Below are 72,089 nucleotides of genomic sequence, written 5' to 3' on the forward strand. Positions count from 1 at the left end.
GCACTGTCATTTCCTGTCAGTATCAAATACTTCTCAACTACACTGAGCGCCGTATCACAAAGAGTTCATCTCCACACCTCCGTCTTCCTGGCTCACCCAGCAGTCTTCTCCTAGGATTATTAACACTATCAGTGGTTAAGGGGATACAGCTGGTTCTATGGTTAGGGTCAGAGAGACAGGTGTTGAACAGGGGTTGGAGATACAGTTGGTGCTAGGGTTAGACATGGGATAGGAGTAGGAGACAAGGCTGGGCCTGGGTGTGTGTGTGGTTCTGTTGAACGGGAAGAGACTGAGGTCAGTGTCACTCTAAGGCTAGGTGTGTTTAGTCTGCTTTTTCTCTGGTCATCTCATCACTCCTCATGCTGGCAGGGAAGGGCAGGAGAGGGCAGGGAAGGGGTCAGAAGGGTAGAAGAGTCCTTAGCTCTTGTCTGTGACAAAGAGATGATCTCAGGCTGAGGGGGACGTGGGGGGGGGGTGAGGGAGGAGAATCTCAGTTGCATACTCCTCGTGTCCTCTCTTCTCGCCTCCTTTTCAAAACCCATTGGAGGAAAAGGTCAGAAGGGAGGGACCTCTGGCTTTCTCATCCAATGGGTTTTGAGGAGATGGGGAAAGAGGACGCGAGACGTATGCATTTGAGATTCTCCCACACACTGTGAGACATAGAGAAAGTACATTAACACTAAATACACCATAGTTCCTTCCTACGAGAAATATAGAAGCCCACTACTCAACATGTGTGCTCTATTAGCTCCTTTCCACCAGATCAGCCAGTCAACCAACCCCAATGACCACAATCTGACATCCTCTGTTCAGATCACTGCTTTTCTCTGCTGACACACACATCAAGCCCACATCCACCCTCTGCCTCCAAACTCCACTATAAAAACTAATTTGGCCTCTTGGGAAATCATCCAGATTTTATTCATAATTGGCACTGAGTCCAAATATTTAATTGTACTTTTTGTATATTTAGTTCCACTCGCTCTCACTCTCTCGCTCTTTCTCTGTCTGGCTGATCCTCAGTGCTTTGCAGATAAAACCATATTGTCTTTAAAGTCCGAATGAAAAACAGATAAAGTCAAAAGAAGTCAACATGTTAAGGCTGTTTGCATTTGGAAGTCATGTGTGGGTTGATATTTGGTCTAATTCTCACAAAACTATCCCTCAGTTTTTTTCTACTCCGTTTTGTAATGAGAATCAATAATGTATACTAGGACATTAGTAATAATGTCATATTCAATCCGCTGTCGTGGCTTTGTCTCTTCTTCTTCAGTTCAGTCATCCTCTAAGTGGCATTCATTTAAAAAAAGAAAATCTATTTTATTCTCTGTAAGACAATGTAATGAATTTGCTGTACATTGGGTTCACTCTGAATAAAGACAGGGGAAATCGATGCATATTCCATTACCTTAACTGACTTACGTCCATTATTGTCCTTGTGAAGCATCTTATCAGTGGTGTGGTACAGTCTCTGGGCAAGTGCTTACATTGTGTAATGGACCGTTTATTTGAATGAGAAATACCCCATTCTCCCTCTTGGTTATCACCATTGGTCATTGGTGTGTGAATGTCTCTGTATGTTGTGTAGTTTGAGGATTGGGAGCAGTCGTGTAGTGTTTCTGTGGATAGGACGTTAGGGTTCAGTGTTTGTTTATTTGTGTCGGTGTGAAAAGCGATGGGAGAGGGGATTGAGTATGTGTGTATGTGAATGACTGAACAGGGAGTAGAAAAGCGCTCTGTGTTTATTTGTCTAAGTCTGTGTGAATAATGAGTAAAGATATGTGTGTCTGGGTGAATCATTTGGATCTTTTGTGTTGTTTTTAAAGTTCATGTTGAGGAGATGTTCATCATTAGGTGTGCTTGCTGAAGGCAAAGCACAGCTCTTGATTTCTTACATACTCCTATTATTATAATTTGATGATTTTAGCCCGCTCTAAAGCCTAAGCGATTTTCACTATGAACACGAAACAAATTTCCAAAACGTACAGACGGCCCCAACTTAGATTGTCTGAGAAAACATTTTTGATAGCATTTCTACTTTTGAAAATGAGCTCCCAATACATTTCAATGGGGGAAAAAAAGGGTCCATAGACTTCAATGGTAAAAATAAATGAATAATTCTCTATGTTCAGGCTATTCTAACATCAAATTCTTTAAGATCTTTATCAACTATAAATATATAAAATGTACTTAAAATGACTCACCAACGCTCTTTGATTGTTTTATATCACCTAGAACCAGTGTTCTTCTGCCACCTGCTGCTGAATGTCAGATTTGAGGGAAGAGGGGGATAGAAATATGAGGATTAGGGAGACATAAGAACAAAGAGGAAGAAAATAGTCAATGGAAGTGAAGAGTGCACTCTTGACGTTAGTACAACCACCACCACTACCAGTGAGTGATCCCTGTCATACCCACTCCAGGGGTCTTTCCACCGGCCACCGCTTCCACATCCTCCCCCTCCTACCTCTTGTCTGTCAGAGCCTAACATTATCCTCACATCCAGCTCCAAACGTCAGTGTTTGTTTAACTCTTTTCCTGGCAGCTGTGGCGATCTGAAGGGGTTTGGGGTCAGGCAGGCCAGCATGAGGGACAGGAGGCCTGATCAACCTCTTCAGTCACAGCATCAGGAAGTGTTGACCTCTCTAAGGCCGTGTCAGCACCCTTCAAAGCACAGGAACAACTCTGTGATGATGCAATGACACCTCCGTCATTGTCATTTCCTCCACTCACAAAATGCATATGAATTGATTGGAATCAAAGTAAAGAAATCAGAATGTTAGGTTTATTTACTTTTCTAAGTTATCACTTTAGGAAAGGCAGATAAGGTAAAAAATCAAATGGCAAAAAACACTGTTGGATAAAGTAAAAGCTTTATCCAACAAAACTTTAAAATAACAGGTACCTCAAACATATTGACAGGCATAAAGACAAATGAATTTTCGCAGGAACAATCATTGTATAGTTGTAACTGCTTCTTGAACATAATATACTAGTCTGCTGTTAGCATCATGTAATGTTGTACCGATCCCTAAGTAGAAGACACATTTGTCAGACAGTGCATTGTCAAAAAAAAAAAAACATCTAGATTATTGCTCACTTGTAGCTGTAGTTACTTTACCCATGGCAACTAACTGCTACGGTATGGTTATGTGGTGTTCACAGATTTGAATTAGAAATCCATTTCTGAGTTTCTCATAGTGTCTATGTACCATAGTACCAAGACACCACGGCAACACACAGACACACACACATTTTGCTCAAAATTTCATCAACATCTTTCCCATGGAATGTGAACAGTCCATTTAACACACATCTCCTTCTTCTGTTAAACTTCTTTCAGGATGCAGGGATTCCTTCAACCTCTGACTCGACTCTAGAAGATCCCAGGCAGCAGGCGATAGGGAACTGCATCCGTGTAGCGCTTCCAGTCTTTGCCGTACTTGCTGCTGCAGCGATGCTCGTCTCTCACACAGCGGTGCACCAGCAGGATGGTCATGTAGACGATGTAGAAGTAGGGGTGAATGTGGCCGAAGCCGCAGGCTGCACAGTAGGCCAGCGAGCCCATCAGGTCGCCCGTGTAGTTGAGGTGGCGTGCCACGCCCCAGAAGCCAGAGGTCATGAGCTTGCTGTGGTGCAGGCCGCCGTCACCCGAGCGGTAGGCACACTCAATGAAGGTGGGCTTCTTGCCCCAGACGGAGCACTTCCCCTCGGTACGGCGGAACAGGTCCTTCTGGTGGTTGGTGGAGCGGAAGACGTAGTAACCCACCAGACCCAAGAGGAGGACAGCAGCAGCATGGGTTGTGGGGAGCTGGACTGGGTTGTACACCAGGTACAGGCCCTGTAGAAAGAGACATACAGTATGATGTCTTGGCCGTTGAACGGAAAACAAGAAAGACTCCATAACAGCTACATTTAACTCAGGGTGTATAATCGAAGCGCATCAACTCAACTACAATTTCCATGACTTATTCATATTTTTGCAGTGGCTTCTGTGTTGACTTACCTGCAGCGTGTAGAGGAAGGGCAGCCACACACAGTCTCCCCAGCCCAGGTACCAGCCAAAGTGGTCATGGCAGATGTCAATCGTCTTCAGGTACCATGCCTCATTCCAGAAGAAGTCGAGAACATAGATTGCCTGGAGGAGTAGCTATTACATTAGTAGCCATTCATTGGAGGTAAAGCTTGCCTAAACTGGTTCAGTCAAAGCTACCACTCTAAGGTCTAGTTTAGCTAGGTCACTCGCTAACATACACTGCCATCTAGTGGTAAAGGGAGAGAAGTGTCTCACCTGCAGCACATTAACCAGGATCATAGAGTTAGTCACATAGCCATAGAGCTCCTGCTGTTTGGCTGCATAGGAGAGGTTGATTAGAGTCCAGGCAACAATACCAGGTCTCCCGTTGAAGAAGAGCTTGAAGTCGAACCATTTCCCGATGCGGGGATTGAACTCAATGCCCATCATGTAGTTATAGAAGACGTTGCCTGTGAATTTGCTGGAAAATGATAAAGGCAATTCAGATTAAATAGGCCCAAAGTGACAAGTTTGAATGAAATATAACATATTATTGGACGCATCTAGTCCTCACCAATCCTCGGCATTGGTGGGGAAGAGGTAGGCCTTGACAAAGGCAAAGGTGGACACAACATAGCCCAGTATGTTGGTGCACCAAAGCAGTGGGATCCAGTTGTCGAAGATTATGGTGGGGGAAAACCAGTGGAAGTATTGAGCGTTGGCATACCATAGGGCATGGGTGATTATCCACGACTGTAAACCGTTGATCTCATACTTGTTTATGAGGCCTAGGAGAGAACAAACAATGTGGGGTGAAACCAATGACTGCATATAAGAATGGACAAAGCCATCGATCGATTCATTCCTATGTGAAGACTCAATAGCGCATTGAAGCTGTTGTTTCAGATGGCGTCTCATGGAGACAACGTGCGCAGTTTGAGCTACTCCTGGAAGTGGCATTGCAGGCTAGCTAGGTGCTGCCCTCTCTCATTGAGTAAATCAGGTTGAAGGCTACCATTTTATTTTTATTTTTTTTACCCCTTTTTCTCCCCAATTTCGTGGTATCCAATTGTTTTAGTAGCTACTATCTTGTCTCATCGCTACAACTCCCGTACGGGCTCGGGGGATACGAAGGTTGAAAGTCATGCGTCCTCCGATACACAACCCAACCAAGCCGCACTGCTTCTTAACACAACCTTGGTTAGCGCGCACTGCGCCCGGCCCGCCACAGGAGTCACTGGTGCGTGATGAGACAAGGACATCCCTACCGGCCAAGCCCTCCCTAACCCGGACGACGTTAGGCCAATTGTGGGTCGCCCAACAGACCTCCCGGTCGCGGCCGGTTACGACAGAGCCTGGGCGCGAACCCAGTCTCTGATGGCACAGCTGGCGCTGCAGTACAGCAGTAGCCAGTGCGCCACCCGGGAGGCTACTGTAGGCTACCATTAGCAGCTAAATGATCCTTATAACTTTGTCTGTGTGTGATTTTTTTTAAATGATCTATTCAAGGACATAAATCTTGTGTATTAGAAGCAATTATTGGTACCATTAACGGTCTAGATTTTGGGGGGGAATTTACACTACGATTGCCCTTTTTTCATTCACTACAATGGGGGATCATGTTTTCTGAAAACAATGCCTGCAGTACCGTGATCAGGCTTGAACTTCTGTGGCTTCAATGAGAGGGGGCAGTAGTTCTCCCGGGTAGAAAAGAGCCAAGTGTTTGCAGACGTCAACACTCAACACTATTGTGCACATAAAATATCTGTAAATATCAATAGAAACCAATCCTTCATGCAAGAAATCTCCAAAAACTAAAATGTTCTCTTCAGTGCAGCTATTTCCTCCGCAAGGCTATCAAACAAGCTAAGCGTCAGTATAGAGACAAAGTAGAATCTCAATTCAACGGCTCAGACACAAGAGGTATGTGGCAGGGTCTACAGTCAATCACGGACTACAAGAAGAAAACCAGCCCAGTCACGGACCAGGATGTCTTGCTCCCAGGCAGACTAAATAACTTTTTTTGCCTGCTTTGAGGACAATACAGTGCCACTGACACGGCCTGCAACGAAAACATGCGAACTCTCCTTCACTGCAGCCGAGGTGAGTAAAACATTTAAACGTGTTAACCCTCGCAAGGCTGCAGGCCCAGACAGCATCCCCAGCCGCGCCCTCAGAGCATGCGCAGACCAGCTGGCCGGTGTGTTCACGGACATATTCAATCAATCCCTATACCAGTCTGCTGTTCCCACATGCCCCAAGAGGGCCACCATTGTTCCTGTTCCCAAGAAAGCTAAGGTAACTGAGCTAAACGACTACCGCCCTGTAGCACTCACTTCCGTCATCATGAAGTGCTTTGAGAGACTAGTCAAGGACCATATCACCTCCACCCTACCTGACACCCTAGACCCACTCCAATTTGCTTACCACCCAAATAGGTCCACAGACGATGCAATCTCAACCACACTGCACACTGCCCTAACCCATCTGGACAAGAGGAATACCTATGTGAGAATGCTGTTCATCGACTACAGCTCGGCATTCAACACCATAGTACCCTCCAAGCTCGTCATCAAGCTCGAGACCCTGGGTCTCGACCCCGCCCTGTGCAACTGGGTACTGGACTTCCTGACGGGCCGCCCCCAGGTGGTGAGGGTAGGCAACAACATCTCCACCCCGCTGATCCTCAACACTGGGGCCCCACAAGGGTGCGTTCTGAGCCCTCTCCTGTACTCCCTGTTCACCCACGACTGCGTGGCCACGCACGCCTCCAACTCAATCATCAAGTTTGCGGACGACACAACAGTGGTAGGCTTGATTACCAACAACGACGAGACGGCCTACAGGGAGGAGGTGAGGGCCCTCGGAGTGTGGTGTCAGGAAAAGGCTCTCCAGAGGGTAGTGAGGTCTGCACAACGCATCACCGGGGGCAAACTACCTGCCCTCCAGGACACCTACACCACCCGATGTTACAGGAAGGCCATAAAGATCATCAAGGACAACAACCACCCGAGCCACTGCCTGTTCACCCCGCTATCATCCAGAAGGCGAGGTCAGTACAGGTGAATCAAAGCTGGGACCGAGAGACTGAAAAACAGCTTCTATCTCAAGGCCAGCAGACTGTTAAACAGCCACCACTAACATTGAGTGGCTGCTGCCAACACACTGACTCAACTCCAGCCACTTTAATAATGGGAATTGATGGGAAATTATGTAAAATATATCACTAGCCACTTTAAACAATGCTACCTAATATAATGTTTACATACCCTACATTATTCATCTCATATGTATACGTATATAATGTACTCTATATCATCTACTGCATCCTTATGTAATGCATGTATCACTAGCCACTTTAACTATGCCACTTTGTTTACATACTCATCTCATATGTATATACTGTACTCGATACCATCTACTGTATCTTGCCTAAGCTGCTCTGTACCATCACTCATTCATATATCTTTATGTACATATTCTTTATCCCCTTACACTGTGTATAAGACAGTAGTTTTATTTTTTGAATTGTTAGTTAGATTACTTGTTGGATTATTACTGCATTGTCGGAACTAGAAGCACAAGCATTTCGCTACACTCGCATTAACATCTGCTAACCATGTGTATGTGACAAATAAAATTTGATTTGATTTGATTTGATTTCTCAGGTGCCTTACCTGCTGGGGTGCGAGCTCCATCCTGAACCCCACCAGCATAACCAGGCAGGAACTTATGAGTGATATCAGGAACACACATGTAGAGCACCACCTGATGGAGAAACAGTGTCATTCCACAGAACTCCCATCGTTGAAATATTCTGATGCAATAAACCATAATAAAATGTCATTTACACACACGGCCCTACCTATGGCCTTACCTGGAAGGAGACCCAGACGGTGTAGATCTGAGCAGCAGTCCAGGTGAAGGAGGGGGCCTTTTCCCAGATGGAGAGCAGGGTGGCCTCTCCACTGTAGAGCTCTACCAGGGGCTGGCTGACCGAGCACTGGTATTGGTCACACACCATGACGAAGAAGAACACCAGGAAGGGGGCTGTGCACAGCAGCAGGATCACAGCGCTCAGAGAGAACCAGTCCACCTCCCTAACAGAATGGTAGGTGTGGAAGAGATGGGGGAAATAACATACAGAGTTGTAATGGTGAAAATGCATAATCATTGGAGCATTTATAATAATTCACAATTCCTGAAAATGTTTCCGTAAAAATGTTTTAATAAAAAAATAAAAAATAAAAAAACACTTGATAGCCTACTGTAATTTATTTGAGAGTTGTTATTATTAGGCTGTAGATCTAATCTAACATAAACGCTATGGGCCGAGGACTTTGCCTTGTGGTGTACTGCCAACTTTGCTAGAGTTCACTTTTAAAGATAAGCATGACCAGCTTATCTTACAGGCTCATTTGAAAACCACTGATTATATGACAAGAATGATATAGGCCAACATTTCAGTGACTGTCTGTCCATGAAGTGACTGTCCATCAGTGGAGGCTGCAGAGGGGAGGATGGCTCGTAATAATGGTTGGAACGGAGTGAATAGAATGGCATCAAAATACCATGCCACTTATTCTGCTCCAGCCATTACCACGAACCCATCCTCCCCAATGAAGGTGCCACAAGCCTACTGTGCTGTCTATGTACAGCACAAAACAACATAAATCCTGAGAGCCTAATTTTTCCTTTTTTAAATAATTCCGTAGTGAATCCATTCGCTAACCTTGAGCTTTGTATAAGGGCTACAATAGCAAAAACATGTACAGTGGCAAGAAAAAGCATGTGAACCATTTGGAATGACCTGGACTTCTGCATAAATGGGTCATAAAATGTGACAACATTTCTCAACAATAGACAAACAAACAGTCTGCTTAAACTAATAACACAAACAATTATATGTTTTCATGTCTTTCTTGAACACACCGTGTAAACATTCACAGTGCAGGGTAGAAAAAGTATGTGAACCCTTGGATTTAATAACTGGTTAAACTTTCTTTGGCAGCAATAACCTCAACCAAACATTTTCTGTAGTTGCGGATCAGACCTGCACAACGGTCAGGAGGAATTTTGGACCATTCCTCTTTACAAAACTTCCAGTTCAGAAATATTCTTGGGATTTCTGGTGTGAGCCGCTCTCTTGGGGTCGTGCCACAGCGTCTCAATCGGGTTGAGGTCAGGACTCTGACTGGGCCATTCCAGAAGGTGTATTTTCTTCTGTTGAAGCCATTCTGTTGTTGATTTACTTCTGTGTTTTGGGTCGTTGTCCTGTTGCATCACCCAACTTCTGTTGAGCTTCAATTGGCGGACAAATAGCTTAACATTCTCCTGCAAAATGTCTTGATAAACTTGGGAAATCACTTTTCTGTCGATGATAGCAAGCTGTCCAGGCCCTGAGGCAGAAAAGCATCTCCAAACCATGATGCTCCCTCCACCATACTTTACAGTTGGGATAAGGTTTTGATGTTGGTGTGCTGTGCCTTTTTTTCTCCACTCAATGTTGTGTGTTCCTTCCAAACAACTCAACTTTAGTTTAATCTGTCCATAGAATATTTTGCCAGTTGCGTTATGGAACATCCAGATGCTCTTTTGCGAACTTCAGACGTGCAGCAATGTTTTTTTTGGACAGCAGTGGCTTCTTCTGTGGTGTCCTTCCGTGAACATCATTCTTGTTTCATGTTTTACGTATCGTAGACTCATCAGAGATGTTAGCATGTTCCAGAGATTTCTGTAAGTCTTTAGCTGACACTCTAGGATTCTTCTTAACCTCATTGAGCATTCTGCGCTGTGCTCTTGCAGTCATCTTTGCAGGACGGCCACTCCTAGGGAGAGTAGCAACAGTGCTGAACTTTCTCCATTTTTAGACATTTTGTCAAACCGTGGACTGATGAACATCAAGGCTTTTAGAGATACTTGTGTAACCCTTTCCAGCTTCATGCAAGTCAACACTTCTTAATATTGGGTCTTCTGAGATCTCGTTTGTTCGAGGCATGGGTCACACCAGGCAATGCTTCTTGTGAATAGCAAACTCAAATTTTGTGAGTGTTTTTTATAGGGCAGGGCAACCAACATCTCCAATCTCGTCTCAATGATTGTACTCCAGGTTAGCTGACTCCTGACTCCAATTAGCTTTTGGAGAAGTCATTAGTCTAGGGGTTCACATACTTTTTCCAACATACACTGTGAATGTTTAAATTATGTATTCAATAGAGACAAGACAAATACAAGAATTTGTGTGTTATTAGTTTAAGCAGGCTGTGTTAGTTGAAGATCAGATCTAATTGTATGACCAATTTATGCAGAAATCCAGATAATTCCAAAGGGTTCACATACTTTTCCTTGCCACTGTGCGTCACTTTTTAACTTATTTTAGTGGCAGCGACCCATAACCCAATGAAATCTGGAATAGACATATCATGGAAATATAATGTGTGGGTGATGGAAGCTTGTGAACTGATTCAAACTGGTTGTTTATTTTCCCCAGTCAAATACTTTACTTCCTTTTCATACTACCTTTGTCTACTGAAGATTAAGCAGGTCCCCACACACAATCTTGCCCAATACTTTTAGCAGCTGCCCTCCCCAAAGAAATATAAGGTCCCACTGTTCAGCAAGAATAGGAGCAGGGCAAGTTTCATTCTGACAGCCTGAACAGTGGGATATAGGACAGATGTAGGTCCAATGGTCAGACAGTAGCCCACAGGGACTGTGCATATGTGTTCATTAACTATGACATTTCCAGTGTTTTCTGTATTAGGTATTTGTATGCTGATTACACACAATTAATTTCCATATAAATGGAGATTAAAGATGGAATCCGCAGTTGGGGAATCAGCGCCACTGTCTGCCCCAAAGCCGTTTTTGTTTTTCTTTGATGAAGCAGAGGTGGGGAGTGTACAAGAAATCGCAGTCTACATTGTTGCAAACAGATGTGTCAGTTTCACCATTAAGGATTGCAGCTTTAAGTATATCGTATCATAATCAGTCCTGAACCAACAGACAGTGAACATAGTTACATGTGAACCCAGTTACCCGAGTAGAGCATTAATGACTATAGGCCTACAGTAGGTCAGCTTCATCTTACCATGCTCTTCCCCACTGCCCTGCAGGTTCCTCTGTTGTCTCAGACACCCCCCCGTTAGAGCTGAGTCTCTGGCGCCTCCGGGTGGCCTCCATGGCCACTGCAGAAGACATCTCTAGAGAAACAGAGAGAGAGAGTAGAGAGTCACGGTAGTGACCAAGACATAACAAACAGACTGTACCTTATAGCCAATAAGGTAATGTGGGATATCAAAGGACATCTGGTGGCCTTTGAGGACCTGACCTAAAACATTATGTGATGGTGCTGTACATGATACATGGTTAAATATTATTAGTAAACCTTAAGGATCAAAAGTCGATTACACAAGGCTGCATGGGGTGTGTGTCCAAGAGTGATAATGACAAGCCAGATGGCTACTATTTGATGCACACAGGATGTTGTATAATACAGATCAAAATGTCACAAATCTTTTGGTCCCAGTGTGGTAAGGCCTACAGTTTGTCTGTTTGACACATTCACAATTCTAAAGGTTTATGAATAGACATGAGCATGATAATTCTACAATGAGAGGTTTTAGCACAACACAGTTGTGTATGTTAGCAAATCTAATGCAAATGTTCAAACATATCAAACACACTGGAAAAATGTGTACGTACACTTTAATAACACCATAACTGCATATGATTACTACATGGGCTCAAAGACACCATAGAACCAAACAAACTTTTTCACCCCCATTATTAAACTACTTCTAATGTTGCTCATCCCCTCCATTAATATAAACATGTATGCATGCATTACTTCATTGCTTTGGTTAAAAGTGTCTGCTAAATGGCATATATTATATTATTATACCATACATCAGAGGTAGGGCCTACACATGTACTGTAACAATCCACAGAAGGGGCAAAGCAGACACACAGGGATAGTAATAGCAGGTCTCTGGGTATAGGTCATGTTATGTCAGCTGAAACGTTTTTGGACAAAATCCAACATACAGATACAACGATAATGCTGAGGGGAACACATTTTGTACGTAGTTGACAACAACACTTTCGGCAGAGTGACGGCTGTCACACATTCACATAGACCACTCAAATATTTTTGTATACAAGACTGATTGAAGTAAGTAGAAGGTGAGTTTCATAAAAAGCATAGACTTCATTCTGATAGGCCTACAACAAGCGTCAGCTGCTTTTACACCCGATTATTGAATAAATACCCGCAAGTCCCTGAAATTGTATTGTCAATAATTCTGTACGAAATGTAGACAACGGATCGAATGAATAAATAGACATTAGATAGAGGCTCTCACAAAACAATTGATAATAAATTGCCTAACGCTGCCATAACGCACCTCCAGAAAAAGCCATAACTCATATGGACAATAGATAATGCATAATGTCGAGGATCATAGACGGAAAAATAACATAAGCATTATAAGCAGACATTGAATTTCAATAGGTCTGTCTAAAATATAATTTCGTAGGCTACTCACCAACTTCTAGGACCTATGGGAAAACTCTTGGACCAGATGTTTATGATATAACGAATAAAAGGTTCTATATTAACAACAACTCCGCCCAAATAATAAATGCGTGCGAACGTACAGCCAATAACGTCTCAGTAGGGTACGCGCCGCACTGCCATATCGACCTCTGATTGGATAACACTGATCTGAAGCCACGAGCGCCTGATGAGCTCATGAATAGTTGGGCCATTAAAAATAATACATACACATTCAACAAACCGACAGACCCAAATAAATCCTCAACATATTTTGAACCAATAAGTGGACAACATCACACAGTCACACTGTCTTCATGATGACAATATCTGCATACAGCTGTCATATGATGACAGAATAATACAGGATGATGTAGCTAAAATAAATACAATATTTATAGATTCAATAGTAGGCTACTTTTATATTGTATTTTTTTTCATGAAGTCGCAACTTTACGCAGCATGTGAAGTTTGAGATGTACTTTTCATCTTGGTTTCCACAATATTTTTATTTATGGAAGCATCAACATTTTTAAGTCTGAAATATGGACAAATTTTAAAACATATTGAAGACGACCGGTAGATCTACTCAATACAGGCATTTTGTACAGAAGAGGCACAGCAGTTTGTTGTATAAATAAGTTTCCTGTCTCTTTAATAAGACATACGAGGAGGAGGGGCAGTATAAGCAAAGATTTGTATCCCTAAACCAAGGTAAACCACAGCCGGTCATTTCAAATGGTTCATAGTGGGCAGAACAAGCATGGAGGTGGGCAGGGCCAATAACGAGTTAGTGAGATCCTATTGGCGCGTTCTAGCAATGTTTTGAAACTTTGTCAAAGTCTACAAAACCTTATCCACTCTGTTCGTAACATATTTTTTTGGGGGGGGACTGTATTGAGATAAAATGATGAGAAAATTAGCACAATGTCGGCCAAAATCCATAGCATTCCATCTTCTCCCACTGCCGGCCACTCGGCTTCCGCTCACTGTCATATTTGGTACATTATTTGAGCGAGTGGAAAAGCCACTCGGGTGCTTCACATTTATGCTTCCGGTGAAATGTCTGTCTCGTTGTTCTATCTGTGGTAGAGGTTCCCGGATCGAAGTGACACAATTCCAACTTAGATATTTTTGAGTCGAGTGTTACAGTAACTCATTTGAGAATTTAAACTAAGGTTTCAACGTTTGAATATCAGCAAGGCTACTTTGTTGCACCGTTTTATGAAATGGGTCGAAAGGTTATATTAGCTACGTGCTCCTTGAATCAATGGGCACTAGATTTTGACGGAAACGTAGAGAGAATACTGAGAAGTAAGTCCGAATAAAATAATTGAGAATCATCTCCGAAGTAAAAATCGTCGAATTGAAGATGCATTGTCCATTTAACTTAAACTGTAGTGGGTTCATATACAGAGCTGTTTAAAGGTAATATGGTGTGTTGTAATGATTTATAGACATTCCACTTAGAAGCCTGGAGTATACTATACTAGGCAACTTGCTCTGCGGGAATAGCATGCAAGTCTTGCAATCAGGACTCTGGACATGCCATTCGTTTTACTAATGATATCTTTCTCATGACTAGGTATCGCGATAGCCAAGTCTCAGGGGGCTAAATACAGACTGGGACCAGAACTGGAAATATGGTATATATAATCTACATCTCTTTCATCAAAGTTGTGATTGTTGAGTACATTACTGTATACAGTATGTAGACTAGAACAAAAATGTAGCTTATTAGACAAATGTATGTCTTTGTTTGTGGTCTTTTTATTTGACTCCTATAAAGCTCTGTGCATTTGCATATAATAAGCATCCTACATTGCCATGCCTGCTCTGAATTTCCATGAACTCTCCCTCAACCTCCTCTCTTTCTGTCCCTGGTCATCAGTGGGTATGGCTGTGCAGACCACTTCTACGAGTCAGACACCCTGCTGCACTGCTTCCAGGTACTCAGGAAGCTGCTGGAGTCACCTGTCACCCAGGACATCATCTGCGATGTTGGCATGTCAGTCACACTTCCCACAAGCACTTCAGCTCGGTTGTCCCTCTCTTTGCCTCCTAGACTATCATACCCCACTAAACAGTGTATGTTGTAGTAAGATTTCCGTAACCTGTGGCTAATGTTCTCCATGTCCCCCTCAGGCCCATCATGCATCATAATGTGCGGTATAACTGCAGAGTAATTTTCCTCAACGGGTAAGTCTCGGAAATAAGCAATTCTGCATTGATGTAGGTTATGTGCATTGTCAATAGTAAGTAGGTGTAATTGTTCACAATTCTTACCCACTTTTTAAAGGAAAATCTTGTTGATCCGACCCAAGATGCTGCTGGCCAACTATGGAAACAACCGGGAGTTCCGCTGGTTTTCACCATGGAATAAACTCAGGTAAGTGATCAACATTGAATCTGCACAAGAAACCCTTCCTTCTGAACATAATGATAATACTTTGATAAACAGTGAAATTAGAGAGATTCTCAGGTACTTTTGTATACTTTTTAGCCAGTAGTTTGGAAAGTAAGGCTTACGAGCCAAAAGTAGTCTCAGAAAATTGCATACTATGTCACATATGTTCAGATATGTGCACCATGTCATTGCTCTCACTCTGCTGTGTGGGCATCTTGCTAGTTGACACTCAAATGGCGAGGGGCTGAAGGGGGAAAATGTGGGGGAAATGGTGCAGCACAGCTTCCAGAAAACAGTTGCTTTCAAACTAGGGATTTCGTGGCTAATTGAAGGAAGACTGTACTTCTGTTCATATATTATGTATATGTGAACTACACATGGAGACTTCCGGTCCAAAGTGAGAGGTTTAAAAAATACTTGGTATTCACAAAAGTTCCGGAACGTCTTTAAATGTTTAGGTCAAAGCAAATTTGGTACGTGGAAAAGGACACAAATCCATATTTTTCACATCACACGTAATAACATATACGCATTTTGCTGCACCTGTCAAAAAACCTGCAAATCTCTCTACGTGACCATTAAACTTTGATTTGAACATGGCATTATTGTGTTTGTCTGCCACAGACATGTGGAGGAGTACTACCTGCCCAGGATGATCCAGGACATGACAGGACAGGTAGGATCCATCTCTCTCTAATGGCAGGGTGTTGGTATGCACTAACAAGGATCAGTGATAAGAGGATTATTTGCACGGTTCTTCATTTAAAGGGAATCTGCACCATTAATATACAGTACCAGTCAAAAGTTGGACACACCTACTCATTCAAGGATTTTTCTTCATTTTTACTATTTTCTACATTGTAGAATAATAGTGAAGACCAAAAAAGACACCAAAAAAGTGTTAAACAAATCTAAATATATTTCATTTTTGATTCTTCAAAGTAGGCATCTTTTGCCTTGATGACAACTTTGCCCACTCTTGTCATTCTCTCAACCAGCTTCACCTGGAATGCTTTTACAACAGTCTTGAAGGGGTTCCCACATATGCTGAGCACTTGTTAGCTGCTATTCCTTCACTCTGAGATCCAACTCATCCCAAACCATCTCAATTAGGTTGACGTCAGGTGATTGTGGAGGCCAGGTCACCTGATGCAGCACTCCATCACTCTCCTTCTTGGTCAAATAGCCCTTACACAGCCTGGAGGTGTGTTGGGTCATTGTCCTGTTGAAAAACAACTGATTGGCCCACTAAGCAAAAACCAGATGGGATGGCATATCGCTGCAGAATGCTGTGGTAGCCATGCTGGTTAAGTGTGCCTTGAATTCAAAATAAATCTGACAGTGTCACCAGCAAAGCACCATCACACCTCCTCCTCCATGCTTCATGGTGGGAACCACACATGCGGGGATCATCTGTTCACCTACTCTGCGTCTCACAATGACACAGCGTTTGGAACCAAAAATCTCACATCCACCAGTCTATTGTCCATTGCTCATGTTTCTTGGCCCAAGAAAGTCTCTTCTTATTATTGGTGTCCTTTAGTAGTGGTTTCTTTGCAGCAATTCCATGAAGGCCTGATTCACGCAGTCTCCTCTGGACAGTTGATGTTGAGATGTGTCTGTTACTTGAACTCTGAAGCATTTATTTGGGCTGCAATTTCCGAGGCTGGTAACTCTAATGAATGTATCCTCTGCAGCAGAGGTAACTCTGGGTCTTCCTTTCCTATGGTGGTCCTCATGAGAGCCAGGTTCATGTTTTTTGCGACTGTACATGGAAGCTTTCAAAATTCGTAAAGATGTCTGCTTTGACTGACCTTCATGTCTTAAAGTAATGATGGACTATCGTTTCTCTTTGCTTATTTGAGCTGTTCTTGCCATAATATGGACTTGGTCTTTTACCAAATATGGCTATCTTCTGTATACTACTCCTACCCCTACCTTGTCACAACACAACTGATTGGCTCAAACGCATTATGACGGAAAGAAATTCCACAAATGAACTTTTAAGAAGGCACACCTGTTAATTGAAATGCATTCCAGGTGACTACCTCATGAAGCTGGTTGAGAGAATGCCAAGAGTGTGCAAAGCTGTTATCAAGGCAAAGGGTGGCTACTTTGAAGAATCTCAAATATAAAATATATTTTGATTTGTTTAACACTTTCTGTAAAGTTACTACATGATTCCATATGTGTTATTTCATAGTTTTGAAGTCTTCACTATTATCCTACAATGTAGAAAATAGTAAAAATAAATGAGTAGGTGCGTCCAAACTTTAGAATGGTACTATATATGTGCAGCAATTAATAGTATCATCCATTTAATGTGATCGTTAATGAAATTCCTTTCCATTGCTCTGTCTCCTGAAGGACACGGCCCCCTTTGGTGACTGCGTCCTCTCAACCAAAGACACCTGCATTGGGAGTGAGATGTGTGCAGAGCTGTGGAACCCTAGGAGGTACATTCAATGAAGAGTCTCAAATGAAGGCCTTTTCTTTTCAAAACATTACTCAATTTCTGTAATGAGTTGTGTAATACTGTGTGCCCTTAGTTATTTGTGTAATGGATCGAAGGAGAGCTCAAATGTTTTTGAGCGATGAAGTGAGATTACATATGTGAATAAATATATACTGTATGTGTGTTTTTCTAGTAAGCTACGGTATGTAATGATGTATTTGGCAATGTCATGTGCTTGGCAGCCCCCATGTGGACATGGGTCTGGACGGCGTGGAGATCTTCACCAACTCCTCAGCCAGCTACCACGAGCTACGCAAGGCAGACCACAGAGTGAACCTGGTTAAATCAGCCACCATGAAGGTGATCGTACACACACGAATGGACGGACACATGCATGAACACACGCGCATGTTATACAGCCCTTCAAACTCAACTCTGGACCTGGAAGCTAGTTCCACTGCATTTTTTTTTATTGTTCCCCTCTAATCAGGGACTGATTTAGACCTGGGACACCAGGCGTGTGCAATTAATTTTAAGGTAGAACAGAAAACCAGCAGGCTCCGGACTACGTAGTGTAAGAGCTGAGTACCTCTGTTGTGCAGTATGTTTAGTGAGAATAGAGGTACTGCATGTTGCCTGCCCAGTAACCACTTGGAGGCACTGTTTTGTCATTATAATACTGCTCCATTTCATACATTGTTTTGCCTACATGTATATTTTGATAAGTATGAGTTTGGGTAACACTTATCATCGCATTGATCCTAGACGTGTGTAATAACACTACTACATAACAACATTGTTGTTACATGTCATTTTAGTCAATTGTTATTGCATAGTAATGAAGTTGAGCGGTTTCTGATATTACAAGTGTGTTGTTTTGCACAGAGTGGGGGGATCTACATGTTTGCCAATCAGAAGGGTTGTGATGGAGACAGACTCTACTACGATGGTTGTGCCACGGTGGCCATCAACGGGGACATAGTGGCCCAGGGAAGACAGTTCTCCCTGGATGACGTGGTAAGGACAGGTTAAACATAACAAAATGTACATGTGAGAATAATATCTTACAGCCTATTATTTCATCCTCACTTCACACACCAGGGTGAGCTGTGTTTGATTATATGGGTTGGCCAAGTCAGCATGTTGTATAATGCTAGCCATTCCCGAAGTGAACTCTTGGACTGTGTGTGTGTGTTGCAGGAGGTTGTGACTGCCATTCTGGATCTGGAGGATGTCCGCAGCTACAAAGGAGAGCATTGCCACCCACATGTGGTGAGCTGACACCTCTCTTCAAAACAGGACACTTTTTACTTCTCAGAAACGGTAGGTGTGATTCAGAAACACATTACTCCCCAAGTTAAACTAGCCACACAAGGGGAACCAGAGGTAATCCTGTTCAACATTCAACTCCCCAACCAAAGGCTCTGTCTCTGCCCGGTGTCGTCTTTCCTCCCTACACTGGGTACACAGAGAGAGAGTCCTTTCAATTATTGACTCGGAACTCAAAATAGCATGCCGGTTACATTTGAAATGTCACATGGTTTGCTGATATGTCCTCTGCTCCACTGTGTCCAGGAGTATGAGCACAAGCCGTGCCATCGAGTCAAAGTGGACTTCTCCCTGTCTGATTGTGAAGATGTCTACCTCCCCACTCACCAGCCCATTGAGTGGCAGTTCCACACCCCTGAGGAGGAGATTAGGTATGGCACCTCCTGACAAAGACTGTGATCACAAGACTGTTGTGTGCTTTATATGCTTCCCATAATAAATAGTAGCTATTTTTGACTGTTTCCCTGTATTTAGTTTTTTTCACCATGGAATCATTGGAAACAGATAGGCAATAGCAGCCTACTATATTGCCACACATTGGATTCAGGAGCTTGGCGTGTGACATTCATTTACCCTGACTGCTCCCTTTGTGTCTGAAACTGAGCTGCCTGTCTTTGGTGGAGCCAATCTCTGTCTGAGAGAAGTTAACTAGAGAAACATGTTTTTTTAAAGCTACTTTCCAGATCATGTGACTGCCCACCTCTTTACAGTTTACACATACATACCCTTCCATTCAGGTGACAAACAGCACAGGGCCTTCATTCTAACCTGCAATTTGACCCATGTCAAATACATTCACATGCGTGTCTGTGTGATCTTGTCTTTGGTGTCTTCAGCCTGGGTCCAGCATGTTGGCTTTGGGACTACCTGAGGAGAAGTGGTCAGGTGAGTAGTGCTATATTTGGTTTAAATGATGTGTAAATGTGCTTATGCGTACCTGCTTATTACTGATTATTGGTATTGTCTGTCTATCTCTATCCATAAAAAAAAACACTCCTGTTATTCCCTGCTCCAGGCTGGTTTCCTCCTGCCTCTCAGTGGTGGTGTGGACAGTTCCTCTACTGCCTGCATCGTCTACTCCATGTGTGTGCTGGTCTGCCAGGCAGTCAGAAATGGCAGTGAGTACTGGACTGGATACTGGGGTGCCAACAGGCCCATAGTGTTTTGTTGTGTGACACAAAAGCACATGGCTATTCTAAAGTTTGACATTGCATTCAGAGTTTGTCACTACAGCTTCAGTTTCTTCTCTCCCTGTATCAGACACCCAGGTGCTGGAGGATGTTCAACGGGTAGTGAATGATGTGTCCTACACCCCCCGGGACCCACGGGAGCTGTGCAGACGCATCTTTACCACCTGCTACATGGCCAGTGAGAACTCTTCAGAAGGAACCCGTAACAGGGCCAAAGACCTGGCCTCTCAGATTGGCAGGTGAGCGTCACTGGCCCCATCATAGTTGGGCAGTTGCAGACTAACAAACTAGAACACAATGAGACTCACATCTGTTATAAATCTCACCTTGTGTTTTTCTTCTAAAGTTATTTTTCTTTGTATTTATCTTGTTTATTCAGCTCACACATGAACCTCAACATCGACATGGCAGTGAAAGGCATGCTAGGAATCTTCTCCATGGTTACGGGAAAGTGTCCCCAGTTCCGTGCTAACGGTGGAAGCACAAGAGAAAACCTTGCCCTACAGAATGTGCAGGTGGGTTGAGTGTCAAGGAGTACATTGTTCAGGTGTTACCTGAAACACTTCAACAAAGCAGAAATCCGTTATTGCAAAATTTATTTAAAAAATGGTTTCTGAGATGAGCAGAGCTTTTCCCCTCACTTGCATTTCTCTTTAATCGCACCATTTACTTACATTTTCACACATGCTCACCACAATCCTCACACTATCATGTTCCAGTTAAACGGTCTGATCTGAGTAAGCAATTGTGTGGTGTGTGAATTGTATGAAACCCTTATCCACTATCCTGTCCCTTCCAGGCCCGAATCAGGATGATTCTGGCCTATCTCTTTGCTCAGCTCAGTCAGTGGGCTGAGGGGAAACCTGGTGGCCTCCTAGTCCTTGGCTCAGCCAATGTGGATGAGAGGTTAGTGAGTAGTAGAGAATGTCAATGTTTCTCTTTTTTCTTCTTTTTTTAAACTATCTGCTTCAGTCCAACAGAAAAGTACAAAAAGTGTATGACCCCTCTCTGTATTTGACCTACACCTCAATACCCCTCTATTTTGCAGTCTCACTGGCTACTTCACTAAGTATGACTGCTCCAGTGCTGACATCAATCCCATTGGGGGCATCAGTAAGACAGACCTAAAAAGCTTCCTGCAGTACTGTGTCGAACAGTTCCAGCTCACCGCCCTCAAAAGGTGAAGCACGCTGCTCTGCAATCCCGTCTTCTTCTCTGGGACAATACAAAACAGTCACTATAATGTCAGGAGACTCACCATGTTGGCAACTGTCTTTATGTCCTCTGTAGTATCATGGCTGCACCTCCCACTGCAGAGCTGGAGCCCCTGACGGACGGCCAGGTGTCGCAGACTGATGAGGTAACCAGTCAGCATGTCACCTCAAGTGGAGCCAGATGTGGTCTTGAGCCCTCTGATTATGTTGATCGTTGTGGGTGTGGGCCAACCACATACGAAGTGACAACTTATTTTTATTTCGATTGATTTATTTTCCTCACTTACTGTGCACACACTGCTATGACTGATACGTATTAAGAAACGTTGACATTTCAGACTTACAGGTGAAAGTTATACCATAAACCCTCAGCTCTATTCAGCTTGACTACTGTTGTTATTGTCCCGCCATGTTTTTCTTCTGTGACTGTGTGACTCAACTTCCCCTGTCTATATATATATATACCACCTCACAAGCTTGGAAAATTAATGTCTCTTCAGGGATGTCATCTGTGCACATGGTTTGTTCAGTTATGGTGTAATCTGACCTCTTCCTTATCCCTTGCTGTCGTCCTCTCTCTTGCTCTCTCTGTGTCCCCCTCTCATTAGTCTGATATGGGGATGACATACTCGGAGCTGTCTGTGATTGGTCGGCTCAGGAAGATCTCCAAGTGCGGCCCGTACAGCATGTTCTGCAAACTCATCCACACGTGGAGGGAGGCCCTCTCCCCTCTACAGGTCACTCTACACCTCTGTATCGCACACCATTTACTATCTCAATGATAGTGTTCTGTGTCACACAAAGTCTACATGTTTACACTGAGTGGACAAAACATTAAGAACACCTTCCTAATATTGAGTGTCGAAAGCGTTCCACGGGGATGCTGGCCCATGTTGACTTCACTGCTTCCCACAGTAGTGTCAAGTTGGCTGAATGTCCTTTGGGTGGTGGACCATTCTTGATGATCACGGAAAACTGTTGAGTGTGAAAAACCAGCAGTGTTACAGTTCTTGACACAAACCGGTACGCCTGGCACCTACTACCATAGCCCGTTCAAAGGCACTTAAATCTTTTGTTTTGCCCATTCACCCTCTGAATGGCACACACACACGATCCATGTCTCTCAATTGTTTTAAGGATTAAAGGTCCTCCTTTAATCTGTTTTACCCTTCATCTACACTGATTGAAGTGGATTTAACAAGTGATATCAATAAGGGATCATAGCTTTCCCTTGGATTCCCCTGGTTAGTCGGTCATGGAAAGAGCTGTTCATAATGTTTTGTACATTCAGTGTACGCCATCTATTTCTATGATTTGAGAATAACACTTCTTCTGACCATTTGACATTTCAGGTAGCGGCCAAAGTGAAACACTTTTTCCAGATGTATTCTGTGAACAGACACAAAATGACAACTGTGACACCATCCTACCACGCTGAGAGCTATGGCCCCGATGACAACCGCTTTGACCTCAGGCCATTCCTCTACACTCGCTGGTCCTGGCAGTTCAGAGCCATTGATAATCAGGTGGGGATCCGACAGTCAACATGACATTTTGTTTTATTTGACCTTTATTTAACTGGGGAAGTCAGTTAAGAACAAATTCTTATTTACAATGACGGCTTACCCCCGGCCAAATCCTCCCCTAATCCGGACGACGCTGGGCCAATTGTGTGCAACCCTATGGGACGGCCGGTTGTGATACGGCCCGGGATATAACCTAGGTCTGTAGTGACACATCTAGCTAGCACTGCGATGCGGTGCCTTAGAATTGTGAATGTCCACGGAACATGGTAAATTACACTGCCTGTCACCATGGGAGTACCCTAAGCCTCGATCCTAGGCCCCACGCTCTTCTTATTTTACATCAACAACATAGCTCAGGCAGTAGGAAGCTCTATCATCCATTTATATGCAGATGATAGTCTTATACTCAGCTGGCCCCTGCCCGGATTTTGTGTTAAATACTCTACAACAAAGCTTTCTTAGTGTCCAACAAGCTTTCTCTATGCTTAACCCTGTTCTGAACACCTCCAAAACAAATGTCATGTGGTTTGGTAAGAAGAATGCCCTCCTCCCACAGGTGTTATTACTACCTCTGATGGTTTAGAGCTTGAGGTAGCCACCTCATACAAGTACTTGGGAGTATGGCTAGACGGTGCACTGTCCTTCTCTCAGCACATATCAAAGCTGCAGGCTAAAGTTAAATCTAGACTTGGTTTCCTCTATCGTAATCGCTCCTCTTTCACCCCAGCTGCCAAACTAACCCAGATTCAGATGACCATCCTACCCATGCTAGATTACGAAGGCATCACTTGAGAGCCCCCTTATGGCAGGTAGGGATGAGATGAGATTGGAGATCTTGGTTAGAGCTGCCTTGCCATCTAAAAAACACTCACAAAATGTGAGTTTGCCATTCACAAGAAGCATTGTCTGGTGTGAACCATGCCTTGAACAAAAGATATCTCAGATATTCCATAAAATATCATCCCTTTCCAGCTACAATAGTAATTTCCAACATTAACAATGGCTACACTGTATTTCTGATCAATTTTATGTTATTTTAATGGACAAAAACAGGCCTTTTCTTTCAAAACAGGACATTTCTAAGTGACCCCAAACTTTTGAACGGTAGTGTATGTATGTGTATGTGTGTGTATGTGTATGTGTATGTGTGTGTATGTGTATGTGTATGTGTGTGTATGTTGTGTGTGTGTGTGTGTGTGTGTGTGTGTATGTATATATATATATATATATATATATATATATTTATTTATTTATTTATTTATTTTTCGTCCCCGCAGGAGGCCTTTGAGTAGCCGCCATTGTAAATAAGAATTTGTTCTTAACTGACTTGCCTAGTTAAATAAAGGTTCAGTAAAATAAATATTGTTATTTCATACACAGGTGTCCAAGATGGAGGTTGGGAATGAGTTCCACGACTAAGGCTCATCCCAATGGCAGAGCAACATCCCAAAGAACTCATCTAAACTCTGACAATAAACACTGTAGTGCAACTCCAAACACTCTTACTGTACACACAGTGCCTTCTTAATGTACAGTATTCTAATTTCTGAAAATAGACCTAGGCTATTGATTGATATTATAGACTCTAACAATGAAGGGTATTCAAAATAAGTATTTTGTGTCAGTGGTTCAGCATGATGTGCATTCATTATGTTGTCGTTCTACATGCTCTAGGCCAGCTTAAACTGGCGGTCAAAAGAAGCAACAATGTCTTGTTAAAAATATTCACAACAGTCTATTCTCTCAGGTTCAAATACAATACACTTGTTCATTGAAATAGTGATGTACAGCTTTACTATAAAACACGTTTTTATCTTGTTTTGTACTGTTATCAAATATGTGTATAACATGAGTCTAAGTGGTAACATTTACTACCAAGGAAGTGGCCAAGCGAAAACGAGTAATTGTGAAACGTCTTCTAACGCACCACTTTTACTGGCGCGTAGAAAGCTGCTGACTAACAAAATAGAGAGTAAACTACCACTAGACCTTAAGTAGACTACCATTGTTTTAAATTAAGAGCTACTTTGGGGACAGGCTACTCTTGAGTTACGCGCGGTATAGCTCAGTGGCGCGGTGAGTCACCCGCTGGTGAAAAGTGATACTTGAGAGAACACAGGGAGGAGTTCGTTTCCTAAAAACAGATTTCCCGTACAGTCGTAACTAAGTGGAGAAACTGTCTGTAAATATAAAACTATGGATTTAACGAATTTACACGAATTTGACAGCATAACATGTTTTCTGTCTCTCTGACAGTTCCAGTATAGTTATCATTCTCTTCACTAAAACTGGCCATTTACACTTGGCGGAGGTTCAGTTTGTTTTACCTGAGTTACAGGCGCCGCATAAACAAGTTTACACTCGCTTAGTTAGGTCAAATTACTAGATGGAATCGGAACCACTGCTGACTGGAAGCATTAACTACGGCTCCCACCCTGACAACAATGATCACCTTGAAAAGGGATCCCCAAAGACAAGACGTCTGTCCTACTCGGTTGCTGCAGAGTATTGCTGTGTCGGAGGAGGTAAGCGTTTCAGTTGTTCACAATATTTGAAGCATAGCTTCATAACATGTTATAACACGGTCATAACCATTTCATGTCACGACTGACATAATATTTTCACAACGCTGGCATTACACATATTTAGACATGTTGTGACATGTGACATGATACGGTCCTCTACCCTTTCGCCGAAGTATACGATCAGGCCGCTGATCACCCAGTCTCTTCTTGTCTAGACAGCGTTACAGTGACATGAGATGGAATTAAAATGGTTGTATACTACGGTCAACCAAATGTAATTATTGACTGTAATGTGACTATCGTGAGCGCATACCCCGTAGCACTTCCAGGATGCTCTGCATCGCCTTCTTTGCAGCACCTCTCATCTTGAACAATGACAACAGTCTTGTAATGATCCAGCTTCTCCATGAAGGTGGACTGAAAGCCGGGTGGTTATAATCCTTCTGAATTCCTTCTCAATCTGTGAGAGAAAGAAACAGAGATATGGGACTGATGCTGTGATGCGTATCTCAGATCAAAACAACAAAGAATAATGATGAATCATTCCATTAATTATTGTATATTGTCATTCAACTGTAATTGGACGCGAGTGGGCTGAAACAGGCCCGGACATTTGTCTTTGAGGTCACTCACAGGAAGTTAAGACTCCCAAGTTTTTTTTTTTATGGCTGCCTCCCTCAAAGCCTTAACCTCCACAATGGATACAGATGCATGAGCTAGCTACTTTCTCTGAAAAATATAAGTAAGGAACAGAAATCAGAGTAGACTATGCAACAATGGGGTAATACAGCTAAAGAAAGACACACTAAAAGCTAAGGCTACATACCAATAGCTAACGAATTCACACATTGTCAAACACATTAAAATCTTATTTTCTTAACGTTTTCATAACATATAGCTAACGTTAGCTCTAAACTATTCATTTAGCTAGCTAACTACAGTACCAAGTTAGCTAGCTAGTGTTTGTTAATCACTACATATGTTGGTGTGGACAACTACTAGGTAAATATCCACCCATGCATTGTAACGTTATAGGCAACAACAGTACTACAGCTATTATCCCGCGAGGTGAGGTATTGAAAACAGTGGTGTCAATCATTTTTAGCCCTACCTTTTTGAGAAAAATGGTATTACCTGTTAAACAAGATATTTTTCTGAGCCATTGTGTAAAGTAATATCATTTCCCCATTTGTTGAGAATACAATGTAGCTCAGAATTTAAATTATTTATTTTTTGTTCATTTTTATCAAGGTTGTCAATCATTTCGGACCCCACTGTATGTATGTGTGTGTGTGTATATATATATATATATATATATACAGTGCCTTGCGAAAGTATTCGGCCCCCTTGAACTTTGCGACCTTTTGCCACATTTCAGGCTTCAAACATAAAGATATAAAACTGTATTTTTTTGTGAAGAATCAACAACAAGTGGGACACAATCATGAAGTGGAATGACATTTATTGGATATTTCAAACTTTTTTAACAAATCAAAAACGGAAAAATTGGGCGTGCAAAATTATTCAGCCCCTTTACTTTCAGTGCAGCAAACTCTCTCCAGAAGTTCAGTGAGGATCTCTGAATGATCCAATGTTGACCTAAATGACTAATGATGATAAATACAATCCACCTGTGTGTAATCAAGTCTCCGTATAAATGCACCTGCACTGTGATAGTCTCAGAGGTCCGTTAAAAGCGCAGAGAGCATCATGAAGAACAAGGAACACACCAGGCAGGTCCGAGATACTGTTGTGAAGAAGTTTAAAGCCGGATTTGGATACAAAAAGATTTCCCAAGCTTTAAACATCCCAAGGAGCACTGTGCAAGCGATAATATTGAAATGGAAGGAGTATCAGACCACTGCAAATCTACCAAGACCTGGCCGTCCCTCTAAACTTTCAGCTCATACAAGGAGAAGACTGATCAGAGATGCAGCCAAGAGGCCCATGGTCACTCTGGATGAACTGCAGAGATCTACAGCTGAGGTAGGAGACTCTGTCCATAGGACAACAATGAGTCGTATATTGCACAAATCTGGCCTTTATGGAAGAGTGGCAAGAAGAAAGCCATTTCTTAAAGATATCCATAAAAAGTGTTGTTTAAAGTTTGCCACAAGCCACCTGGGAGACACACCAAACATGTGGAAGAAGGTGCTCTGGTCAGAGGAAACCAAAATTGAACTTTTTGGCAACAATGCAAAACGTTATGTTTGGCGTAAAAGCAACACAGCTCATCCCCCTGAACACGCTATCCCCACTGTCAAACATGGTGGTGGCAGCATCATGGTTTGGGCATGCTTTTCTTCAGCAGGGACAGGGAAGATGGTTAAAATTGATGGGAAGATGGATGGAGCCAAATACAGGACCATTCTGGAAGAAAACCTGATGGAGTCTGCAAAAGACCTGAGACTGGGACGGAGATTTGTCTTCCAACAAGACAATGATCCAAAACATAAAGCAAAATCTACAATGGAAGGGTTCAAAAATAAACATATCCAGGTGTTAGAATGGCCAAGTCAAAGTCCAGACCTGAATCCAATCGAGAATCTGTGGAAAGAACTGAAAACTGCTGTTCACAAATGCTCTCCATCCAACCTCACTGAGCTCGAGCTGTTTTGCAAGGAGGAATGGGAAAGAATTTCAGTCTCTCGATGTGTAAAACTGATAGAGACATACCCCAAGCGACTTACAGCTGTAATCGCAGCAAAATGTGGCGCTACAAAGTATTAACTTAAGGGGGCTGAATAATTTTGCATGCCCAATTTTTCAGTTTTTGATTTGTTAAAAAAGTTTGAAATATCCAATAAATGTCGTTCCACTTCATGATTGTGTCCCACTTGTTGTTGATTCTTCACAAAAAAATAACGTTTTATATCTTTATGTTTGAAGCCTGAAATGTGGCAAAAGGTCGCAAAGTTCAAGGGGGCCGAATACTTTCGCAAGGCACTGTGTATATATATATATATATATATATATATCATTTCATACTGTCTAGAGACCTATCACATACATCACCATATATCAGTCTTAAGTAAAAAATGCTGTCCTGCTCTTGAAATCATGCAAGTCATCAGCAACAGAGCATTGGGGTAGGCACATGTTTGATATCAATGTATGTGCAATTGCCTTGGTAATACAATTGTCAATTTCAGGAAATTGACCATTTTGGTGTGTGCCTACCCCAATGTTGTTTGGTAGGTTTTGTGGGTTTTAACACTCTTAAGTAGGTGTCATAACCAGCCATAAAACATTGTAATATATGTCACAACACACATAAATATGTGTTATGACAGTGTTATGACAGGTCATGACATGGTTATGACCGTGTTGTAAGGCGTTATGACGCTATGCTACAAGTAAAGTGTTACCAATTGTTTTTAATGTCTCAAAACTCTATTTGAGTGGTCCACAATGTGTTTATAAAAAATCTTTAAGATACTTGGTGACAGGAAGTTGAAAGGAAGTTTTCTTTGGCAGCATATTGTGGACTGATTTTGAGAAAAGTTGCCCTTGTCAGAGACAGCCATGATGAGTGATGACACATAATGTGGTTGTAGTCAGCAGTGGTAGTGTGGAGTGAAACAAAGTCTAATATGAGTCATCCAGTCTGGGTTAAGAACAATTGCTCTATGGGCAGGACATGTTCTTTCAAAATATGTAAAGAAAATAATAGTCACCTGAAAAGGGAAATACTATCAAACATGCATGTGACCATGTATTATGACTGGAAAATTTACGTTTAAAGGTTAGACCAGTGGAGTGACATTGCAGAGGCAGTGGGATTCTGGGTAAACAGTTCAGCTGTATGTTGAGAATTTGAATGAAGCTATCATTCTTGTCATACTAAATGGAGGGAAACAATAAACAGCCCAAATCCTATGAATTGCCCTGAAGCCAGGTTGAAATGCCAAGCTCCACATTGTGTTATGTCCTGTTGAACAAGGATGGCCCTGCCCTAGATTACTCTGCCCTTTTCAAACGTCCCGTTTTACTGATGATGTGCAGCTCTACTTTACACCCCATACAAAGCTTTTTTTGCTTGAGGCAGTCATGTAATGAAATAGAGCACATTGCCAAAAGTATGTGGACACCTGCTTGTCAAACACCTCATTCCAATATCATAAGCATTAATTTGCTGCAATAACAGCCTCCACTCTTCTGGGAAGGCTTTCCACTAGATGTTGGAACATTGATGCAGGGACTTGCTTCCATTCAGCTACAAGAGCATTAGTGAGATTGGGCAAAGATTAGGCCTGTCTCAGAGTCAGCGTTCCAATGAATCCCAAAAGTGTTCGATGGGTTTGAGGTCAGGGTTCTGTGCAGGCTAGTCAAGTTATTCCACACTGATCTCGACAAACCATTTTTGTTTGGACCTCGCTTTGTCCACGGGGGCATTGTCATGCTGAAACAGGAAAGGGCCTTGCCCAAACTGTTGCCACAAAGTTGGAACCACAGAATTGTCTAGAATGTCATTGTATGCTCTATCGTTAAGATTTCCCTTCACTGGAACTAAGGGGCCTGGCCTGAACCAAGAAAAACAGCCCCAGACCATTCTTCCACTTCCACCAAACTTTACAGTTGGCACTATGCATTCGGGTAGGTAGCGTTCTCCTGGCATCCGCCACACCCAGATTCATCTGTCGGACTGCCAGATGCTGAAGTGTGATTCATCACTCCAGAGAACACATTTCCACTGCTCCAGAGTCCAATGGCAGCAAGCTTTACACCACTCCAGCCAAAACTTGGCATTGTGCATGGTGAACTTAGGCTTGTGTGTGGCTGCTCAGCCATGGAAACCCATTTCATGAAGCTCCCGACTAACTGAATTAGCTGAATTAGCCAAATTCACTCATTTGTAGAGGGACAAATGGGGACAAAGACAAATCCAGGAGATAATGTGGCTTCTTGACACAGATCAAAATAGCTGTATGAATGTGATATATTATTGTAGACCCAAACTGAAAATAATAATTGAATTGAAGTGATAGTCCAGTAAGTGAAAGAGAGTTCAGTTGACATTTAGATGTGTGATCAGGTCTGTGGAAAAATGCCTGGAATCAGTAGCTAATTTAATCTGACTTGGCGAGGGATGTTTGAAGCACACTATCCATCCAGACTTGGTTATAATTCAATTGGAATATTTGAAAGATTAAGATGAATTCAGACACGCTAGTATTGAACTTTATTGCAAACACATGCACACAGGCCTATCACAGGATTAGGATACGTGCTCAGACTTTGACCTCTGTGGAACAGTCAGTACTGTTTTTGTTGTATAATCAGTGGCCACTGATAAAAGGTGAGCATGAGATGCAAGGTTTTGGTTGTGGTTTATTATTCTGCTTGAGAAAAACTACAGATAGGTCGATAGGTTTGTTTTCAATGTTTTGTTTTCAACCAACACAAAGTATGACTTCATTTGCTTGAGAAAAACTATTGTTTCACATCACTTGCTGAATCATTTCCCTCTCCTCTTACACAGGTGATGTGGATCTCTACCTCCAGCAAGCTGTTGTGTTTATTGAGGACGCCATACAGGTGAAACATATATATCCTTTGTGTGAACTCTCGCTGTAACTGATTGAAATATATTATTTGTATGACTTGATTATGAACTGTCCGTAAACTGCGGTTTCAAAACAATGAAATGTGTTTCTCGTTCTACAGTACCGATCCATCAATCATAGAGTGGATACAAACTCGTTACGTCTGTACAGGTGGTACTACTCCAGGTTATGGCAATGGTAAGCCCCTACTGTCGTGATGAGTCATGAGTGAGTGTATTGTTCTGGATTGTTCTGCATGTTTCTATTCTTATATTTGTCCTATCCTCTAAAGCCAATCCTTATATCCTCTCTGCACTGCATCTCACTGCAATGTGCAGTATTCAGTATTGTCGTCAGTCATTGCTGACTTAACTCTGTCCTGTCTTAGCTTCCTCTGTGGTTAAGTGTAGTGAGAAGAGCACTTTATGACGGTGAAGCCAACCATCACCCTTCCCGTTCTCAGTTTGAAACCCTCTTGTGGGTTTTGTGTCATTGTTAAACGACTCTCTGTGTTGCTCAGGGGGCTGGGCCTGACTATTGCGGTCGTCTTGATGCTGGCTTTCATCGAGAGGCCCTCGTCTTTCTCCTACACATCAGACCCCCGCTTCAGACCTCCCCCCTGGGAGCCCCCCTGTGGCCTGACAGAGGGCATAGAGATTGTCTGCCTCATCATCTTTGCCATTGACCTCACTACCAAGGTAACCATCAGGCCATGTTTCTGACAATGTCAACGGGGAAGAGAGTAGATGGGCAACAAGAAATCTCAAAGTACATGAACATCCATTTTGTGTCTTTATTTGCAATAAATATATATATATGGCTCAAGCTTAATCTATTGTCCTTAGAGCTATTTGATTGGCTGGGACGAGTTCCGGAAATGCAAGTGGTTGATTGTCTACATCTTGGCCATCTCAGCATCTGTAATTGATTGGACGTTGACGTTGAGCATGTATTGTGATCAGGTGAGATCATATTCCAAATATTGGTTTATACATCCTCTGTAACATGTCTCTTGACAGTTGATATAAAGACATCGTTTACAATACAAAGACTCAAATGGAATATTGCTCTTTCCCTTTGTTGTTCGATGTCAGAACTTACGAGTTAGGAGACTCATTCGGCCCTTCTTCCTCCTTCAAAACTCCTCCCTGATGAAGAAAACATTAAAGTGCATCAAGAGGACTCTCCCAGAGATAGCCAGGTAATTGTGTTAAACACCAACACTTCAATCTCTGTTCAATCTCATATCTTCACTTCACAGCTTTACAATGATCGTCAACCTCAAAATACTCTCACTTCTGTTATCACATACATAGTTCTCTAAAACTGCTTTGTAGGGTATATGTAGGGTTATATACTGATACATGATTCACTCTTGTTTCAGTACATGTGAGACCCGCAGAGGGCACCTTAATCTACTTGTACATGTATATAGGCCTGACTGTCATTGCAGGGGTGTGTGTCTAATGCACCACTCCCCTCTCTCTTACCTTCCAGTGTTATCCTGCTCCTGGCCCTCCACCTCTGCCTCTTCACCATGATTGGCATGCTGCTCTTTGCTAAAGGAGAGGTATGTTCTATTCCACCCTGCTGGCTGTACTGTTGACGCCCAGTTCTCAATCCTGAACATGCCCTTTTACCTTACCTCACAATTGTTTTATTCACTCGGGGGGAAACAGGCTTTAACAGAGCTTGTAGATGTGTAGTATTACAACTGCCTGAATAGAGACCTGTACAGAAACTCACCCCCACATGACCAGGATGAAGCACAGTGGATGTCCATTTAACATTGTTGTTATAAGGGAGTTAAGTATCTCCGTATTACCTCTGTTTTGTCCCTAGAACCCGAAGCACAACGGGGAGTGGGAGACCTACTTCAGAGACTTGCCCACGTCTCTCTCCTCTCTCTTGGTGCTCCTCACTACAGCCAATAACCCTGATGGTAAGTTCACTGTGTAGGTCATAGTGAACTAAACATATATTTCCTGCTGTCTACTCCACCTAAAGTTGTCTTCGTGTTTTTAACAGTGATGATTCCGGCCTATTCCTTAAACCGAGGATACTCCATCTTCTTCATTCTCTTTAGTGGTTTTGGTAAGAGCTAGCCACCAAATGAACTGTTCAGGGACAAGGGAAATATGAAACAGATTGAGTGGTAATACAGTCTGTTGTTAATTTGTCCTATTTACTGCTTCCAGGAACCTACTTCTTGATGAACTTACTAACTGCCATCATTTACAACCAGTTCAGGGGATACCTGCTGGTGAGTTTAAGACTGGCACTGGACTGATATGATTTAAATATCAGAGCATTTTAAGGTACAGCGTAAACCCCATAGAATATCATGATGAAAATGTTCTCTTGTGGCAGATGTCTGTCCAGGCGTCCATCCTAAGGAGGAGACTAGGCGTCAGAGCTGCCTTTGAGGTCATGTCCTGCCAGGGGCGGGGTCAGGACGCTACACACTCAGAGGAGCATGTGTAAGACTGCCCATTCTCTTACCCTTAAGACCTACACACACAAAGACACACACACACACTGAATGGCCTTACATCTTGTCCCTCCCAGAGAGCGTGTGCGGGTGGATGCCTCTTTGCAGGTCATGGCGAGGGTACAAATGAAGTCCTACTATAGACAAGCCATCATCAAGGTGAGAATAGACTACAGTGTAAATCTTTAGAACATGTGGATAAACATTTGAATATAACTCCCTTTGAATTTGCCTGTTTCCCTGTCTCTCTCTCGCTCTCTATATGTCTCTCTCTTCCTGTAGAGATTGCAGCAGTTGTCAGATGGCTTCATCCAGTGGGAGGCCTTCCGGGGTCTTTTTGATGAGCTGGACAAGGACCGCATCAAAGAGGTGGGGCCACAGCTCATTAACTACTCTGTGCTTCTTCACTGGATCAATGTTACTGTTTTGGATGAACTTCATTGTTGGTTCTAAACTGGCTTATTTTACCTAAATGATAGCTGGATTGCCCCTGTATGATTTGACAAGTCTTCTTTGTCTTTCTCCTGCAGCACCCTCCGAAGCCAGAGTACAACTCTCCACTCCTCCAGAAGCTTCAGTTGGTTTTCAGCCACTACTATGTAATGATAGTGGGCAATGCCGTGGCCCTGGCCAATGTCATGTGCATCTGTGTAAGTCCAGGACCTTCTCACAGACAGTATGTCGTGCCTGTTGTTTGTTTTTTCAGCATATTAGACCGAGGCTCAACTTGTTTGGTCTCTCTGTTTCTCTCTCTGTGTGTTGCAGACCATACTGGTGCTTGACTCCGAGAAGTCCATCGCAGAGCGGGATGACTACTACATGGAAGTTATTAACTGCTTCTTTATTCTATACTACCTGATGGAGATGAGTCTAAAGATATTAGCCTTTGGGTGGAGAGGCTACCTGTCATACAGAAACAACATCTTTGATGGTCTTCTCACATTTTGCCTTCTGGTAAGATATTCTGAAAATGACAGGAAACATATTAAAGGTGCAATATGTAGAAATCACTCGACCATTTCGATGCTTCTCCTAATTTCAGTTTGACAATGTATAGTGTGTGTAGAGAATCATTGTACAATCTAAACTGCTCTGAAATATATTTTCAATAACCAAATATATTGTTTGTTTTTTTCAGCTGTTTGAAGCTGGTGTACAAAACCCAAAGAAAAAAGACGCTAAAATGTAACTTAACGGGGAGCATAGAAAAAGCGCACACAGAATGGGTCTACCGCTTCTCAAATCTATAACTCACATTTCTATGTGAATTTGGTCGGGTCGCCCCAAAAGCTACATACTGCCCCTTTAAGCATATTTCTGTCTTGGTAATATAACTGAAAGTATTTTTTAATATATTTTTTTACAGGTCCTTCAGATCACCATTTTTGCCACCTACAGGCTTCCATTTCCTAAATGGTTGGTGTCTTCACTTCGGTCATATTTCTCACTCAACAAATGCATTCTGTAGAATGAAATTGTCTTAAAGGATGTTGCTCATTTGTATATACAGTTACAATAGTGATGAAATAGTAATTTGGTTTACACACTCACACACAGGTACATGGGGATGGTTGAAAACAGGAATAGAAGCATGGACATATACATATGGTACATGGGGATGGTTGAAAACAGGAATAGAAGCATGGACATATAGATATGGTACATGGGGATGGTTGAAAACAGGAATAGAAGCATGGACATATAGATATGGTACATGGGGATGATTGAAAACAGGAATAGAAGCATGGACATATAGATATGGTACATGGGGATGGTTGAAAACAGGAATAGAAACATGGACATATAGATATGGTACATGGGGATGGTTGAAAACAGAAATAGAAACATGGACATATAGATATGGTACATGGGGATGGTTGAAAACAGGAATAGAAACATGGACATATATGGTACATGGGGATGGTTGAAAACAGGAATAGAAGCATGGACATATAGATATGGTACATGGGGATGGTTGAAAACAGGAATAGAAACATGGACATATAGATATGGTACATGGGGATGGTTGAAAACAGGAATAGAAGCATGGACATATACATATGGTACATGGGGATGGTTGAAAACAGGAATAGAAACATGGACATATAGATATGGTACATGGGAATGATTGAAAACAGGAATAGAAACATGGACATATAGATATGGTACATGGGAATGATTGAAAACAGGAATAGAAACATGGACATATAGATATGGTACATGGGGATGGTTGAAAACAGGAATAGAAGCATGGACATAGATATGGTACATGGGAATGATTGAAAACAGGAATAGAAGCATGGACATATAGATATGGTACATGGGGATGGTTGAAAACAGGAATAGAAGCATGGACATAGATATGGTACATGGGAATGATTGAAAACAGGAATAGAAGCATGGACATATAGATATGGTACATGGGGATGGTTGAAAACAGGAATAGAAGCATGGACATAGATATGGTGATGGTTGAAAACAGGAATAGAAACATGGACATATAGATATGGTACATGGGGATGATTGAAAACAGGAATAGAAACATGGACATATACATATGGTACATGGGGATGGTTGAAAACAGGAATAGAAGCATGGACATAGATATGGTACATGGTGATGGTTGAAAACAGGAATAGAAGCATGGAAATAGATATGGTACATGGGGATGGTTGAAAACAGGAATAGAAGCATGGACATATACATATGGTACATGGGGATGGTTGAAAACAGGAATAGAAACATGGACATATAGATATGGTACATGGGGATGGTTGAAAACAGGAATAGAAACATGGACATATAGATATGGTACATGGGGATGGTTGAAAACAGGAATAGAAGCATGGACATATAGATATGGTACATGGGGATGGTTGAAAACAGGAATAGAAACATGGACATATAGATATGGTACATGGGGATGGTTGAAAACAGGAATAGAAGCATGGACATAGATATGGTACATGGGAATGATTGAAAACAGGAATAGAAGCATGGACATATAGATATGGTACATGGGGATGGTTGAAAACAGGAATAGAAACATGGACATATAGATATGGTACATGGGGATGGTTGAAAACAGGAATAGAAGCATGGACATATACATATGGTACATGGGGATGGTTGAAACAGGAATAGAAACATGGACATATAGATATGGTACATGGGAATGATTGAAAACAGGAATAGAAACATGGACATATAGATATGGTACATGGGGATGGTTGAAAACAGGAATAGAAGCATGGACATAGATATGGTACATGGGAATGATTGAAAACAGGAATAGAAGCATGAACATATATATATATGGTACATGGGGATGGTTGAAAACAGGAATAGAAGCATGGACATATATATGGTACATGGGAATGATTGAAAACAGGAATAGAAGCATGGACATATAGATATGGTACATGGGGATGGTTGAAAACAGGAATAGAAGCATGGACATAGATATGGTACATGGTGATGGTTGAAAACAGGAATAGAAACATGGACATATAGATATGGTACATGGGGATGATTGAAAACAGGAATAGAAACATGGACATATACATATGGTACATGGGGATGGTTGAAAACAGGAATAGAAGCATGGACATAGATATGGTACATGGTGATGGTTGAAAACAGGAATAGAAGCATGGACATAGATATGGTACATGGGGATGGTTGAAAACAGGAATAGAAGCATGGACATAGATATGGTACATGGTGATGGGACATGATAAACATAGCAGAGGAAGAGTGTTACTGAGTAAAACACTACAGAGGAAGAGTGTTACTAAGTAAAACACTACGGATAGATGAACGATTAGTATCTAACTAAGTAGCACTGTGAGATTGAATAAACCTTTGTGTGGTGTGGTTGTCCCAGGAACCCTTTGGTCATATCCCAGCGCTGTCTGGGCTTGGTTGGGGGTAGGCAGTCATTGTAAGAATTTGTTCTTTACTGACTTGCCTAGTTAAATAAAAGGGTGAAAAAAGGAAAATAAAGGGGGGGGGGGGTAACACACACACACACACATAGGTACATGGGAATGGTCTAAAACAGAAACAAGGACATGAAGAGATGTTACATAGTGATAAACATAGCAGAGGAAGAGAGTTGAATAAAATGCTCGGAATGGATGAACGATGATAGATAAGAAACTAAGTAGCAGTGTGAGATTGAATACACCTTTGTGTTGTGTGGTTGTCCCAGGAACCCAGCGTCGCGTGGTCTGATGTCTCTGTGGGAGATGGTGCGTCTGGTCAACATGCTCATCGTCGTCCGCTTCCTCCGAATCATCCCTGATATCAAGGTGAGGAAGTGGTGCCACTGGGTAGTATTAGTGCCATCATTTTCAATATATGTGATAAGACCATTGTATATGTTGTATTTGGCTCCACCTAGTGGTGGAAATGGTTTATTGCTTGACTTGCTCTATTTTGGTGTACTCTATTGTCAATAGAGTTTTATTGTTGTAAATTCATGCCGGTACAGCCAATGTCTTTATCATCTCTGGTTATGCATGTTGGTATTACAATATATAAAAATAGTAATCCTTGTGTTTTAATGCCTCTTTTAGCTGATGGCCCTTGTAGCGAGTACTTTGGTTGACCTGGTGAAAAACCTCCGAGCTTTTGCAGGAATACTAGTGGTGAGTGACACAATGACACTTTTTTCTCTCTTTCGTTCTCTCATCCAGCTAGTCATTTTAAATGCATCTCCATACATTAGGCGTCTGTTTGCTGGACATCATGGATTCCCTATCACAGCTAACATTCTGTTTGTTCTTTAGGTGGTGTTCTATGTGTTTGCTGTCCTTGGCATCTGGCTGTTCCAGGGAGCCATCACAGCTCCAGGGAAGATGAGGTACAGTTTGACAATGATGTATTTGAACGCTTGTACACTATTCACAAACATCGAAAGTAGCAATGGCCTCATACAGTAGCTAATATGGCTGTTTTAATGTGTTTACTGCGTGAGGTAATTGGAAGTTGTTTTGTACGTATTCATTACAGTGTGATGTCCAATTCCAGTATGGAGAACATCACCATTAACTTCACCATGGAGTGTGGTTCCTACGAGCAGCTGGGCTACTGGCCAAACAACTTTGACGACTTTGCTGTGGGTGCCCTTCTCTTGTCTCTCGCTCTGCCAGCCTGTGAAGTAGAATCATAGACAGAGAACACAGGGCAGGCTTAGCTCAAGGCCAATATTCTGTCTACTGTTGTAAGAGACCGGTTTAATGAGAATAGACTTTGGAGGGAATGAAACTGTAAAACACATGGTTGGTATTCTATCTGTGACTCATGTGTACTGGCTCAGACTGGGAAGGCTGGTGTTGTGCGGGTAACCTTTCAAGGGGATAATGCACTGAAGTAACTTTTAAAAGACACCCGTAAAATACCATGGTGGATATGTTGACATTTCAGTCCTGATCAATCAAAGGAATCTTTAAATTGTGTCTAAATGTTGAGAGAGAGAGAGAGAGAGTGGACACTAACCAGTGATTTCTTTCTCCTCTCCCTCGGTTTTGCTCAGTCTTCCCTCGTCCTCCTTTACAACATCATGGTGGTGAATAACTGGCAGGTGTTTATGGATGCCTACACCAGATACACCACAGAGTAAGCCAACAATAATACAAATCCGTACATGATTCTTGTGATCCAACTGTCAGACGCTTCAATTCGTTTCGCTATCCACTAGAGGGCAGCAGTTGACGGTGAAGCACATCAGTCCTTTTCACTTTGGGCCAAACCTTACTTTAGTGAGCTCCCACTTCATAATATTTATCTATTTTCAGTTGTTCTCTAAAGAATTGCAACTGTTTGGTTGGTTAAATAAGCTTTTGTACCCAACTCAGGAACAAGGCTAGTAACAGTGAAAATACATGTAGGAGTGGGGCCATAGTTTATGTTCGTTATTTGCCCTGCTTAAAGAGCATGAAGACAAGTTAATTGTGTATGGGGCTCCGTTTGTAAAACAGTGATTATGGGTAATGAGGATGTGTCCATGTAAACAGTTGATCAGGTTTCTTCTCTCCTCCCAGGTGGTCCAAGGTCTACTTTGTTTCCTGGTGGCTTACCTCCTCTGTCATGTGGGTCAACTTGTTTGTGGCTCTCATCTTGGAGGTATGTATCAACTTATGCTGGCCTGATTTGTACTTACTGTAGTTTAAGTGCAAGATGTTTTCTGAAAAGATGTAAGCTCAATGAATCCTCCGTTTTATGTGAAAGAACTTCATCTATAAGTGGGACCGAAGTGTCACATGTTCAGTGGCGGACGTTGAGCGAACAGGCTATGAGACCACTGTCCAGCTCATGTTCAGGTAGGTTGCTTTTTAACTCCGCTCTGGCTTTTTGCTTCTGTTTGTTGTCTGGGCGGCTGCATATTCCTACTATTTGGTGTTGGTTTTAGGCCTATCCCAGTCACCAACGGGGATGCCCTGACTGTCAGCGGTTCTGCCAGTTCTCTGTGAATGCAGTCAAATGTTTTGGCTGTACGTCATTTAGCATCAAAAGGCACTGCCTTAAACCATGCTCTTTGGCTACTCACATTTATCTGGGCAATTGTGTCTGGGGAGCTTTCTGATAACAAACTCTTAAAGGGCATGTATTTCTTTGTGACCTAGCTTGTAGATAATGCATTATATAGGATAGGCGCAGGTACAGCTTAGGTGTTTAGGCGCAGGTACAGCTTAGGTGTTTAGGCGCAGGTACAGCTTAGGTGTTTAGGCGCAGGTACAGCTTAGGTGTTTAGGCGCAGGTACAGCTTAGGTGTTTAGGCGCAGGTACAGCTTAGGTGTTTAGGCGCAGGTACAGCTTAGGTGTTTAGGCGCAGGTACAGCTTAGGTGTTTAGGCGCAGGTACAGCCGACTAGCATTTTTTTGGGTAAAAAATCGTTACTAGTCAAAAGTATCGAAATAATATCGTCACAAATAATATTGCGATATGTAACTGTATCAATTTGTACCCCATCACTAATATAATTGGTCGCAAAAACATCCGCCCCCCTTTTTAACCACTTAACTAAACGCATGTCGCTGAACAATTTGCTGAAGGTGTGGTTGATAAGTCAGAAGAGCAACCTTTAATGCCCGTCCCTAAATGCACGTTGTGGACTACAGCAGCCGCTTGCATGAGCGTGCTCCGCTTCAACTCGTTGTGTGTCTCTTGACACAGTTTCGTGTCCTGTCTTTAAAACTGCACTGTTCCTTCCAGAGAACAAATTCAGGAGCCTACAGAGGAGGAGCTGGTCACCCAACTCCACCAGCACCCTCACCTGCATCTCAGCTGATGACCCTTCACCCCTCACACACCATTGGAACCTATGTCCGACCAGGCTTGTGCCAATCCAAAATAAACAGGGCCTTTACTGGCTATCACATATTTCTGTGTGAATGTCAGGGACTCAAAAGGGACAATATTGTTAGTGCTCTCTCAATTCTGATTCGTCCTATGTTGTCACATTTTGTATGTTTTTGCACTCAAACCACTGAACAAATGCCTCTCTCCCTGCATCCGTTCCTTTAAAAGTGAGTTTGAAAGATTACGTTGCTAAGCGTTTTGTTCATGTTAAGTCTTTTATCACTTTCGTTTGATGGCAAATCACTATATGCCATCAAACAAAACAAAATACACCTCTGTTCTTAATGAAATGATTTAATAGGGAGTAAAAATGGGAAAGGACTAGTTTTTATTCATATATTTGTCATGAAAGCTGTTTCTTTTGCTTACCTGCCTTGCAATGTAAATAGGATTTTTAAGCAATTTATAAAAAGAAAGCTGTACAGGGGGAAACATGGGAAGCATTTTATATTTGTGCTTTTAGGTAAATAAAGGAATCTCAGTGAACTTTATATAAATGATGAAATATGTGTTTAGCATGGCTGGAAATGATTCTTTCAAATGTGTAAAACAAATTTTAGACAAGGCCCGCCTTTGTTGTTTTTATGCATTAGGTAAAATCTCTCTTGGATAGCTACAGCTACAATTTCATATTTTATTTGTATGTTTTATTTAACCTTTATTTAACTATCTTGAAGTTACATAATTACCTGACTGTTTGCAATCAGTTGGAAGGTGCCGGCGTTGTGTGTTTTCTGAGACCCTCGGGTCTTCCCGACCATAAGCACCGACTGATGTCTCCCTCTTCCACACTCATCAGGCCAGGCTAGTTAGTGCTAAGATTAAATGAAGATTTCCTGCTGATGCATCCTGGTGATGGTCATTTCAGATAAGGGTAATTAGCTCTCCCCGGGGCATGCAAGTCTTGACTGAGGAATCCTGCTCACACTGCGGAATGGCATGGAATGGAATGGAGAACTGTTATTCTACCTGAAGGGCAGCGGGAGAAACATGTTTTTGTGAATAATAAAAATAGCACATTTTACAACATCATAATAAAATGCAATCCGAAAGGTAATTATGGTGATCGAGGCATGGCACCGTTCTAGGCATTGTCCCTGGGGTTTGTTCTGTGGTTCTATGCTAATAGAGTACACAAACACACACACACACACTGGTGTTGACACTCCACACCCCACACACTCAAGCGTCATGTTTACTGGAAACAGACGAAGGCAAACAAGCCAACCTCCAGAGGGCCTGACATCAAAGCTCTGACCTCCTCTCCTCCCACTATTTGTTTGCTTTTCCTCTTGGTGAGTTTGGGCTCGTGCAAGACCTTACCACAACCACAATAGAATGTAGGGACATATCAGGTTAAAAGCCCATTGCATGACAATATGACAGACCATTGAGATATGATGTAGGCTAGCTAGCCTGTGTAGGGCTATCTGGACCCTTCTCTTTGAGTCTTTTCAGAGTAGTGAGTTCTACATTCTAGAACAGGGATGGGCAACTGGCGGGGCACACTTTTGTAGGCCAGCGGACCAATTAGAATTCTTTTTTGGGGAGGGGAACTCAGTCGGGGTCTGAACTTACTTTTGAGAGTTAGAATAATAGAATACCCAAGATGCAATTTGGAGATTTGGTTGTGCATCAGAAGTCACACAATTACCCCATGACATGTTTTTTATTTATTGGTAAGTTAGATTAGCGGCCAGCTATCTAAACTTGTAGTAAGCATGGTCGAATTACCAACCGGCGTGGGTCCCATTGATCATCAGATATCATATTAAAAACTGCAAACATTTGCCTCCACCCATGGCAAAATGTGTAGAATTGCATAAAATTAGTTTTAAAACAAAAACATTTTCTCTACGCCCATGGCAAGATGTGCAGAATTGCAGGAAGTTAACTTAAAACTTAAACTTAAAAGGTTGAAGCTTCCATCAATTTTGCCAATATGTCAGCCATGTTCTATCTAGATCCCACCACTGCAGTGAAGGCAGAGCCAGAGGCATCCCAGATGAGGCATAATTGGTGATAATTAGAAGCAGGTGGTTAATGAGTCCAGCAGACTAATGACTACTGTTTACCCAGCTTGATGAGGACAGATTAGGTAAACATAGCCTGGCTGTCTGGAATGCCAACACTAGCACGAGGGATAGGCCTAGGTGATGTGTGGTAGAGCAGGGGTTACCAAACTTTGTTACTCAGGCCCCCTTTCCAGCTTTGGAGAACATCCCGTGCCCCCTCCCCCTGCACACTTTATATTGGCACAAGCACTGTTCATGATACAAACTGTTCAGACTCCTCTTGTTGGCGAAGAGAAAATGCAATTCTACAGATTTTGTTATGGTGTGCGGTGCAGAGAACATTTAGCAGTAAATTTCCTGGAATTCTCCACATTTTCCTGTCTTATGTGTTTGTGATATTTCAGTGACTCAAACATGACAAGAAAATCAATGGGCTAAAAAACCTAGCTAAGAAATGTGAACTGACATGATCTATACATTTGTGAAAAGTTATAAATAGCTCTCTGTGGTCTGCAATAGTTGACAGGACAAAAGGAACTGCTGATGCACTACCCAATTTCGAAATTGCACCATTTGCATTTTACTATAACAACATTCAGAGGTAGGTTGAAAGCCGGATTTCCTTAAAAATGAAACAAAATCATGCAGGCTAGCTGTGGGGCCACAGCCTGGAAAGGACTGTGCTAGAGGAATGCAGGCTGGGCAGATGTATATACGTGGAGATGTAGACTCTAGACATACTGTCCTCCTGCTCATGGATACGGGACAATGGTTGATCCCCAGTGGTTGCTGTAGTTTCATTGACCTCAGTCAGTTGTATTGTAATGACTGTGGTGGCATTTATAGTCATTACATCCCCTAGGAACCTACTATATCACTGCAGTGTGTTTCTTTACCAGACCATATTTTGTTTACCCTGTCGTTTATCCAGTCACTGAGCTTGGCTGGATTTGTTTCTGCTACCTCAGTGTTGGACTGCCTCACTTCTCACTAGGCACTCAGTTTCATCAACTTCTAGGCCAGTGTTTCCCAAACTCAGTCAACGGGACGCAAAGGTTTTTGGTTTTGCCCTAGCACGAAAAAGCTGATTCAAATGTAAAACTTGATGATGAGCTGACTATTGGAATCAGCTGTGGAGTGCTAGGGCAAAAACCGAGTTTGGGAAACGCTGGTCTCTAGGCCTACATGCATACCAAACAGCATGAGGAATCAGGGTTACAGTAATTGGTTGAATGAGTCACGTGTCTCTCTGTCAGATCGCCAGCTGTCAGTGCCTCTACCCCCCCCCCCCCCACACACACACACACATTCCCTGCAGAAGATGCTCATGGGAAGCTAGCACTCTGTGTTACCTGCCAAACTAAATGATGTCATAGCCTGGCAACCTTTTGCTCTGTGCGCTGAAAGGCCATGGATGAGAGATGTCAGTTCTCCAAGCATTTTAAGAATGCAGGTGCTGACAGGGGAGGAGGACCCAACAGGGTTAGCTCTCTCGCTCCCTCTCTCTTTACTAAAGAGGATATTGGAAACAAAGTGAGGCATTCACATGCAGTGACAAACAGACTAGTTGGTCTTGCCTCCTACTGCTTGAAGAAGGTGGTGTTTGTTGCTCACAGGACTACCAACGCTAGTTACAGCACGTGGGACTGACCCCCTGGTAACCCTTTTTGTTTCTGGAGTAGCAAAAATATCATAATTCACACTGCTTCTGAACCTGTATTTCCCTACTAGTGAGCTCATTATGGCGGTCGTCAGTCCTTCCAGAATTGTTCTACTAATTTCTTGTCATTCTCACTGACCTGAAAGGGTTCTGAGCAGCTGCACCATGTTCTCACTGATTACTGAGGGTTTTTTTCTCCATTATTTGTCTTTCCTCTCTCTCGTTCTGTAATAAGGGAATTACTACTCTTTTTTTTTGTTCCTGATCAATATGCTTCACCTGATCCATCAGGTGGTTTGACTGTATCTCAAGGTCTTTCTTATTTGGGTGAATAGACCTAATACCAACATATCTGCTATTGAAAATCCAATTGAACTGCCAATTCTGTCCCTCTATTGAATCTCAAGCTGTCACCCTTATAAGTAGTGTGGCATCTAGAAAGTTGAAGAATACTGAACAAAAAGATTCCATTCACCATCCAGCTGCTGATTGTGGATCATCTTTCACATCTTAAATCCCGCCACCATGGTTAATAGAGGAGGAGCGAGGAAACTGATCCAGGAGCAGCTGTGGAGGGGCAGGTTTAGTCACCACCTACTTCTCCACCTTTCCCTGTTCACCTGAAGGCTTAGCTAACCTACCTCTATAAGCTCTAATGATACCTGCTGGCCCCGGCCCGTTCTCTCACCCCTTTCACCAAATGCGGGAGGCTTGCTTTTACAGGACCTTTTGAAGTTGCCGCACCAGGGTGCGAACTTATGTTTCGCCCAGGGAAAACGCAGATTATATAATTAAAGGGATCCAACTCCGCAGGTCTTTATGGTGAGGTATTGGGCCATTCTCACCTTTTGTGAAGCCACAGGAACAGAATAGAAGGAGATGTCCCTATGCCCACACCTCCATATAGCCTTTACCCTTTACTCTGAGACCAGGCCACCCATATCTGGACACACGGGAGAGGTATGACCTACACCACATATCACCTCCCCTTCACCACCTACTGCCTCACAACTTCGTCACCACATCTTCCAGGTATATATGAGGTCTCCCTGACTAATTACTCAGCCGCCCACTAAACCGACCGACCAACCGACCTGGCCCCTTTATTCTGTTCAATGGCTGCCTGTCTGCCCTACTGAGTGGGAGCAGATGCACCTGCCTGTCAGGCCATGCCCAGCTCCTTTCTCTGCCTGGTGGAGAGGCGGAGCTGGGGCTGGTGCCCACTCAGGTGAGCGGGGCCGTTGATCTGGGCCACGGTGCACTCTGGCAGCCTCCTCCAACACCTGCCAGCCAGGTGCCACTTTATCGCCTCACTGCCCCCTCCCTCTCGCCTCTGTCCGGTTTCACTCCCCATGCAGGATAAGGAGGGCTGTAAACAATAAGGGAGAAAGAGAGGGGAAAAGTTCAGGACATTCCACTTTCAGCCTGTCTCACGCCCAGCCCATCTTTAGCAAGCAGCAGCTGGTTCTCACTCGCCCACTTTCTCTCTCTCTCTCTCTCTCTCTCTCTCTCCCACTCTGGGTGTGTGAGGGAGAGAGAGAAGTGCATTGCTTTGATCAATACTCCAAATTGCATGACACCATAATGAGAATTTTTGTTGAAATGACTAAGCATTAGTTACAGATATTGTATTGAAGTGCCCTTTTCTGATTGAATATTCAGTTAAAAACCCACAAGAATACTTTCATCAAGTTTCTTCCACACTTTATGGCAGAGCAGACTTCAGAAAAAATGAGATGCTGTTCAAAGCACTGTTGATTGCTCTGCCAGCCTAATGACATGAAAAGTGATTTCTGCAAACACCCCTCTCTGTGTCTGGCACTGTAACTCTCCAGTAATAAATTAACTTGTGGCCAAAGTGCGGAATGCATTCTTCAGCAGCGGAAGCAATCAGTCTGCCTGTACTGCCCTTTCTCTCCCGCTCAAAACACTTAGAGAGCAGGCTCATTAGCATACAGGTGAGAAGAAGAAAGTAGATGAGGCAGGTCTTTAGAAAGGGAATAGGGAACGACCAGGGCGATGATTGCAGAGTAAGAAGCAAAGGTTTTTTTCTGGGAACAGAATGAGGGGGATTTTCCCTCAGAAAGATTTAGGTCAACATTGGCATGTAGACAGAAGCCAGCAGCTGTCCTCTGGGCTCTGTCTGTAGGAGGCAAGGCAGCCATTAGTCTCTGTCAGAGCAGAGCTGCTCTTGGGAGCTTCCATACTTAATGAGAGGGATCTCACCGCTAGATGGCAGTAGTTGCTTCCTAGATGCAACAAGTCCTAGATGCAACAGGTGGTGAATTCTATGAGACCATCTTACCCCCACTTTTTCTATGAAGAGAAAACAAAGGACTTGTAGTTTATGGAAGTTTTTAAGACCTAGGCCTACGATGTTACCAGTTTTATCAGGCATGGTGTGCAAACATGACCATGGAAAAAGTCCAGTTCCCTGTTGTTGGACGTAGCTGGCTGTTTAGTCATGCTGTTTGGTGGACCCTGGTTAAATAGAAGGACTGCTCTGCATTGCTTTGATAATGATGTCCATTGTGGCCCAGCTCTTATCACCCCTACATAGCAGCCCCTACTCCCATCCCAATGTTGTTCTGATTTCTCAGTAATCCACCATGACAAAGTCTCATATTTTTATTAATGCTGATTGACCCCCCCATTAGATATAAAACCTATTTAGCTACTCTCCATATAAGGGCCTATTGTTCATCGTCCACATTAGTGTGTGTGTGTGTGTGTGTGTGTGTATATAGATGAGAGGGAGCCATCTCCTGTGGGCAGAGTTGTACTTAGTTGCGGTGAACGTGAGAAGGGTCACTGATGTGGCATCTTAAGTTTCCTGGTAATCGCTCTTGAAGGAAGTGTTCAGAGTTTCCCACAGAGACAGGACAATGAGTCTAGTCTTGGTTAGTGGAACGCAGCTACCTGCCACCCCTCTCCCTCACTCGCTCTCTCCCTCCCAATCTCTCAAATCATTCTCCATTGAAAGGGATCCTTCATATTTTCATAGATCAAGTCTCTTCGCATAGGGTATGTAATGGATACCCCGAGAAGGAAACTGTTTATATTGGCTTCAATAGATCTACAACCTTACCTTGAAAATGTCCAAAGCTGTTTCAGTGATTTTTAGGGAATACGATTTCTTAATCATGTTTTTGCACTGGTTATACGGTAGGTGGGGAGAATTACAGGTAGTGAATTCAGGTGTGTTTCAAAACGTAGCGTTGTAGTCCATAATGAACTACGTGTATTGTTCGGTGTGCAGTGTCGTTTTGGCAGGACTAGCCTACCCAAGTGCCTTGAGGAAATGTGGCGGGATTGGCCGGATGGACGTGTGTGTCTTTGCCATATTAGTGGCCCATCCTGTTAAAGCCAAGGATTATTCTCTGCTTTAAGCCCATGTCACCACTGTTAAAGACTGTTAGTGGCTCCAATACATTATCTCAGAGGCTGACGGAACCACCCAAGCTCATTACAGTCCTGTGGGCAGCGGTGTGGTGTCTAGTGGTCGACCCTGCTGACCCAAGAGGGTCGTGGGGTCAACATGCAGGGTCAACGGAGGGGGTGCCATACAATGAGGCTGACATGATAAACATGAGCTCCCAAGGGACAATGCTAACAATTCTCTATTCTGGATCTATACCCCTGAGCTATAAATTGAATGCATCCATCCAACTTGATTTCATTGATGACCCTGAAAAGGAGGGAGTCTATGGGAATCCGGGGTGAAGTTGGGTGAATGGTTGGTGTGGAGATGGGGAGCTAAGGAACAGACATTCTCACTAGAATGTCCAAGCTGCGCTCTGATATGACTTGGCTGCAAAGTCCAAACATTGTCCTGGCCTCCAACCTTAACCATTGTGAACGGTAGTCTTCATGGCTCTCCCAGGCAGATCAGACCACCACCAGGCCAGGGATGTGAGAAGTGAAGTGGGGAAAGCAATGAACATGGACGTCTCGGTGCATAATGTTCTGGTGTGGATCTCGGATGGATCCGGACTTGTCAGATGAAGGGAGAGCTGGAAATAAAAGATGGTGGAAATTATGTCAATGAAACAAATGAGAATAATGAAGAGGAATAATCTCATGGAAAAGAAAGCTCCTCATAGTCTGGATGGATGAACGAGGGAGGCGGGAGGAGAGAGGGGGGAAGAGACAGGGTGCTGAAGAGAAGGGGGCTCCTCACTTTGCTCGTCTGCTCGATTAGCACGGTGTGCAGTATTTTAGCCCCCCCCCCCTCGCGCATGCCTCACACAGTTGCCATCGTTAGCGGCGGCAGTAGCCTGTCAGGCGCTCTGGTGTGCAGTGTAGGGCCTCCTTTGTGCCAAGGTGGGGAGGGTGCTGGAGGGAGGGATGGAGGGGGAAGCAGGGGCAGCCGGCGGGGCTTTGCAGCTGTCGCGAGGGTCGGCCCATGGACGCCTGTGATCAGCCAGCCGTGAAATCTGCCCTGAACAGCTCTGCATTCAGGGCACAGGCAGACTCTGACCCAACCACACACACACACACACACCCTCTCTTTGACTAAACCTTCCCTTTACTAGTGGGGCTCGAATGGCGCCGACTATTAGTTGCCCCCTTTCTGTCAATAACCCAACCCCCCTTCCTATTCTAAACAGGCATCTAAATACACTAGTAACAACTTAAAGGAATGTAACTTCACTTCTCACTGAGGAAATGACTTGTTCAGACATACTGGTCTGTGCGTTGCATTTCATAACTTGTGCTAGATATCACGTTTCTCTTTACAGAGAGATAGGATCATAGTTAAGATAAGGATTATTCCCTCTCTCACCCTACTATCACCAGACTGATCATCAATGGCCCAACTGTTGCATGGTATGCTTGGAAGTCTGGTAGTGGAAATTTACTGTGACCTCAGCAGGCAAATGTTGGATTTGCATAATGGGTGACGGATGGTGATTGGTGAAACCTGGCATTCCTGGTCTTGTCTGGCTCCCCTCTCTGACACTGTGTTCAGGGGAGAAGGAAGATGGACGCTGGGGGGGAGCGGGGGGCATTCCCTAAAGCTATGGAAAGAATTGGATGTCTGATTAGAAGGAAACATGTTTGGACCACTTCCATTACAGTCACACAACAGTCTTTGTAATTGTTGATCAATTATTTGTTTACGTTTGATTATTTATTCCGTTGACGATAGTGATGATTATGACAGCGCAATGCTTGTGAGTTATTGAATGTGTTGCCATTGGCATAAATATGAATTATCCTTAGGAACCACAACCCTTTTTCTTTAAAATGGCCAAACTCGCCGTACCCATCACAAGCAGAAACAATGATGCCGTATGCTCTAAACAGGACCTGGTGACTAATAGATGGGTGTGACACCTCAGGATTCCATCAATATGATGTAGCTTAATGATGTTGTGATCTGCTCTGGAAAATCAGCTCAGGTCTGAATGGAAGACAGGGAATGCAGAATGGTTCATGGGTGAGTCCTGTGCCCTGGCTGCTGGGCTCTAAGCTGGAGGTTGGATCTTGGATGGGAACCCAGACGGCTGCTCCTGCCATAGCAATGAAGCAGCCGCCCCCCTCCACCTCCCTTCTCTCCTCTTCGCCCCCATCCAACCCCCTTCATCCTTTCAAGTTGTGCCAGAGCAGAAGTCTGCCCTCTCCACTTGGGGTTATTGTCTGCCACTTCCACTTCCTCTTTTCTCTCTCTTCTCCTTTCCTGGAGACACCACTGTGTGTTTAGTGACTACACACACCACCCGTGCTGCTTCTCCACTTGCACGGTTCAACGCTTTCAGTTGTATGAAGCTAGAAGTACAGTATGGCGTGCCTTCAAGGAAAGCCATGACATTTACTGCAATGATCAGTTTTAGACTGTGACATTTCATATTGCTGCATTTATTGCAATTCACCCATATTGCTGGAACCCACTGGTTGATTCTTATTTATAAAACCCTCTTAGGCCTCACTCCCCCCTATCTGAGATATCTACTACTGATATCTACCATCTATATCCTCCACATACAACACCTGTTCTGCCAGTCACATTCTGTTAAAGGTCCCCAAAGCGCACACATCCCTGGGTCGCTCGTCTTTTCAGTTCGCTGCAGCTGGCGACTGGAACGAGCTGCAACAAACACTCAAAATGGACAGTTTTATCTCAATCTCTTCATTCAAAGACTCAATCATGGACACTCTTACTGACAGTTGTGGCTGCTTTGCGTGATGTATCGTTCTCTCCACCTTCTTGACCTTTGTGCTGTTGTCTGTGCTCAATAATGTTTGTACCATGTTTTGTGCTGCTACCATGTTCTGTTGCTGCCATGTTGTGTTGTCATATGTTGCTGCCTTGACATGTTGTTGTCTTTAGGTCTCTCTTTATGTAGTGTTGTGTTGTCTCTCCTGTTGTGATGTGTGTTTTGTCCTGTATTCTTTGTACATTTCTTTGTACATTTCAGGCCCCCGTCCCCACAGGAGGCCTTTTGCCTTTTTGGTAGGACGTCATTGTAAATAAGAATTTGTTCTTAACTGACTTGCTTAATTAAACAAAGGTTAAATACAAAAAATACATTTTTCTTTATTGTGTACAGCATGTGTGGTCATTGATTATGTTGATCAGGTCTGAGGTGAAAGAAGGATTCCCTAAGGTCAGTGGACATCTGTGTTGGTAAGAAAGATCGGCCAGTGATAGAAAACATGTCTCTGCAGGCAAGAGAACTCGCCCTGGAGCTTCGAGAGAGAAGTGGATGGACAAGTGGGCTACACAAGTCATATTTCTTTCTGAACGTTCTTCAGTAGACTCAACTCCCAGACAGGCATATATGATTTTCTTTCTGAAATTCTTATTTTTACTCCTTGTTGATACCAAGTAACTCCTGTGCGTCTCTATGGAACTAAACAAACACAGCTAGTTGACCTCAACATCAAAATGAGGCTGGCTGTCCTGCTTCCTGGATGCCCTGTTTCTCGGCACTTTGTCTGTTTCACCTCTGAATCAGTCGCACATGAAGAACCTTTTGAACGGTGACCTTTCACCATGACATTCCAATCTCTTCCAGAGCCCCTGGCCAGGTCTACATCAGTCCTGATGAGTCGGACTGCTGGTTATGGTTTATGTGTTTGGTGTGTTTGGTGAGTGGGCGGTTGCTGGTGTTTATTTACTGCCCGCCGAGCAGAGAGAACAGAGTTTGTTTTCCTGGAGCTTTGCGCCCCACATTGACAAGGCAGTGTTAAGCTTACAATTTATGTAACGGTACTGTAACTATGTTTTGGAAGCCATTTTGGATGGATCCCTCATCATGACTAAGGATACACTCCACTTAGCTCTCCCTTCTGTTGCGCTGTGGTAGAGCAGAGGTAGTCACATTTAAGCATGAAGGTCTGGAGTATTGATGGTTGTCTTTCCTCCCTGGGAGTTAATTGATTGATTAATGTCACCAATTGGCCAGACAGTTCCTTCACCTGGAGCCTCAGGGTTGGATCAATTCCTGAGTAGGATGAAAGTATGGAAACCAGCATGAGTCAGACCTCCAGGAACTGAGAAAGGGGCTGGTATGACCTCCAGGCATGGAACTGAGAAAGGGGCTAGCAAGACCTCCAGGACTGGAACTGAGAAAGGGGCTGGTATGACCTCCAGGCATGGAACTGAGAAAGGGGCTGGTATGACCTCCAGCCATGGAACTGAGAAAGGGGCTGGTATGACCTCCAGGCATGGAACTGAGAAAGGGGCTGGTATGACCTCCAGGCATGGAACTGAGAAAGGGGCTGGTATCACCTCCAGGCATGGAACTGAGAAAGGGGCTGGTATGACCTCCAGGCATGGAACTGAGAAAGGGGCTAGCAAGACCTCCAGGACTGGAACTGAGAAAGGGGCTGGTATGACCTCCAGGCATGGAACTGAGAAAGGGGCTGGTATGACCTCCAGGCATGGAACTGAGAAAGGGGCTGGTATGACCTCCAGGCATGGAACTGAGAAAGGGGCTGGTATGACCTCCAGGCATGGAACTGAGAACGGGGCTAGCAAGACCTCCAGGACTGGAACTGAGAAAGGGGCTAGCATGTGATTTGACAGACAATGTAATTTGTGGAGGCATCTGACTGCTCTGTAACTGAAAAACATCTGAATACGTGTACCATGAACTGATCTAAGAAAATAATCTCAATGTCGACAGGCTGTTTTCCCTTATCAGGAAAGTCAAAACCAAGGTCTTTAAATCACACCCCCATGGGTAAACTCCATGTACTAGTCCTATACTTTATTCAAGATAAGGCTATTCTTCACACTACTGGCAGATTAGTGCACTCAACACCTTTCACAGCAGACGGTTATGACTCGTCTCCCCTCAGACGGAAAAGCCAGTCAGGCAAGGTGAGATTCTTTTGTGATATTTACACATCATACTTAGAAAGTATACTTAGACTACAACATCGGAGAAAGGCTTTGGTGGCCCAATAGGGAGATAGCTACAGTTGATTTTCAAGTTTGTTTTGTTTTACAAACACACAACTGCCTGTCCCTCAGGCTGTTCCGAACCCGGACACCTCTTCAAACAGGATACAGTGGTGGACAGAAAAGGAGATTTGAAGTGATAGAGGAGAGAAAGGACACAATTGTCTCTACAGCCCCCTTCTCCTTCCCTGTGACAGCCCTGCGCGCCTCTGGCGAAAGAGAAAGGAAAGTGATTTAGAGAGAGAGTGCAAGCGAGTGAGAGGAACGCAGTTTCGCTGTGCAGCTGCTCCTCTGGATGATTTTGGATTACATCAGCAGCCGAGAAGAAAGGAGGGAAGGAGGGATCGAAAAGGGGGCACAGGGAGAAGGGTGTGAGGCACACTCCACAAATCAGGGCTCCTTTCTGAAGGGAGCAGGAGATTGCTCCGGAGTTCCTCTTGACAGAGCTATCATTGTTAGCAGGCTGAAGTGGCTGAAGACAGCGATGAATAGTGCTGTGGACTGTGCCCCCCCCCCGCAACACCACCAATGCACCCCATTCCACCGCCTCTGAGTTATCTCTGTAGGCTGGGTTTGTGAGCAGCATACAATCACATTCCTCAGGACTGTCTCTATTTCTCCTCTAGGATTAATAGATGCACATGTTTGAGGGAGAGGGAGAGAAATGTATAAAAAGGTCAACATTGGAAGGGTTGATGGAAATGAATCAGTGTCCTAGACGAGTAAACGTTACATAATATCTTGTGGACAGACAGAGACCACGTAAAACATCTGACCAAATTCTGTGAGATTTGAGTTCTGGGTTAACCGAGTTTAGTGGTTCCATTGCTGTTATTTCTACCATGTTCTCGGGTGCTCTCATGGTAGTGCTGGTGGTCCTGATTCTCTTTAGGAGGATCATATGGCATACTGTCTGCCTTGTTATCGGCGACAAGATGCTTAACAGGCCTGCTAAGACCAGAGCAGCCACACCGGTTCTTCATCATATTAATAATAATAATAGGCAGTTGAGCCATGATGAGGAGGAGGATTTGTTCCCATAACTACTATGGCTTTCAATTTCATTCACTGACTATTTGTATGTGGATATTCTGTGTATTCTCACAGTGACAATAATAAAGAAATAAACATGTCTTCATTTGTGTGACTGGCTGTGTGTGTGTGAGAGCGACTTGGGTGACTCACTCTTTGTTTCGTCATTGTGTGGACAATATTTAATTACAGCCCGAAAATGATTCATTGAGTTATAAAAATACAAAAATCTGAGGATATAAAATGTCATGGTGCTTTGCAGAAAAAATGCTCCCTTAAAACAGAGCAATGGCTTATATGCAGTACAATACATATACGGAGAGTTGAATTTCACACGTCTCTTTCCCATGCTCTCACTTAATGGCCATCTCAAGGGAAGGTTTGCTGTGATCGCAGAGCTATGTGTCATTGAAGACTATTTATGTTGCTGAAAAGCACCAGTGATGTCTTCTGGGCTTTGTTTGCTTAAAACGAGACCATTGCATCACTGTGGAGTCATTTATTTTATTGTTACTTTATTTGGGGATATTTTTAGAAGGTCAACTGGTCGTAAGGTCTCTGGTTTGTTGTAGTCTAGCAGGAACCAGCGAACAATGCAGTGCCATTTCAGACAACCTAGAAATAGTCAAATAACAATGGTGCAAAAGATTGAATGCTGTTCTGACAAAATAAAGATTATTTAATTTACTACCCTGGTGCGTGTCTGTGAAATACAATAGGGCTGTAATGGTGCTGTAATATATTAGCATCCAGTGGGCCTGTGGTTCTGGGTGTGTGGCCACTCTTGAGCCCAATTACCAGCACAAGCTTTGTCAACAGGAATCATAATATACTAACCCTGACATTCTGTTCAATCTCTGAACACTCACACAGTGCAGCTGGGATGTTTTGTAAGGCTGGTTTATGATGAGGAAAATGGATGTTTGATTGTTCGGGCCCTATGAAGCAAGAGCTGGAAAAAGACATGAATCAACGCATGAGCCGAATGTTATATGTGACACAAAGAGAAGTGACACATTTATGAGGGGGTTACTGTGAAAGAATGACCCTTTTCTACTAGATGGGTCGTCTGCCTTAAATCGGATCTTGGGCCGCATTTCTTTCTCATTTGTGCTGAAATGAGACCATTGTGTTAGTCCCCTTGTTTATGACTTTTTTGTGACTGTTGTTTTGTTACTTGTAAATGAGGGCACAGCCCCTCTTTGTGTGATAACTCTGCCCCGAACGAACAACACAGTGGGGTTGGGGATTGTGATGTAGAGGGTGTGACTACATACAACCTCTCCCTCAGCAGATCCTTGTTGTGGATAGAGGTTTAATGGCACGTTCATTAGCCCTAAAAGTCAAGGGCCTCACCTATTGGAAGGCAGGGAGATGATATCTCTGCAATATGGGGTGGTCCATCACTACACTTGTGCTCATTGTTCCTGCCATTCTGTCTTTCACCTTGGTAGGTAATGTTCCCACTGTTCAGCTGTAGAAGAGGAGGGGGGACTTCCTCCAATAGCTGTCAGTGTGTTAGGTATACGGAAAGGCTGCGACACACAGCACGCATGCACACACACACATACACACACACACACACACACACACACAGTGCATCTGGACCCCATGATCAACTTTTGTGACCCCCTATGAATTCCAGCCCGTGTTTTTCTTGCCAGAGGTGCGTGGACACAGGGATGGAGACTAGCAGCACAGTCACCCACCATGTTACAGAGTTTCGCTTCTGCTCCAACCCAGGATGAAAGCAGGTAGGGGAGGGAGAGGGGATGGGTTTACCAGTCTGCAGGGGCATAGGCCTTCCCATAGGAATACCAAAAGCATGTCTGTTGACCACTCCAGACATATTCCAGCTAAAAGACATTGTCAACTTTCTTCTCGTATTCATTTCCATATTGAACATATGCACGATTAATACATTTATTGTACACTGCTCAAAAAAATAAAGGGAACACTTAAACAACACAATGTAACTCCAAGTCAATCACACTTCTGTGAAATCAAACTGTCCACTTAGGAAGCAACACTGATTGATAATACATTTCACATGCTGTTGTGCAAATGGAATAGACAACAGGTGGAAATTATAGGCAATTAGCAAGACACCCCCAATAAAGGAGTGGTTCTGCAGGTGGTGACCACAGACCACTTCTCAGTTCCTGTGCTTCCTGGCTGATGTTTTTGTCACTTTTGAATGCTGGCGGTGCTTTCACTCTAGTGGTAGCATGAGACTCAGGTAGTGCAGCTCATCCATGATGGCACATCAATGCGAGCTGTGGCAAGAAGGTTTGCTGTGTCTGTCAGCGTAGTGTCCAGAGCATGGAGGTGCTACCAGGAGACAGGCCAGTACATCAGGAGACGTGGCGGAGGCCGTAGGAGGGCAACAACCCAGCAGCAGGACCACTACCTCTGCCTTTGTGCAAGGAGGAGCAGGAGGAGCACTGCCAGAGCCCTGCAAAATGACCTCCAGCAGGCCACAAATGTGCATGTGTCTGTTCAAACGGTCAGAAACAGACTCCATGAGGCCCCAACGTCCACAGGTGGGGGTTGTGCTTACAGCCCAACACCGTGCAGGACGTTTGGCATTTGCCAGAGAACACCAAGATTGGCAAATTCGCCACTGGCGCCCTGTGCTCTTCACAGATGAAAGCAGGTTCACACTGAGCACATGTGACAGATGTGACAGAGTCTGGAGACGCCGTGGAGAACGTTCTGCTGCCTGCAACATCCTCCAGCATGACCGGTTTGGCGGTGGGTCAGTCATGGTGTGGGGTGGCATTTCTTTGGGGGGCCGCACAGCCCTCCATGTGCTCGCCAGAGGTAGCCTGACTGCCATTAGGTACCGAGATGAGATCCTCAGACCCCTTGTGAGACCATATGCTGGTGCGGTTGGCCCTGGGTTCCTCCTAATGCAAGACAATGCTAGACCTCATGTGGCTGGAGTGTGTCAGCAGTTCCTGCAAGAGGAAGGCATTGATGCTATGGACTGGCCCGACCGTTCCCCAGACCTGAATCCAATTGAGCACATCTGGGACATTATGTCTCGCTCCATCCACCAACGCCACGTTGCACCACAGACTGTCCAGGAGTTAGCGGATGCTTTAGTCCAGGTCTGGGAGGAGATCCCTCAGGAGACCATCCGCCACCTCATCAGGAGCATGCCCAGGCGTTGTAGGGAGGTCATACAGGCACGTGGAGGCCACACCCACTACTGAGCCTCATTTTGATTTGTTTTAAGGACATTACATCAAAGTTGGATCAGCCTGTAGTGTGGTTTTCCAATTTAATTTTGAGTGTGACTCCAAATCCAGACCTCCATGGGTTGATAAATTTGATTTCCATTGATAATTTTTGTGTGATTTTGTTCTCAGCACATTCAACTATGTAAAGAAAAAAGTATTTAATAAGAATATTTCATTCATTCAGATCTAGGATGTGTTATTTTAGTGTTCCCTTTATTTTTTTGAGCAGTGTATAAAAACCTCTTGCAAGGTGACACTTTATTTAGCCTGCTGCTACTCGCTGTTTGTTATCTATTATCTATGCATAGTCACTTTAACCCTACCTACATATACAGTGGGGCGAAAAAGTATTTAGTCAGCCACCAATTGTGCAAGTTCTCACACTTAAAAAGATGAGAGAGGCCTGTAATTTTCATCATAGGTACACTTCAACTATGACAGACAAAATGAGAAAAGAAATCCAGAAATTCACATTGTAGGATTTTTTATGAATTTATCTGGCGACCAAATACTTATTTTCCAACATAATTTGCAAATAAATTCATTAAATATCCTACAATGTGATTTTCCTGATTTGTTTTCTAATTTTGTCTGTCATAGTTTATGTGTACCTATGATGAAAATTACAGGCCTCTCTCATCTTTTTAAGTGGGAGAACTTGCACAATTGGTGACTAAATACTTTTTTGCCCCACTGTACATATTACCTCAATTACCTCGACTAACCTGTACCCCGCATATTGACTCAATACCGGTACCCCCTGTATATAGCCTCGTTATTGTTATTTTATTGTTGCTCTTTTATTTGTTACTTTAGTTTATTGAGTAAATCTTTTTTCTTAACTCTCATTTTTCTTAAAACTGCATTGTTGGTTAAGGGCTTGTAAGTAAGCATTTCACGGTAAGGTCTACTACACCTGTTGTATTCGGCGCATGTAACAAATACAATTTGATTTGATGCTATATTTAGGCAAATAAAGTTAACCAGGGCTGTCAAATGGTTTTAAAAAAAAGTGATCTAGTTAATCGCAGGAATTGCTGTAATTAATCACGATTAACCGCAAATTCTGAATTTGCACAAATTAAGCTGTAGTTTAAGATTTTTTATACAAAATCGTTACAACAATATTGCCATTTTAATTTTTCCCAAAGTAACAGCTAGAAAAATAATGTAGATTGATAAAGCACACTTTCTTTAACCTCAATGTCAACTTGTTGTCACGTGTGCTCCCTCTCCGGGCCTCTAGGTAACCAGGCTGCTCGTTATGGCGCACACCTGTCACCATCGTTACGCGCACCTGCGCATCATCAGACTCACTTGGACTCCATCACTTCCCTGATTACCTTCCCTATATATGTCACTCCCTTTGGTTCCTTCCCCAGGCGTTATAGTTTCTGTTTCAGTTTCCTGTCTGTGCGTTGTTGTGTTTTATGTTTTGTTCATTTGTTTATTAAATTATGCACTCCCTGAGCTTGCTTCCCGACCACCAGCTCACATGTTACACTTGTTTTGTCATCTCAATGTTGTTTTTAGCGGTGTATATGATGTATTTTGGATGTTTTCAGTGTATTCTTTATGATTTCAGACAATACGATTAATTACCAAAAATTAAATAATTTGAGCACAAAAATGACAAAAAGTTAACTTGAGTTAACTGATTAACTATGACAGCCCTAAAGGAGACGTTGAGGATGGTCTGAGCTCGTGGAATGAGAGTTTCCACCCCTGCAGGCAAAACATTACGAGGCTCTTCAATGCTAAAGGCTGCTACAAATGTTTGTAGATAAGGCTGGGTAGCCAAAGCCCTGGGAGAGAGGGGGTTGTGAGACTGACTGACTGACTGAAGCCATTACCCTCCATTTTTGTGGGTTTGGAGGATTGAGTTGTGCAGTTGGGATCAACCTGGATATGGATCTGGGTAGGGATGGTGGAGGCAGAGGAGGGAGGAGAGGTGGGGGGTTGGAAGGGGTTTAAGGTGTCAGCATGCTTCAGTTCGACTGGCGGCTAGCCGAAGTCGGCTAGGCGAACCAAACGAGTGTGCTCGCATACTCTCTTGAAAGACATTCTCTTGAAAAATTAAAAATGTATATTTTGAGACGCCATAGCCATTTCCTCAAAATAGTCAGAATTATAGTCAGAAGATAGTCAGAAAATAATTCAAGAAATCTGTCATTGATTTTGACATTTTTGCCGAGATCTTAGTCGTGCAATTTTACATCTAACTAAGATGTTTGGTGCATTATTTCAAAATGAAAAAAATTGCATGAAAACATGTTGTCCAAAATGAACAAAAACCTCACAAAATGTAATCGTTATATATGCACAAACTCTTCCGAACTCTTTCGGCTGGGAAGCAGAGGGGTGGGTGTGTAAAGGAATGCGGGTGTTGCTTGGAACTCTGGGGTATTGGATAACAAAACAAAAAGGGTCAACAAAACCCACACAGAGGGTGTTAAAGGAGATATGGTGTCAGGAACCAGGGGAGATACAACACTCTGTTTCAAGAGCCACATGCTGTTCTTGTTTGTTTGTTTTGCTTTATGGAGCATCTTCTTTATGTATAGACAACAACAAAAGCATTTTCAAATGGTGATGAATATGTTCGATACTGTATGCCTGTTGTTATTCTCTTTGAATATAAAGTACAAATATCAATTCAAACATGAAACAGCAGCCAAGATGTGAATGCATGCAATAGTAGAATGGGCTGGTGTGCTTATACTGTGTTCGTCAGTTCATTGGCATTGTGTTGTAGGCATCATCCTGGTGCCTAACCTCTAAGAAAATATTGTATCTGAGTTGGGAAAGCATTTCAATTGACCACTCCGACACTGAGTGGTCAATCGACTTGACCATCAGCGGTGGTGAGACAGTGGCGAGTCACAGACTAGCCCCTCTACCTCTAGACAGCTGGTGGATGGCCCGCCAGTTCTCTAAATGTCTCCTTGATGTCTTTGTCATCTCACCAACCGGATCGTAAAGACACCATTAGGATTCTTGAGATGGCAGGGGCTGGGGCATGTCCGGGTGGACGCTCCCCAGCACCGTGCTGGTGATAATGGTGCTGCGTTGTGATGCATTTCAAACGACTTCCTTCCCAACGAGCTGCATCTTCAGCCCCTGCTATGGAATAGTGCTCTCCAGTGGAGGGTTAAGCTCTGGGTCAACTGGGATGCCAAGGCCTTAAAAAATGTCAATAAAACGAATGGCCCCTAATCGGACCCTAATCGGACCACCAGTGATGGCAGGATCCTTGTAGTATAGCAGGCCTGTAAATTCTGCCTTTACTTCCCCTCCACTCACAGTAAGGGAAGGCTGTGAAATGCTTTAAAATACTCCTAGCTTTACAAGACAAATCGTAATCCCTTTATTGGGGAATAAGATTAAGCAGGCAGACGTCTCTAGGAACGTCCTTATTGTTACTCTGCCACTCACATTCTTCTGTTTGTTCTGTTTACTTATCTCTTTTTTTTTATGGTATTCTCATAATTGGCATGCAAATGCGTACATGGTGTTAAGCATTGCTCTTCTAATTGGAATGTTTTGAAGTTTGTATTATTTGGACTTGTAACTCATTGACATCGAGGCAGTTGCAAAATGTTTGTGGAAAGGACACTTCAAGGATCTAGGAGAGACGGCCATGCACTAAAACCAATCAAACCTCCATGAGGACAAAGCCAGTCTCTTCTCTCGCCTGTCTGACACCAAGGGGGTTCCTTCAGCTCAGATGTCACCCAGTGGCCACATAGCCGGGCTTTCATGACTTCAAAGACACTGTGAAGAGAGTGTTATCCGTCCACAATCCACTCCTACTAAAATAGCTGTTGTTACTCGCTGTCACCTGACACTGAAAGTGTCGGCTCATCACCTGGCTGGAGATTTTGTTGAGATTCTTAGTGGCCTGAAACGGCTTTATGAACTGGGAAGGTGAAACATTGATTCAGTAACAGGATGAACAGCAGTTATCTCACCTCAGCCTCCTCTATGGCATGATCTTTTTAATGACTGAAGTGGATTAGACTTCTGATATTCAACCTTTATTTAACTAGGCAAGTCAGTTAAGAACAAATTCTTATTTACAATGACGGCCTACCGGGGAACAGGACAGATTTTTACCTTGTCAGCTCAGAGATTTGATCCAGCAACCTTTCGGTTACTGGCCCAAAACTCTAACCACTAGGCTACCTGCCACCCAAATATATATATTGGACTTATACAAACAGCATATTCAGTATGTGGCAATCGAACCCACAACCCAGATGTTTCCAGCACCATACCCTAACCCACTGAGCCATTAAAATCACAGATCTGTTCAGTGCCCAGATGTATCTGAGACAAGTCTGCATTCATGACCTTCTTCAACCCTCTCACCCCTTCTCCAACCCCCTCACCCCTTCTCCAACCCCCTCACCCCTTTCTCTATCCCCCTCACCCATGAGAGATCTTCACACATCAGTGCAAAATGCGGATTTCCCCCTTCCATCCTCCGATGCTCATGAACCAACCGGTGCTTAACCCAGAGACATTTATTTATTTTCATTTCTGTGGTTCCCCCACCCAGTGCAGCAAGGGGCCATAGTGGGCCTGAGCCACAGGGTTCCCTGTGTGATGCTATTTAGAGCCACATCTGTTTGTGGCCCCATTTGCATCACTGAATGCATGCATTCTGAGGGCTACACCCACTCAGATTAGTCTCTCCGTGTAGGCTACCCATCTGTTAAAAAAACAGAAGAAGGAAAACATGTACATTCCCTAAACCAACTCCATCTGCCACGCAGTCAACGACAACAATGTGAGGTACTGTATCTGTACACCACAGGAGGCTACTGAGGGGAGAACAGCTCATAATAATGGCTGGAACGGCGCAAATGGAATGGCATCAAACACATGGAAACTATTCCCCTCCAGCCATTACCACGAGCCCCTTCTCCCCAATTAAGGTGCCACCAGCCTCCTGTGGCGTACAGACACAGTACCTCACATTGTTGTAGTCGACTGCGTATCTCGATAAAATAAACTGAAAGCAAACTGAGTTATATTAACGTTCATAATCTTAACATTGTGAAATTATTCAAATCTAACTCGGTAGTCCCATGGATGCATTTATGCATCCTATCATATATTTCTACTGTAAATTGCATAATATAATGACAACAATATTTTAAAGGGGAACTGCACCCGCTGATTTGGCCAGCGTTTTTTGGCTTGCTCTTCAAGAAATGCTGGCGACCAAGACAGAAACCAAACGTGAGTTGGCTTGGGGGTGTGGTTTGATACTGGTGTTTCTTGGGTGTGTTGCCAGCACCAAGATACATCCATCTGTCAGAACCTTGTCCGCAGCTGTTTCCCTCCGCTCAGTCACAACAAACAAACCTCCTGCAGGTCGAACTCAATAATTACAGGCGAGATGGTATGGTGACATGCCGGGAAAAAAAGTGTGTATTTATTTATTTTAGGGTCTCATTCACAAGGGTGCCCTGACCACGGCAACACAACCATCAAACACAATATGAAACAAAACAGCAATCAAATGACAGCAAATGACCTTTGAACAGGTCAGCAGCCTACAGAGTAATAAGAGAATGCAATTGCTGAATTTATGTAGACATTAAAAACTAAGTGTTTTGATAACTTTCAAATGTAGTAACATGTCCATGTAGAATAAACAACACTTTACATATACCATAGAAGAAGTGTTCTGCTAATATGTGACCGACCGGCTCGATTCGGTCTTATGTAGTAAAATTTGAAATGGTGTTTTTTTACATTGGATAAAAGTAGAGACTCAGCGCTACAAAAAATGGTATATCATACACTACAGTTGCACAACAATGGGAAAGTCATTCTGCTTTGTAAGTTTATAAACTTGTAACCTCACTTTTGAGAAAATGGCCCTTGAATGTTTTGGTACATACTGGAGAGCTCTTCTTTGTCTACACCCATTCAGCATCATTCACACCCTCTTAAGCTTTAGCCCCACCCATCTCTTTGAGGATTCACATGTGAGGCCATGTACTAAACAACCAAAGATTTCAAGACTAAAGGCTAGCTTATACTACGGGTGTGTTCTTACATTTAATCTGGAGTGCCAGAGTGTGCTCTGGGCATTAGTAAACTCAGTTGTAGCTCGCAAGCTAGCCAACGTTAGCCAGTTAGCTTGGGTCCTTGACTGCTGTTGTTAGGTCAGAACGTTGGGATCAAACCGACTTTTTGGCCAGAGCGTCTAGTGTGAGCACCGAGAGCGAAACACTTTGGCTGAAAAGTAGGTTTGATCCCAACATTTTTTGCCAACATTTACTGACACCGGCCATATTCATTGAGCGTTTGTAAATTCATCCGTTATTCTGCGCAATGGCACATTCAGACGAGAGTGCTCTGAAATTGGAGTAGATAGCCAGAGAAAATATACCAGCTACGTCTATCGACAGTTGTCGTAGTGACATCATAAACATTCCATTGAAATAGTTACTTGCATAGTGGTGTCTTTTGTTTAGACATTTAAACAATTAACCATAATCCCAACTCATAACATAACTACCCTGCACGAATCTGCAGGTAGCTAACCAACCAGGTTCATTGTTAGCTAGCTAACATTAGGCTAAAGCTAGCAATGCAAATAGCTCTGAGATATGAATAATATTACTACAAATATCATACCTGTAACATTAGCTAGCTAGCCAGCCAGCTAACGTTAGCTAGCTAGCTAACAGTACACTTTAACTTCAAAATTAGAAATGCGTAATATCTGAAAATGTAGCTAGCTAGCTAGACTCTCTTACCCATATACAGTGCCTTGCGAAAGTATTCGGCCCCTTTACTTTCAGTGCAGCAAACTCTCTCCAGAAGTTCAGTGAGGATCTCTGAATGATCCAATGTTGACCTAAATGACTAATGATGATAAATACAATCCACCTGTGTGTAATCAAGTCTCCGTATAAATGCACCTGCACTGTGATAGTCTCAGAGGTCCGTTAAAAGCGCAGAGAGCATCATGAAGAACAAGGAACACACCAGGCAGGTCCGAGATACTGTTGTGAAGAAGTTTAAAGCCGGATTTGGATACAAAAAGATTCCCCAAGCTTTAAACATCCCAAGGAGCACTGTGCAAGCGATAATATTGAAATGGAAGGAGTATCAGACCACTGCAAATCTACCAAGACCTGGCCGTCCCTCTAAACTTTCAGCTCATACAAGGAGAAGACTGATCAGAGATGCAGCCAAGAGGCCCATGATCACTCTGGATGAACTGCAGAGATCTACAGCTGAGGTGGGAGACTCTGTCCATAGGACAACAATCAGTCGTATATTGCACAAATCTGGCCTTTATGGAAGAGTGGCAAGAAGAAAGCCATTTCTTAAAGATATCCATAAAAAGTGTAGTTTAAAATTTGCCACAAGCCACCTGGGAGACACACCAAACATGTGGAAGAAGGTGCTCTGGTCAGATGAAACCAAAATTGAACTTTTTGGCAACAATGCAAAACGTTATGTTTGGTGTAAAAGTAACACAGCTCATCACCCTGAACACACCATCCCCACTGTCAAACATGGTGGTGGCAGCATCATGGTTTGGGCCTGGTTTTCTTCAGCAGGGACAGGGAAGATGGTTAAAATTGATGGGAAGATGGATGGAGCCAAATACAGGACCATTCTGGAAGAAAACCTGATGGAGTCTGCAAAAGACCTGAGACTGGGACGGAGATTTGTCTTCCAACAAGACAATGATCCAAAACATAAAGCAAAATCTACAATGGAAGGGTTCAAAAATAAACATATCCAGGTGTTAGAATGTCCAAGTCAAAGTCCAGACCTGAATCCAATCGAGAATCTGTGGAAAGAACTGAAAACTGCTGTTCACAAATGCTCTCCATCCAACCTCACTGAGCTCGAGCTGTTTTGCAAGGAGGAATGGGAAAAAATGTCAGTCTCTCGATGTGCAAAACTGATAGAGACATACCCCAAGCGACTTACAGCTGTAATCGCAGCAAAAGGTGGCTCTACAAAGTATTAACTTAAGGGGGCTGAATAATGTTGCACGCCCAATTTTTCAGTTTTTGATTTGTTAAAAAAGTTTGAAATATCCAATAAATGTCGTTCCACTTCATGATTGTGTCCCACTTGTTGTTGATTCTTCACAAAAAAATACAGTTTTATATCTTTATGTTTGAAGCCTGAAATGTGGCAAAAGTTTGCAAAGTTCAAGGAGGCTGAATACTTTCGCAAGGCACTGTACATGGATGGACGCTTCTCCCTCTCTGTCAGGGATGCCATGGTTGCCCTTAGTTTGAAGATGTAATCCGGAGCCTTCTGTGTTCTCTTTTCGATTCTGTCTGCATATTTGCAATCAAGTGGCAGAATTCTTTCCATCTCCTTAGCTATCATACTCTAATACCACTGATTTCAAAACTCGGTCCTTCAGAAAGTGGAGAGCAACACTTATGCAGTTCTACTACGTGATATCTTTCAAAAAAGCCGCGTTGGAAAGGATTACCTACACATACTAACCAACCATATTATAGACAGAAGCGCGCTACATGGTAGACCAATCCGAACTCATCTCTCGGCATGTCCAGCCCACTCATTATCTCAGCCAATCATGGCTAGCTGGTAAGTTGCTGTCTTTTTCCATGGCTAAACCAACTAGGCTCGTAATTTAACAATTTTATTCCCCCAAAACGCATTTTGATTTAAAAAAAGAGTTTACATTCAAATAGCTCTCCTGTGAAGTAGTGACACGCGACATACGCCTACTTTCCTGAAACGAGTCACATAACAATGTGCACCATTGTCATTCCCAACCGATACAGATACTGTGATACTGCCTATCGGCATTTTGTCTGGTGGTAATGAGGCTACCTTGGCAAACATGTCAGAGTGGTCATATCTTCCTGTGTGGCGTCCCGTGTACAACAGGAGTTCCCTGATCCTGGTGTAGGATACACAGGGTTTCTCCCTGCCCATATTGACTGATACCATTCAATTGAATAATAAAAAAGACCCAAGTAAAAGTTATGTCTAGTAAAATGTTTATGCCGAGCTCCAGGTATATCTCCTTTGAGAGAAGCCCGTCTGTGAGTCTGAACTTCATCACATCATTTTGCAAGTCTCCATGTGCTGGCTTCATACATGTTTCTGTGAACACAAACACACATATTAACTTTTCTATTACTAATGGCAGTTAGGAGAGGTCATATCTGACACACAAACAGGTGCTATGCTGACGTTTGAACAGGTCAGACTAAACCTACATAATTCTCTTCTCTCCATCGATGACCGTTGGTGAGCATGCAGGTGGTTATGCTTGAGGTGAGATTCTTTGACAGAGCCCCCTTGACGGGCATAGCAGCGTAGATCAGCCCCTCATCAAAGTTACCAGTCGGTCACACCCACCCACACCCACACCCCCACACACACATACACACACACTCACACACGGAGCACTGATTACATGATCAATGTTGGTTATGATTGACCTGGTTGAACCAACCTGATCGCTGCATTCACCTTTCTATTTTACTACAGATGTCATAAAATGTGAAGTGAAATAGAATGGTGAACACAGCGATCAGACTGGATCCACCAGGCTAGGTTATGCCCTGGATATTATATGCATCTAAGAAGTAGAACATAAGCAACAAGTAATGTCAGTTTACATATATTAGGTTTCACAATTGGCCTATCAAATGTATCAAAGTAATGAAGACGGTTACCTTCTGTATTTGAACAAATGGTGAACCTGTGAAAGCTGTTGCCACTGACAGGTGAAGGTTGCTGGGCGGATACTTGCCAACATGTGGCTGACTGTTCCATTCATAGGAATCCTCACAGTGAGGGCATGTCTGCATGATGCTGATGAGGGCCCTCTTGCTGGTCTTCTCTATGCTGCATGTTCGGCTGCAAACTGGACATCTCTCGAACAACTGCAACAGGCAATATTATAAGGTGGTGTGGACTGGGAGGGCCTGTAAAAGGGTGATATAATAGACAGCCAAGTGGTCAATTGCATTTAGTTCTATAGAAAATACAAAGCTTTTTGCTAATGCATTTCACAACAAAAATTACTAGTTGTATCTGCTTGGCTGGGGAATTAGGCTACTAGTTTATCAAGCTGGGTATATTTGAATACAACTTTTCACATTTCACATAACAAACATTACCTGTCGTTGTTGATGAAGCCGTCTGTGTCATATGGGCTGTAACTCGGGCCACTGTCAGAGTATGTCATTCCAATCACATTGCTGTAGATGTTCTAATAGCCACCTTTGCTCCTTCAGGTAGGTCCTAGGATCCATTCATGACAAGGGGATCAGTCTGGCACCCAACTGTGTACTTTGTCTAACAGGAAAACAGGGTCGGGGACATCCGGTGACGAAATTTAGGAAATGGCTGCCTAGTTTTTTGTACTGCACAGGTGTTTCCCCCCTAAATTCAAGAATTTACTCTGAGCATTATAATAACTTACACAAAATGGAAAAGGGGAAAATAGGAAAACAGCCTGTAACAAAAACAGCTGTTGTTACAATAGCTTATAACGAGTCACAGAATATATAATCGTAGACAAAACTGGGATGCCTAATGCTAGCGCAAATAAGCTAGCAGCAGCAAAATAACCCTCAAAAATATCCCCAAAATAACCCTCAAGATGTTCGAAAATAACAAAGGAGTTCAAGAAGGACATTATCTACAAGAATGGGGGACGCAGAACAGCGCATTGGGGAAACAGACACATGGAACACTGCAGTCAAGGAAATACTTGAACCGTCTTTGAAAAGCCATCATGCACTACAGACAAAAGTGACAGAACTCAAAGATTTTTCACTTCGAAACAACATTAGACTTTATTCTTGTGGCTGAGGGCACGTCTTACGTGCAGCCTGAAAAAAGCCTGTTAACTTCCAAGGCCAACGAGTGTTCTTTGATCATGACTGTGGGGGAGAGATACTGGAAAGAAGGAAGGAATACACCCCCATTAAGAAAGCACTTAAAGAGAAGGGTATTCGCTTCCAAACACCATTCCAGGGCAAAAATGTGGGTATTTCTGGAAAATAGCCCAGTTACATACAAGCATGCAGACGAGGCAGCTGAGGACCTGAAGTCGAGGGGCGTCCAAGTGGAGTATACCGCCAGGAGAAAGGTGTCTTCACCGGCGGAAAGACTCGAGCAGGCCCTCCCAAGGATCGTTGTCGGCGAGCAGAGTCACAGAAAAAGAGGGAAATCACCTCGGCGAGAGGATGTTCACATCCAAGAGAGACTCAGGCATTTCCAACGAGAAGATGGAAGACACTGAATCGGGTTTAACAAGACTTAATAGTTACCGTGAGCTGTTAAGACGTATTGGGTTGTTACGGGTTGACATTGCAATAGGTAAAATGTCTCCCCTATTTTCCCCCAATGCTGAGCAAGGGTGATGAGCCATATGTATGTGTTCTTTATGGACACATTATGTATGGTCACATTAATAACATATTAGCTTATGATTAATGACACATTGACAACGGGGTGACAGAAGGACATATCAAGGGGAGGATATGCACGCATGACCTATATAGTTTGCACTTGTAATTAACCGATGGATATAAGCGATGAAATAGGCACCCATTTTATTTTCGGTTCCAACAAGTCTTGTTTGCGACTGCGTCACGCATTTTCATATCTGAGCGAGGGGACCCTCCTGCGGACAGGCTCATCCCCTCAAACCCCAGAAGCAAGAGACAGTCCTCTGACATAGGAGTCCAAATACCAAAGTATTTTTCCACTTTGGTATACTTCATTATTGTTCTTGATTTTTCGTTCATTTTCAGGCTCATGATAAGCAGGCAGTTATGGTGCACAGTGCACATGTTTTATATCGACGCGTCATCGGGAATTTAAGGTCATCAGTCTCAATGTAAACGGACTGGGGAGTGCCATCCTTTATTATGTCTTTGTGTTAGTTTGGTCAGGGCGTGAGTTGGGGTGGGTAGTCTATGTTCTTTTTTCTATGTAGTATTTATGTGTTTGGCCTGGTATGGTTCTCAATCAGAGGCAGGTGTCGTTCGTTGTCTCTGATTGAGAATCATACTTAGGTAGCCTGTTTTCCCCATTATAGTTGTGGGTGATTGTTTTCTGTCTCTGTGTCTTTACCAGACAGAACTGTTTCGTTTTCGTTCGTTCTCCTTGTTATTGTGTTTTTGGTGTTCAATGTTAATAAATGATCAACATGGACACGTACCACGCTGCATATTGGTCCGATCCTTCATACTCCTCGTCAGAGGAAGACGAATTGCGTTACATAGCAAAGATGAAACAGGAGAGAGTTGACATACTATTCTGGCAGGAAAGCACCCCCACAGCATGATGCTGCTACCCCCATGCTTCACAGTTGGAATGGTGTTCTTCAGCTTGCAATCCCCCCCTTTTTCCTCCTAACATAACAATGGTCATTATGGCCAAACAGTTATATTTAAGTTTCATCAGACCAGAAGACATTTCTCCAAAAAGTATGATCTTTGTCCCCATGTGCAGTTGCAAACCGTAGTCTGACTTTTTTATGGTGGTTTTGGAGCAGTGGCTTCTTCCTTGTTGAGCGGCCTTTCAGGTTATGTCGATATAGGACTTGTTTTACTGTTGATATAGATACAGTGAGGGCACCTGTTTCCTCCAGCATCTTCACAAGGTCCTTTGCTGTTGTTCTGGGACTGATTTGCACTTTTCGCACCAAAGTATGTTCATCTCTAGGAGACAGAACGTGTCTCCTTCCTCAGCGGTAATGATGGCTATGTGGTTCCATGGTGTTTATACTTGCGTACTATTGTTTGTACAGATGAACGTGGTACCTTCAGGTGTTTGGAAATTGCTCCCAAGGATGAACCAGACTTGTGGAGGTCTACAATTATTTTTCTGAGGTCTTGGCTGATTTCTTTTGATTTTCCCATGATGTCAAGCAAAGAGGCACTGAGTTTGAAGGCAGGCCTTGAAACACATCCACAGGTACACCTCCAATTGATTCAAATTATGTCAGGTAGCCTATCAGAAGCTTCTAAAGCCATGACATCATTTTCTGGAATTTTCCAAGCTGTTTAAAGGCACAGTCAACTTAGTGTATGTATACTTCTGACCCACTGGAATTGTGATACAGTGAATAATACGTGAAATAATCTGTCTGTAAACAATTTTTGGAAAAATTACTTGTGTCATGCACAAAGCAGATATCCTTACCGACTTGCCAAACTATAGTTTGTTAACAAGACATTTGTGGAGTGGTTGAAAAACGAGTTTTAATGATTCCAACCTAAGTGTATGTAAACTTCTGACTTCAACTGTATATATAAATATATTTTTTAAATCCTGTTTATTTATTTTCCATAATTAGCTATTAATATTTGTAGTAATGTAATCCCAGAATTGATTGACGAGGATCAAACTGGTTTCATACAAAATAGGCAGACACAGGACAACATAAGAAGAACTCTACATGTCATGGACCACATTATTCAGAATAAGACAAGTGCTATATTAATCAGTCAAGATGCAGAAAAAGCATTTGATTCAGTGGGATTGGATAATCTATTCCAAGTTATGGAAAGATTTGGTTTCAACAAAGAAGTGATACAGTGCATAAAATCACTGTATTCATGTCCGACTGCTAGAATAAAGAGAAATGGACATTTGCCACGAACGATAAAATTAGAGCGAGGGGCAAGACAAAGCTGTAATCTTTCACCCTCGCTCTTCTTCTTGTACCTAGAACCATTAGCACAGGCAATAAAGACATGACCCATCTTTAGAGGGAATAACAATAAGTGAACATAAGATATGCATGTATGCTGATGACGTTCTGTTATTCCTTAAAGACCCAGGCTCAAGTGTAAGATTGATGGATTGATGGATGTTTTACAAACATTTAGAACATATTCAGGGTATATGCTTAACGTACACAAGACCCAAGCCCTAGTATATCATTATTTCCCACAGGAAGAGCTGAAGAGTAGGTATAACTTCCAATGGACCTCTTCATCCATTAAATATCTTGGAGTAAATTTACCAAAAAATACACCCAAACGTTAGGACATGAATTACGATCACATCAACAAGAACATATATGGTTACCTGGACAGGTGGAATTCACTTCCCTTGGATCTTAGTAGTAGAATTTAAACAATCAAAATGAACATCCGGCCAAGATTACTGTATTTGTTCCAATCACTGCCCATAGAAATCCTGCCTCAACAATTTAGGGAATGGGATAAACGGATATCAAGGTTTATCTGGAACAGTTAGAGACCAATAATTAGTTATACAACATTACAATTACCGAAAAAACAGTGGGGGTATGGCCTTACCAACCCTAAAATATTATTTTTTGTCAGCCCAATTCAGACCTCTGGTGTGTTGGTGCAATTCAGAATACGAATCCAAATGTAAAGCCATTGAGATTACATTGATAGAGATACCCATACGGTCAGTTTTGGGAAACAAGGACATGGTAATAGAAATATATATCAGTGGATTAATTTCTCTCTGAAGACATGGTTTAGGGTAGTTAAGCAAAAATGTTTAGACAGAGAGGTCTAGCTGCTGAATTGGTCCGCATACAACCCCAGCTTCATCCCTGTAATTCAGGATAGCAGATTTAAACAGTGGACGCAGAAAGGCATCACATCAATCAGAACAATTATAAGGAACGGGGACCGAGAGAACTTCCAGGACCTAAGTAAAAAACATGGCTTGGATAAACAAGATTTGTACAGATACCTACAAGCGCAACACTATTTCTTAAAGGGAGATAAAAGTGATTGACCCTCGAGCACCTCCAAAATGAATCCAAGTATTCACTAACTCCGACAACTTGGGGAGTAACAAAAAAACCATTTCAAATCTTTACATGGGTATTCAAGCCTCAAAGAAACATTCTACAAACTATATTAAACAGAAATGGGAGGAGGAACTTAACATTGACATAACTGATGAAACATGGTTGAACGTATTTGAGACTCAACAAAGCTCCACCAACTCAAGGTCATGGAGAGAATTCTGTTGGAAGAATGTTATATGTTTTTTCATAACAGAAATAAGATCTAACATTGGAAAAAGAATGGGATTTGACCGAACAAACATTCATTTCTTTG

General features: G+C 43.0%; 3 protein-coding genes across 3 annotated transcripts; 2 read left to right on the plus strand and 1 right to left on the minus strand.

Annotated features, from left to right (window-relative positions):
• Nucleotides 1-2,763: 2,763 nt before the first annotated feature.
• On the minus strand, nucleotides 2,764-12,680 carry LOC109895470 (7-dehydrocholesterol reductase). The gene is made up of 8 exons (XM_020489170.2): nucleotides 12,562-12,680; nucleotides 11,106-11,217; nucleotides 7,893-8,115; nucleotides 7,693-7,783; nucleotides 4,590-4,803; nucleotides 4,292-4,496; nucleotides 4,007-4,138; nucleotides 2,764-3,841 (listed from the first exon to the last, which is right to left on the minus strand). The coding sequence occupies exons 2-8, from the start codon at nucleotides 11,213-11,215 to the stop codon at nucleotides 3,377-3,379; spliced, it is 1,440 nt and encodes a 479-aa protein (XP_020344759.1). The 5' UTR covers nucleotides 11,216-11,217; nucleotides 12,562-12,680; the 3' UTR covers nucleotides 2,764-3,376.
• A 920-nt stretch (nucleotides 12,681-13,600) lies between these two features.
• On the plus strand, nucleotides 13,601-24,508 carry nadsyn1 (NAD synthetase 1). The gene is made up of 21 exons (XM_020489169.2): nucleotides 13,601-13,883; nucleotides 14,155-14,215; nucleotides 14,461-14,577; nucleotides 14,715-14,768; nucleotides 14,869-14,958; nucleotides 15,601-15,652; nucleotides 17,344-17,432; nucleotides 17,674-17,791; nucleotides 18,317-18,448; nucleotides 18,632-18,703; nucleotides 19,007-19,131; nucleotides 19,597-19,645; nucleotides 19,776-19,878; nucleotides 20,021-20,189; nucleotides 20,330-20,465; nucleotides 20,750-20,856; nucleotides 20,999-21,130; nucleotides 21,241-21,310; nucleotides 21,773-21,901; nucleotides 22,517-22,690; nucleotides 24,071-24,508. Exons 1-21 carry the CDS (start codon nucleotides 13,799-13,801, stop codon nucleotides 24,107-24,109), a joined length of 2,103 nt encoding a protein of 700 aa, XP_020344758.1. The 5' UTR covers nucleotides 13,601-13,798; the 3' UTR covers nucleotides 24,110-24,508.
• A 110-nt stretch (nucleotides 24,509-24,618) lies between these two features.
• tpcn2 (two pore segment channel 2) lies at nucleotides 24,619-41,683 on the plus strand. The gene is made up of 24 exons (XM_020489168.2): nucleotides 24,619-25,215; nucleotides 30,698-30,753; nucleotides 30,883-30,959; nucleotides 31,282-31,459; nucleotides 31,607-31,723; nucleotides 31,856-31,962; nucleotides 32,259-32,331; nucleotides 32,604-32,703; nucleotides 32,790-32,855; nucleotides 32,960-33,024; nucleotides 33,132-33,241; nucleotides 33,330-33,411; nucleotides 33,535-33,621; nucleotides 33,783-33,902; nucleotides 34,018-34,206; nucleotides 34,619-34,668; nucleotides 37,466-37,565; nucleotides 37,833-37,904; nucleotides 38,046-38,119; nucleotides 38,269-38,374; nucleotides 38,792-38,874; nucleotides 39,300-39,381; nucleotides 39,487-39,578; nucleotides 40,471-41,683. The coding sequence occupies exons 1-24, from the start codon at nucleotides 25,077-25,079 to the stop codon at nucleotides 40,544-40,546; spliced, it is 2,301 nt and encodes a 766-aa protein (XP_020344757.1). The 5' UTR covers nucleotides 24,619-25,076; the 3' UTR covers nucleotides 40,547-41,683.
• The last annotated feature ends 30,406 nt before the right edge of the window (nucleotides 41,684-72,089 follow it).

The sequence above is a fragment of the Oncorhynchus kisutch genome, linkage group LG8 (genome assembly GCF_002021735.2).
Source record: "Oncorhynchus kisutch isolate 150728-3 linkage group LG8, Okis_V2, whole genome shotgun sequence".
NCBI classification, from domain to species: domain Eukaryota; kingdom Metazoa; phylum Chordata; class Actinopteri; order Salmoniformes; family Salmonidae; genus Oncorhynchus; species Oncorhynchus kisutch.

Excerpts from the sequence above, each read along its gene's own strand:
- LOC109895470 (XM_020489170.2), bottom strand. The coding sequence starts at position 11,215 with ATGTCTTCTGCAGTGGCCATGGAGGCCACCCGGAGGCGCCAGAGACTC. Across the intron at positions 4,497-4,589 it reads CCCACCAATGCCGAGGATTG|CAAATTCACAGGCAACGTCT; the intron begins GTGAGGACTAGA and ends ATCATTTTCCAG. Across the intron at positions 4,139-4,291 it reads TCCTGGTTAATGTGCTGCAG|GCAATCTATGTTCTCGACTT; the intron begins GTGAGACACTTC and ends CTACTCCTCCAG.
- nadsyn1 (XM_020489169.2), top strand. The coding sequence starts at position 13,799 with ATGGGTCGAAAGGTTATATTAGCTACGTGCTCCTTGAATCAATGGGCA. Across the intron at positions 13,884-14,154 it reads CGTAGAGAGAATACTGAGAA|GTATCGCGATAGCCAAGTCT; the intron begins GTAAGTCCGAAT and ends TCTCATGACTAG. Across the intron at positions 22,691-24,070 it reads TCAGAGCCATTGATAATCAG|GTGTCCAAGATGGAGGTTGG; the intron begins GTGGGGATCCGA and ends TTTCATACACAG.
- tpcn2 (XM_020489168.2), top strand. The coding sequence starts at position 25,077 with ATGGAATCGGAACCACTGCTGACTGGAAGCATTAACTACGGCTCCCAC. Across the intron at positions 32,856-32,959 it reads CATTCTCTTTAGTGGTTTTG|GAACCTACTTCTTGATGAAC; the intron begins GTAAGAGCTAGC and ends TACTGCTTCCAG. Across the intron at positions 38,875-39,299 it reads TACACCAGATACACCACAGA|GTGGTCCAAGGTCTACTTTG; the intron begins GTAAGCCAACAA and ends CTCTCCTCCCAG.